At 37.0% G+C, this 55,711-nt stretch overlaps 1 protein-coding gene across 2 annotated transcripts; it reads right to left on the bottom strand.

Moving 5' to 3' along the window:
• Positions 1 to 28,481: 28,481 nt before the first annotated feature.
• LYRM7 (LYR motif containing 7) lies at positions 28,482 to 55,460 on the bottom strand. 2 transcript variants are annotated; one of them, XM_081287108.1, is made up of 5 exons: positions 55,348 to 55,460; positions 48,975 to 49,047; positions 46,096 to 46,163; positions 35,111 to 35,192; positions 28,482 to 29,629 (listed from the first exon to the last, which is right to left on the bottom strand). In XM_081287108.1, the coding sequence occupies exons 1-5, from the start codon at positions 55,363 to 55,365 to the stop codon at positions 29,559 to 29,561; spliced, it is 312 nt and encodes a 103-aa protein (XP_081143234.1). In that variant the 5' UTR covers positions 55,366 to 55,460; the 3' UTR covers positions 28,482 to 29,558. The 2 variants fall into 2 exon arrangements, with proteins under 2 accessions (XP_081143234.1, XP_081143233.1); XM_081287107.1 differs by having other exon boundaries at positions 46,096 to 46,166; positions 55,348 to 55,438.
• Positions 55,461 to 55,711: the final 251 nt, after the last annotated feature.

The following is a 55,711-nucleotide window of genomic DNA, read 5'->3' as shown; positions in this document are numbered from 1 at the left end:
GCACTCATCTGGCACGTGCAAGGCCCTGGGTTTGATCCACAGCACCACATAAAAATAAAGAAATAAAATAAAGGTATTATGTTTAACTACAACTAAAAATAAATATTTTTAAAATAACCAATTACTTAGTAAATTAAATTAAAGCATACAGGGGGAAATTGCATAGGGTTATTAAATATTAAAGGAAAGAAAAATTTTATTGAGATCAATCATAACAATTTGATAGCATCATATGTTATTTCCTTTGTACCATTATTTAATAAGCTTGTTTCATAGTCTGATTTAGAAAAGGTTGTTGTCATTCTATGCAATTTTTGTAAATTCTGAGAATGGGAGAGTGGTTCTCTCCATGAGATTGATTTCATTCAACATGGACATTAGTTAGCATTCTGGTGCATCAAAGACTTTAGTATATACTTCTAAAAGAACTTCGGGATTGCATGGATCTGCTCAGGCTGCCATAACAAAATACAACAGACTGGATGACTGTGAGCAGATAGTTGTTTTCTCAGATTTCTGGAAGCTAGAAATCAAAGATTGAGGTTCTGGCTGATCAGGTTCCTGAATGGCTTACAGATAGCTGTTCTTTGAAGTGTGAACTCAGAGACAGTCGGCTGACAAGCTCTCTGATGTCTGCTCTTATAAGACTACCCTTATGATCATTTATCCTCAACTAATTCTTGAGAGGGACCTCACCAAATATAGACATACTGGAGATTAATAGTTCAATGTGAATTTAGTCTGTAACAAGGATGTAAACCCTAAAAGAAGGCCAGGAGCTAAGGCTGCTGATTCTTGCACTTCAGGAAAAAAAAAAGTGACATGTTCTTAATTACTTTTAGAGAGTCAAGCATCTTTCATTGCAGAAAACAGAGCCTTTGAATATCTCAAATAAGCAATATAAATCTCACAGGAATCAAACTGAAGTCATAATTCCCATGGACTTCATGGAACTAGAGAGCCATCAGGGACAAGGTTATTCCATGCTTATAGTCTGGGAGCAGGTTCTTCTTACAGTGCTGACAATGAAAGACATGTCCACTATGGTTATTAACCATAAAGTTGTAATATACCCTAACAAATATCCCACTCATCCACACATTTACTACATTAGTAAATGTGTATTGTTAATACTAAAATTTGTATTGTTAATACTAAAATGTGTACTGTTAATACTAAAATTTCCTTTTACAAACTTCTTTATGCCATCTTCAATTATAAAATTCTGGAAATTATTGAACTATCCCCATATTTGAAAGTCACTGCATTTCCTTCTTTCTTACTTTTCTATTTTTTTTTCTTTTATGGTACTTGGGATTGAACCCAGAGGGAACTTTACCATTGAACTACATCCCCAGTCTGTTTTTTATTTTGAGACAGGGTCTCTCTAAGTTGCTTAGGGCCTTGCTAAAATGCTAAGGCTGATGATCCTCCTGTCCCAAATTGCTGTGATTTCAGGTGTCCACCATTGTGCCCAGCAAGTCACTGCATTTTAATATCCCAAATAAACAGAACTTTTCATTTTTATGGTTGATATAGAAAGTTTCCAAGGGATGCTTGAAATAATATAATATTATAAACAATATAAAATAAACTTATATAAATCAAAGTTCAATTTTAGTTTGACAAATATGTTCAATCTGTCATTGAATCATGATCTACTAAATACTGAAGTTAGATTTTATAACTATAAAGTTCTCCTTCTTTACAAGACCACATCATGTAAAGGTATCTTCTTTAAATTGCTATGTCAACTGGGCACAGTTGCACATACCTGTAATCTCAGAGGCTCAGGAAGCTAAGACAGGAGTATTGAAAGTTCAAAGTCAGCTTCAGCAACTTTGTGAGACTCTAAGCAATTCAGCAAGATCCTGTCTCAAAATAAAAAATGGGCTGGGAATGTGGCTCAGGGGTTCAGTGCCCTTGGGTTCAATTCCTGGTGCAAAAAAAAAAAAAAAAAACAAAAAAAAAACAAGCACACACAAAAAGCTATGTCAGTAAGCTTTCCATTATTGTAACCAGTTACCTGAGATAATCAGCTTATAAAGAGGAAAGATTTATTTTGGCTCACAGTGTTGGAGATTTTAGTCCGTTACTTGTTGGCCCCATTGCTTTTGGACCTGTGACAAGGCAGCACATCATGGTGGCAGCACATGGCAAAAACATTTACCTCATGGCCAGCATGTAAAAGAGATGAAGAAGAAGTGGCTGGAGTCCCAGTAGATCCTTGAAGGGAAAGTCTCCAGTGACTGGAAGACTAGGTTCTACCTCTTAAAGGTTTTGCTACCTCCCAATGGTGTCATGGGCTGGAGCCTGAGCCTTTAACACATAGGCCTTTAGGCAACACTTATCCAAACAACAGCAAATTCTATGAATATTTACAATGTGATGATATCTGCTCTGGATTGGTGGGCTGCTGAACTGATCCAGTCGTCAGCCTTCTTCATTTCCTATTTCTGCCTAAAATCACATCATATATGCCTAGAATCATGTCAGTGCCACTGGTAAGCTTTAGAAATCATATCTGTCACTGTTTGTTCAGGGAAACAAACCAGTAAGAGTACTTATTTGGTGAGTAGAGGCAGTTGTGTGGGCTTCCATTTGGCCTTTCCACAATAAAAACCTTCATTCCAAGAGTCAGGAAACCAACATGGGACAATTGCTAGCTGCTGAGAATACCTGTCCTAACTCTGCATGTCAGAACTGGAGAATAAGCATAGGAAGACCCTAATGAGCTTTTGCTGTGAAGTGGACCAAAGCCAAATCTCCGATAACTGCCTGACCTTCACAAGCCCCTACTCTAGATGGTGCGCCATGGTGGTGCCTTGGTTCTCCAGGAAAGATTGATAGGCTAGAGCTAGAGTTCCAGACTCTCCACAGAGTTTCATCTTCCCCAAAGCATATCGCCCAGGTCAATGACTGCAGGTCCCTTTGAGAAAGGTTAGGAGGAAGACTTATGATCTATATTTTTGGCTATGTGTCCAGGGAAACTGGCCTCACCTTTTTTCAAGAGGATCTCATCTCAGTGTGTGAATTTGGGGCTCAAGTCTGGGAATTGGCTCAAGTTTCTAGTGCAATTTAAGTTGAACTTGTCCTCAAACCTTGAGCTTTACTGCTTATTCAAGTCATGCTAAATACAACTAACTGATATTAAATTACTACACTACAGTGAGATTTCAGTGGAATCCCTATCTATCTAATGCAGACATAGGGACACTGTGGGAAAGTAGCCATCACCAACCATCTCTGCAGGTCAACTATTTCTGATTACTGCTTTGACTTTGCCACCCATCACATTAATTATAACCACCTTGTCTTTAGCAATTAAACAATGACACTTGGTTCTTGCCAACCCAGGAATCTTTGATTTCTGCCTACATCCTTTGATTCCAGGGTCAGTGAACTGAATCAGACTGTTAAAGCGACTCGGTTTCTTTAGCTAACACATCAAGTCCAGATCTCTGCTTCATATGCCCAAATCAATAAATTTGGCCAGATATACTTTCCATTCCTTCTATCCTGATCCCACACTGTTAGGATTTCAGACATATCCCACACATTTTTTATCAGTAAACATTGGTAATATCTTGTTCTTTTAGTGTCTTTGGTTCCTTCTCATAGGTCATACTTCACAACTGGCCTCCTGAGGCCTGCCAGGATTTAAGTCTGGGTAAAGATCTAAAAACGCTGAGAGATGGTGGGCACAGGTCCTGAGGAGGCCATTCTCTCAGGTTCTTCAGGCAAGGGGAGACTGACCTCAAACAGGAAAGAACGGGCTGCTTCTGTTAGCAGAGAAGCCTTGGCAGAATCTAGGGGTCAAGGGCCAGCTGCATTCAACTCTGCCCGTAGAGTCTCCATACCAATTTTCAACATCCCACTTTTTTCCCAATCAAGCCTTATTTGAACAAAAGAGACCCTGTGGGGTTGTAAATGCAAATGGTTTTGTAATCCAGTCACCTATAGGAATAGCCTCTGTTTTCAGTAACCTGGATTTCACTAATGCACAAAGTGGTTTCTTTTAGAACAGTCAGAAAAAGTGTATAATTCTAAATGTCCCTAGAACATCCTGGCTTGTGAGTGAAAATAAAATCACCTTATTTTTTGGGTCCCAAATTCTTTTACTTTGAAAACTCTCATGTACATAACTGTAAAACCTGGACCTCTTTTGAGGTTCTCTTCTATGGAGATGTGTCTAGATTTCTAGAGGTTGTTACACAGTGTCACACATCAGTGAAGCCACTCTGTATGATATTCGTTTCTTTCTTTCTTTTCTTTTTTTTTTTTTTGGTACTGAGCCACATCCCCAGCCCTTTTTTAGATTTTATTTAGAGACAGGGTCTTACTAAGTTGCTTAGGGCCTTGCTGAAGCTGGCTTTGAACTTGCAATCCTCCTGCCTCAGACTCCCAAACTGTTGGGATTACAGGTGTCCGCCACCTTGCCCAGCATGACATTCCTTTTCTTTGCTCTGAGCCTTTTGGCTTTGGGCCACCATTGTGATTCCAGCCAGGCTGCCGCTTGAAGCTGTCCTGTGAACTGAAGCTCAGCGCTCAGCCTAAGCTACTGTTCATGCAGTGGCCACTGATTCTGCTCTTTTGCTGTGCCCAGACACTTAGTGGCTGTTTCACCCTGACCCCCTTTCTCACCCTATGCTGTTGCTGCCATTAGGGATCCTGCATGACCCAAGGCTGTTACCCTATCAGGTTGCCTGCTGCTCTGTCCCCTTCGCTACCCAGCTGTCTCTCTTGGCTTTGGCTTCTACTGTGTAAACCCTATCCTCTGCATCTAGTCAGCTTCACTGTCACCACCCTCTGGCTGCTGCTGTTGGAGCCTCCCCTTTCTCTTCTAAAATGGGTAGGAAACTAAATATTTCCTCTTCCTTGTGTTTTGTCCTGTTGTGGAATTCCCATAGGGCTACTTGTGGCCAGTGGTGTTACACAATTTAAGGAGTCACGTCCTTCAGGATTATCCACACCCTCCCCCATACACGTTCATCCATGCTGGTGATTCATATTGGGACAGGGGCTGTGGGAAGGTTTGGTCTGAGGCGTTACTTTGTGCCTAGAACTCCTCTTGAGATCTCAGGCCCTATTACTGAGTTTATTTAACAGCCAGATCTCTTTCCTTGAAATCATGCCCAATTTCTCCCAGGAGCTACACCATGCATTTTTCTTTTCCCCAGTCTTCCTTTCAGCTTACATTCCTATCATGAACAGAGATCAGATACTTTTCCTAGAAGATGGCTTACCTCATGGTTCAATCAGTGAATACCAACAGATCCTGCTGGGGGTGCTGGCCTCCATTTACACTAGAATGTGAAGGATGGTCCCACCACCACAGGACTTTAAAAATCACATTTAGCATTCTAAAAGAGAAATGACACTATATATATGAGACAGGGTCTTGCTGAGTCACTTAGTGCCTGAGCAAGACCAGTCTCTAATATATATTTCAATCAAAACAGCCAGGGAGTAGGAGAAAAACCAGAAGAGTATGTTGTCCTGCAATTAAAAGGTAGAGGGTTTATGGAGGAAGGAGTGGCCAATGTCATAAAATGCTGGTTGGTTAGGAAAGATGAGGGCTGAGAATGGACCAATGGATTGATCAACATGGAAGTAATTTGGTGGCCTTGACAAAAAACAGTTTTGATAGAGTGGTGTGGGCAAAAGCCTTATTGGAGTTGGTTTAAGAGAGAGTGGAAGCCTGGTGTGTTGGCACATACCTGTAATCCCAGCTGCTCTGGAAGCTGACACAAGAGGATCTAGAGTTCAAAGCCAGCCTTAGCAACTTAACGAGGTACTAGCGACTCAGCAAGACCCTGTCTCTAAATAAAATTTTAAAAAGGGCTAGGGGTGTAGCTCAGTGGTAAAGTGTCCCTGGATTCAATCCCCAGTACCAAACAAAAGAGAGAGAGAGAGAGAGAGAGAGAGAGAGAGAGAGAGAAGAGAAGAGAAGACAAGACAGGTATGGTGGGACAGGTTTGTAGCTACTCAAAGGCTAAGGGAAGAAGATTTGAAGTTCAAGTCCAGTCTGAAAATAAAATTTATGAAGGGGCTAGGGATGTAGCTCAGTAGTAGTATGCTTGCCTAGCATGAGGTCCTTGGTTCAATCCCAGTATTTGGAAGAAAAAAAAGAAAAAAGAGGGAGAGAAAGAGGAACTGGGAAATGGAGAAAATTTACAGATACCTTTTGACAAATTTAGTTGTAAAGAAATTGGGCAGTAGATCGAGGGAAAGTAGGTCAAGAATAACTTTTTCTTCATTTTATTTAAGATGATATAAATAATAGCATCCTTATAGGCTGATGGAAGTAATTTAGTCAAGAGTGAAAAATTGAGTGAAAATTTGATAGGATTCCAGGGAGCAGAAATATATTTACTTGAGTGAGAGGGAATGACATCTTGTGTGGAGGGGAGGGGAGGGACTAGCTTTCAAACAGAACAGAAACAGTTCATCTACAGGAACAAGCCATTAGGGAGAGGTTTGGGTTTTATGTAGAAAATTGCATTCTTATTCTGATTTATATTATTGATCATAAGAAAGCTAGAGTGTTCATCAGATCAATAGAAAGCCAGCTTCAGAAGTAGAAGTGGTCCCTGAGGACAGCCTCCCCAGAACTCACCCAGCAGAAACCTACCTACCCTAGCCCCAGAGGGGAGGTCAGGAGACACACAACTGAAAACATGTTCTAGCCACACTCAGGGCAAGGCCAGAGAAGGCAGTCTTTCTGATGGTCACTGATATTCAATTCTGGTCTAAAGATGCTCCAGATAAGATTAAAATGTCAGGTGGGAATAGAGGAAAGAAAGAAACAATTATGTTTTCTAGTCAATTGGGTTCCATTTAGAACTAGCAAGGAAGAAGAAAGAGCGGGTAGAAAACAATTTTCTATTTTAAGTAAATGATAAGGATGAGTCAAATAAATTAGCTAAGAAACAGTGCTGGGAAGGAGAGAAAATAATCTTCTATTTTAAGAAAAATGGATAGCATGACAGCGACTTAATTACATTAGCTAAGAAAGCAGTTAGCGTTTATTATACCTTTCAGGGTGAGAGGGCTAACGACTTGAATCTGGGACAAAGCTGGAGGATTGAGCAGCAAAAAACAGTCAGAAGCAAAGCCGAGAGTAAGTGGCAGGATGAAGGGACAAAATCACATTGTCATCTGAAGGAATCGCTGGGAATGATACTGAGGAGTTGCAGATGCTATTCCTCCACCTGTGCCCGCCTCTGTGTCCATACCAGTTCACATGCCCATGTTACAGAAGCCTCTTGAGATAAAACAACTGGAGTAGGAGCAGATAAGATGCCATCTCCATCTGTGTCCCCTGCAGCATCGGTGGGCACTCTTCTGACAATACACATGCAGTAGAAATGCAAAAGCAAGTGCAGCGATGTGTGAGTCTTCATCACGCTTCATTTAATGGTTTGTTGTTGTTGTTTATTTTTGTGCAGTGCTGGGGATGGAACCCAGGGCCTTGCACATGCTAGGCAAACTCCACCACTAAGCTACACTCCCAGCCTCATTTTATGGTTTTTTTTTGTTTGTTTGTTTGTTTGTTTTGTACCAGGGATTGAACCCAGAGGTGCTTAAACCACTGAGCCACATCCCCAGCCTTTTTTTTATATTTTTATTTAGCTGAGTTGCTTAGGGCCTTGCTAAATTGCCGAGATTGGTTTTGAACTTGTAATCCTCCTGTCTCAGCCTCCAGAGCCGCAGGAATTACAGGCATGCACCATCATGCCTGGTTTCATTTTATGTTTGTTTTAAATTTATTGGAGCAATAGTTCTAGTTTCTTTGATTCAATGTCATTATCAAATAATGCAAAAAAATAGCTTACATATTAAGTGCTTACAATGCGCCAGGTATGTCCTAAGTAGTTAAAACATATTAATTAATTTCAGGTAGGCAGATTATTCTCCTTTTACAGATGAGGAAAGAGGCACAAAGAGGTTAGGTAACCTGTCTTTGCATACCTAGATAGTGGGGAAGTTGGAGGTGACCAGGCAGACTAATGGCAAATGCCAATGCTTTTAATCTCTATGATTTCATATCTATCTCAGGATTTAGGAATCTCTGTATTGCAAAGAACCCTTTACTGACTTTGTGTATGTTTATGAAATATTCCATTTTATCTTTGCATTATGAAGTTAATTCCAAATTATTGGAATTTTTTTAATCATCACAGAGAAAATCATAGCCACTTTTTCTTATGAATTCAAACAATTTCTGGAACCCTCATCCACATGAGCATTATGCACTGATGAGTCAGAGCTGTCAGAAAGGCTTGGGAAATGAGATCTTAAATTAATGTCTAAGGATGCTAACATTTTAACTTTACACCATGTTTACAGTGAATATTCTTCATATATTAATCACTTAAATGACTTCTGACTCTATGTGTACATATGTATCAATAGCCATGTTCTTTTTAAAAAATTTAGTTATTGATAGACCTTTGTTTTATTTATTTATATGCAGTGCTGAGAATCAAACCCAATGCCTCACACATGCCAGGCAAGTGCACTACTGCTGAGCCACAACCCCAGGCCCTAGCCACGTTCTTTTCAATACCAATATTTAACAATTAACAAAACATTAAATTTACGCAATTCACCTATGGAAAAGAACTGATGGAAAATGGAGAAGCAAGAGGAGAAAATAGTAAAGCAAGAGGAGAAAATAGTAAAGCAATGGAGAAGAAAAATAAAAAGGAAACATTCAGTTTTCAAGTAAATAGAAGCATGCTCCTTTTTCATTTAGAAATTGTTTGTAGAGGAGGCAAAAGGAGCAGGGAGTGTAGCTCAGTGGTAAAGCACATACTTAGCATGTGTAAGACTCTGGGTTTGATCCACAGCATTGAAAAATTAAAGAACAGAATGGATGAACAGAACATTTACAGACTTTATGAGGTACTCATGGAGACTTTCTAATCTTGCAGCACACCTGTGAGCCCAGCGGCTCAGGAGGCTGAAGCAGGAGGATTGTGAGTGCAAGATCAGCCTCAGCAATTTAGCAAGGCTCTAAACAACTCAGAGAGACCCTGTGTCAACATAAAATATAAAAGAGGGCAGATAATGTGGCTCAGTGGTTAAGTGCCCCTAGGTTCAATTCCTGGTACCAAAAAAGAAAAGAAAAAAGAAACAAGTATGTATGACTCGGAGATTGTAGTCAAATGTGCTCAGCCTCCTGATGATAGAACTGTGCTCAAGAAATGAGGTCATAGCATACATTTCACAAAAACACCACCTGGCCAGTGCCTCATCCTGAACAAGATTCCAATAATAGTCTGCCCTGATTTGCTTTGTCATCTTAAATAATGTATTATCTTCTGCCATTCTATCCCTCTTCCTACATCTATAACACCTATTCCATCAAGGTGCCATAAAGTCACACTACCTAAATGTGTTTTTGCAGATGCAAGTAAGTGCTATTTGCTCCTGGCTTGGAAATATTTCCTGCGAAAAAAAAGTCAAAAGTATTTTTAAAGCAGGGTTATTCTTAAAACAAATGACATAATTAAATGCAAGCATATAACCAGAAGATGATGAACTGACAACTTATATTTATAGAAATTCAATACTTCTAAGTAATTCCTGTATCAACCATTACTCAGTCACATTGACATAAATTATAGAGGAATTAGAACGATCATAACCAGATATAATCAAATACGTTATAGTTGCTGTGGCAACCCACAACTTTTCTTTTCCTGTATTGTGTTTGTATCAAAGCCACTACATGATGTTTTTACAAGTGATATTATAGCAGACCAAGTTCTAAGTACAATGGTTAATGACCCATCTCATTGAATGTGTTTTTCAGTCTTACGTGTTCACTATCCTGGAGGGAAGTAATAAAGTCCTACAGTTCCTGGGAAAAAAAAAGTCAGACTATTTTTAGTTTAAAGGGTCAGAATCTTATTATTCATCTGAAAAGGATACTGAGATACATTCAGAGTAAGCAATAAGTGTGGGCCAATATATTAAACTGCCACCAGGAAGCTTCCTATGCCAGTCTTAGTTAAATGGTAATTAATTTTTAAACCTTGAAATACAACAGGATTATATAGTTCACCATTTACTGGTGTAATCTACACCATGTCAATAGCAAAACTTTTTCTAAAATGTATTACGAGCCATTTTGATGCCATCACAAGATATAATAACTTAATATAAATCATACTTTCTTTTTCAATAAAAAGTTTTATTCTAGCATAACATACAAACATATATGCATACATGCATGCAAAAACCAAGACAAATCACAAGTACATAAACTCAATAAACTTTCACAGAGCAACTGCTCTCCTGATTTCATAGATCAAAATATAGTCAGGTGTCACTTAATGATGTTTCAGGCAACGATGGACTATGTGTACGACGGTGATGCCATAAGATTGTAATGGAGCTGGAAAGTTCCTATTGCCTAGACGTAGCTGTCCTAACATCACATCATAAGGTGACATGTTACTCATGTTTGTGGCGATGCTGATACAAATAAAATCACCACACTGCCAGTTATATCAAAGTATAGCACATGCAATTACGTAAAGTACATAGTAGTTGATAACGATAATAAATGACTGTTACTGATTTATGTATTTATTATACTACTTTTTATGATTATTTTAGAACATACTCCTTCTACTTATTTAAAAAGAGAGAGAGAGAGAGAGAGAGAGAGTTTACTGTAAAACACTCCAGCCCTAGCCTCATCTATCTTATCTCTTGCTTTCGTCAAGTCCACAGGGGTAACCAACCTTGACCATCTAGATTTGTATAAGTACACCTTGTGATGTTCCCATAAGAGCAGAGTCACCTGACAACACATTCTCAGAGCGCATCCCTTTTGAGTGACTCATGACTGTAGAATATTGCTAATACTCTAGTGGTTTCCTTGTCATTATCTGCCTTTTCTCAAAAGTTATCCACCACCCTGATTTCTACATCATAGATTGGTTTTAGTTTTCTAGAAACATGATTTCTTTTCCCCTTGAATCCAGGGACACTTACCCACTGAGCCACATTTCCAGCCCTTTTTATTTTTTATTTTGAGACAGAGTCTTGCTAAATTGTTTAGGGCCTAAGTTCCTAAGGCTGGCTTTGAATTTGTCATCCTCCTGCCTCCGTCTTCTGAGCTGCTGGGATTACAGGCATGCACCACTGCACCTGGCTAAAAACATGAACATTTTAATTAAAGTACAACAAATTCATGAAATGTATACAAATCAAAAGCATACAACCAACATCATATTTATCCATAGTCGCAATGAATTTCATAATGTGAACACCCATATACAATCAACATTCAGATTTTTTAAAATTTTAAAAATCAGAACATTACCAGCATCCCAGAAACCCTTCTTTTGTTCCCTTCTGGTCTTTTCTCCTACTTTAAGGGCAACTGCTCTCCTGATTTCTAAGTAAAATAGTTTCACCATATTTTTGAACTTTCATTCTCATTACTGTATAGTATCTAATGGCATAAATATGCCACAAGTTTTTCATTCTACTATTTTGGTGATGTGAATTGTTTCCAGTGTGGGACAATACATATAATAATGCTGTGGACATTTTTGTATATATCTTTGTGTGTATGTGTGTGTGTGTGTGTGTGTGTGTGTGTGTGTGTTACTGGAATTAAACACAGGAGTGCTTTTCCACTAAGCCATATCCTCAGTCCTTTTAAATTTTTTAATTTTAAGACATAGTCTCACTAAATTGCTGAAGGTCTTGCTAAGTTGCTGAAGCTGGCATCCATCTTGCGATCCTCCTACCTCATCCTTTCTAGTCCCTGGGATTACAGGTGTGTTCCACTGTGTCTAGCTATGCATATATTTTGGTGAAAAGAGTTCCATAGCTTTGAGTGCAAGTTCTGGGTCATAGGACATGTACATATCTTTCTTTAGTAGATAAAGCTGAACACATTTCTAAAGTTATACCAACTTGTGTATGATAAGCAGCATGTGAAAGTTCTAGTTGCTCCACATCTTTGCCATCTCTTGGTATCATCTATTATTTATATTTTGGTCATCTTTGTAGACAGGTAATGATATTACATCACAGTTTTATTTTTCTTTGCCATGATGACTGATATAGTCAAACAATTTTTCACAGGTTTATTGGTCAATTACATATCTCCTTTTCTGAGTTGTCAAAGTCTTATGCTCATTTTTCCAACATATGTCTTTTGTATACCGATTTGTAGGAATTCATTATATATTTTGGATATACATCAAATGTATGTATCATAAATATCTTCTTCCATTCTGAATTTTCCTGTTCACTTTTTTCCCTATGCACGTTCCTTTTGGTACTGGAGATTAAACCCAGGGGTATTCAACCACTGAGCCACATCCCCAGCCCTTTTTGTATTTTATTTAGAGACAGGGTTTCGGTGAGTTGCTTAGGGACTCACTAAGTTGCTGAGGCTGGCTTTGAACTTGTGGTCAGTTCAAAGCCTCCCAAGCCTCTGGAATTATAGGCGTATATCACTGTGCCTGGCCCTATTCACTTTATTAATGTGTTTTTAGCAAACAAATTTTCCTAAGTTCAATGTGCCTCAATTAATCAATGTTTTTCCTTTAGAGTTGATGCTTTTTTGTGTGTTCTAGTTAAGAACTCTATTGTTTGTGGGCTTTGGATGTGGCTCAAGCGGTAGCGCGCTTGCCTGGCATACGTGCAGCTCGGGTTCGATCCTTAGCACCACATACAAACAAAGATGTTGTGTCTGCTGAAAACTAAAAATTAAATATTAAAAAATTATCTCTCTCTCTCTAAAAAAAAAAGAAAAGAAGAACTCTATTGTTTATTATATTTAAATCTGCACCATTTGGAATGGATTTCTGAGTGTACCACTTATTGAAAAGAACATCTTTTCTAAACTATGATTTTGAGACAAGCGTATATGAGAGGCACATCGAAAAAAATCAGCCTTTAAAATCACAAATTGCCTTCAATTACTTGGCAAATTTGGAATGCTCTAGATTGGCAATATAGAAAATATAAGAAAATTAATTTCTTTGTCACTAGATCAAGGGTTAGTAGGCTTTTTATGTAGAGACAGTAAATGTTGTAGGCTTTGAGGGCCATACAGCCTCACAACCACTCAAATATGTGGCTTAGCAAGAAGGTTACCATGGACAATATGTAAGTGAGTGGCCATGGTTGCATTCCAATCAAACTTATAAAAACGTGGAGGGCTGGATTTGATCCAAATCCTGCTCCAGTCTGTCACCAAAATTATCTAATAATTATGCACTTGTTTATTTCCTTACATCAGTAAAAACTTCGTACAGGAATAAACCTCAGGCAGACCACTTGCCTGATCTCTCTTGGTGATAATGAGAGGTTGATATTGTTGATATTGTTGGAGGTGATATTGATTAACTCAGTCTAAACTGACTTAGTGGGAATGTAGCTCAGGAGTAGAGTACTGACCCAGCATTTGAGAGCCTGAGTGTAATTCAAGCTTAAAAAAAAAAAAGTCTAAGTTGCCTTAGTTCTTTGCTGATATCCATGGTAAGACTGTATGAATCAATAGTAAATCAATAGTAACTTTACCAGTGACCCACACCCAGGCAGATAAGTGGTAAGAGTCTCTGGAATGGTTTGAAAGGATTAACATGATATAAGTTTCTTTTATGGATAATAGGGAATGGGCTTCTTTTTTAAAATACATTTTTATCTGTTCTTTTTAGATATAAAATACATTTTTATTTTGAATTGGCACATGATGATCATAGTCTACTGTGTGGTACAGTGTGATATTTTAATACATGTATACAGTGAGTAATGATCAAGAGGGCATGGTGGCACATGCCTGTAATGCCAACAATTTAGGGGGTTGAGGCAGGAAAATCAAAAGTTTGAAGTCAGCATGGGTTACTTAGTGAAACCATGTCTCAAAATGAAAAATTAAAGAATGTTCTGGGATATAGCTCAGTGGTAGAGCATCCTTGGGTTCAATCCCCAGCACCACACACACAAAAATGTAACAATCAGAGTAGGGTAAACCATATGTATATCATCTCAAACATTTATCACTTCCTTGTGTTGAGAACATTCAAAATCCTTTTTATTAGCTATCCTGAAATGTATAATTAATTGTTATCAAATCTAGTTATCCCATTGGGCCATAGAACATTAGAAATTATTTATTCTATCCAATTGGCACCCTGTACCCATTACTTTGTTGAATCTGTTTTCTATCCTTTTCCCTTCTCAAAATCTATTAATGCAAAAGTTTCCTCCCATAGTGATTTTCCCTCAAAATCTATTAATGCAAAAGTTTCCTCCCATAGTGATTTTCTGTAAGTCTTGAAGGCCTTCTATAGTCTCTTAAATTTTCTTTTCTCTTCCTTTCTTTCTTTCTTTCTTTCGTCTAACTGGTTTTTTCAAAAGACCTGTCATTCATATATATATCACATGTATATATATATAACTAATATATGTATTATATATGCATTATATATATATATATATATATATATATATATATATATATTGCCAATAGACCTTTATTTTATTTATTTATATGCAGTGCTGAGAATCAAACCCAGTGCCTCACACCTGCTAGGTAAGTGCTCTACCACTGAGCTACAACCCCAGCCCCACAAGACCAGCCTTTAAGCTGCAAAATTCTTTCTTCTGCTTGATCTACTCTTCTACTGAGGCTTTCAAGCAGATTTGTTATTTCATTCATTGAGTTCCTTAGTACCAAGATTTGCATTTGGTTCTTTTTTAAAAATATTTTTAGTTGTAGATGGAAACAATACCTTTATTTTATTATTTATTTTTATGTGGCACTGAGGATTGAACCCAGTGCCACACGTACTAGGCAAGCACTCTGTGTTTGGTCCTTTTTAATGATCTCTGTGTCTTTGCTGAATTTCTCCTTCACATGTTGAAATGTCTTTCTAATTTCATTGAATTGTCTGTAATTCTTTTTGTATTTTATTAAGCTTTCTTAAAATCATTTTTTGAATTCTTTTTCATGCAATTCATTAATTTTCATTTCTTTGGGGTCTATTGCTAGAGTTATTGTGTTCCCTGGGAGGCATCATGTTACCTTGTTTTGTCATGGTTTTTGTGCCCCTACATTGATATTTGTGTATCAGGTGAATGAGATGCCTCTACAAATGTTATCAGATGGCTTTTATAGTAAAAGACTTTATCTTGATGACATGTCCTAGGATTTCAGTTGGATACACTGTGTTGACTTTGGCTCGAGGTGGGTGCATTAGCATATTGTCTGTGTAGCTTCTTCAACTGTAATTAGCATCAGTTGCTTAGTGCCTCACTTTTTCTGAGGCTGGCTTTGAACTTTGTCTGCAGGTGTCTCAGTGACCTAGGCTGCAGGGGTCATGGATTGTTATCTGTATAGCTCTCTTAGGTGGGACAGGCTCACTGACAGCTCTGAATATGGTGTACCTGGCTGCAGGTGTCAGGTGCCTGTCTATAGGTACATGAGGTGGAGCTGCCCCTGTAGGCACCAGTGAGTGCAGTGCAGTATGCCTGTTAGTGATGCAGTGTCCCTATGAGTATCTGAGAGTCACAAAGGTGACTTTACAGGGACTCTGGGCCCTGACCTGCTAAGGGCAGACTTCCCAGGTGTTTCATGGGACAGAGGGTGGGTGATTTGGTGTACTTGTCTACTTCTCAAGGCCTTAGCAGGCTGAGCTTCTGAGAAAATTCTGCTCAACTGCTTTTTGAGGCTGTAGGCAGATTGGTGGAGCTGTTTCCCAGGGGCCTTGGTGGGCTGAGCCATTCAGGGAAGTCTGCTTGGCTGCTTTCTGGGATGGTGGCTGTGTGGGGACACCCATCTGCTTCCTAGGGCTTTTGTTGGATGAGTTTCACAGGGTGGGCTGCCCAGCTACTTCCTAGAATAGAAGGAAGATAGGGGAGGCCACTTTCATAGGACTGGGTTGGCCAAGCTGCTAGGGGACGCTGCTTGGTGGCTTCCCAGGACACCAGGTGAATGTGGCTTCAGGATGGCACTGTGTATCATGAGCCTGCATGGGGCAGGCACAACATGGGTTGTTCTTTCTCTGGGGCAATGCAGCAGTGTGGTAACCTGTTAACTTCCCGAACTGGGCTTGGGGCCAGTGAGGGCTGTAGACTTCTCTAGTGGCAAATGCTTCAAGTGTCCATGGCATAAGTGAGGACTGCTGGGGCCTCCTTCTTAACTTTTCCCTGCCAAGTGAAATAACCTCTTGGTTGAGGGTTAATCTCAAGAGACAGGATGGTAGATGTCATGGGTTTAGTTCCCTTCCTTGTATGACTACCATGTATTCTTACTGTTCTGCAGCGTACAGCCCTCCATCTCAAACTTTCCAGTGAAGTAGCTGTTGTTTTTTCTTTGTTTTGGTCCTTTTTTGTGGAGGAACGTATGCCAAGCCCCTCCAGTTGACCTTCTTGCTGTTACCCTCCAGTGGGAATGGACCTCTTGAGGGAGCTCACTGGATCCTCCTCCGCCTCAGGTCATTTCACTGGCATCTTTTGGGGGACGTGAAGATTAGGGAAGTTTGCATCTAGGACCAGAAACATGGCTATGTCACCTGCTCTTTGTGAGGATGAGAGCTATATCTAAATTAGAGCCTATATCCTTACCCTGTGTCAATGGCTCTTTCTATCAATCTCTTCACAAATCTTAATAACAACCGCACTCCTGTTTATAGGCTATAACAACCTTCATTGTAAGTGAATACCAGCTATTGGTCTAAGCCAGAAACCAGTCAGAAAACCAATCACTATTAGTTTCAGGAGTCTAAATAAAAAAGATAAGTCATGAGGCATTTTGCTGAGGGGTTTCTGCTCCAGCTTCCCTCACTTATTGTCAAGTTTCCATGGGTAATTGTCATAACACTACATGCTGGGGATCGAACCCAGATGCAACCAGGCAAGTGCTCAATCACTGATATAGATCTCCAGCTCTTTTCTTCATTTTATTTTTTAAGGTAGTGTTTTGCTAAGTTGCCCAGGTTGACCTCTACTGCATCTGGCTACAATATATGTATGTGTGTGTGTGTATATATATATATATATATTTTTTTTTAATGAGTGTATTGTATCAGGGATCAAACCCAGGGCTGCACTATGCTGCACTAAGCAAGAACTGAGCAACATTCCCAGCTCCCCTATGTTTCTTTTCTTTCTTTCTTTCTTTTTTTTTTTTGGTGGGGGGTATTGGGAATTGAATTCAGGGGGCACTCAGCCACTGAGCCACATCCCCAGCCCTATTTTGTATTTTATTTAGAGACAGGGTCTCACTGAGTTGCTTAGTGCCTTGCTTTTGCTGAGGCTGGCTTTGAACTTGTGATCTTCCTGCCTCAGCCTCCCAAGCCACTGGGATTACAGGTGTGTGCCACTATGCCTGGTTCCCCCAAGTTTTAAAATGACAATTTACAACATTGTTTAAGAATCAGTGAGGTTTTTTTGTTTTGTTTTGTTTTGGGCAGTACTAGGGATCAAACCCAAGGCTTCATGTGTGCTAAGCAGGCATTCTACCACTGTGCTATATCCCCAGCCTGTCAGTGAAAATTAATTGAATTTTAGTTAGGTAGTTGTTTTCATTAATAAAATTGGGTGGGGTTTTTTGGTTTTGTTTTTGTTTTTTGGTACCAGGGATTGAACCCAGGGGTGCTTAACCACTAAGCCACATCCCCAGCTCTTATTATTTTTTTATTTTGAAACATGGTCTCACTAAGTTGTGTAGGACTTGATAAGTTGCTGAGGCTGGCTTTGAAGCTGTGATTCTCCTGCCTCAGCCTTTTGTGCCACTGGGATTACAGGCGTTCATCACTGAACCTGGTAGGATTGGGGTATCTTAGAGATAACAGCTCTAGATATCTTGGTTGTTAAATCTTCTCTGGAAGTGTCATCTCTCCTAACAAGATTTTTTACCTAGGCTTAGGTGTTTGAATCACAGGTTGCTCCCTCGACGTAAATGAGGCTCAGGAACTTTATTTTCTGGCAATTTGGAGTTGGTATCGAGGGATTTTTAACCTGAATGTGGCCCTTTTATTGACTAGAGGAGTTAAAACTCTGGAGCTACTGTTGGTAGCCATTTTCCTCATGTGAACTGAAAGATGGTGTGAGCTGGACTTCAGCAGCAGTGAATAAGGAAACAGCACAAAGATGGGGTGCAGGCCACCCGGGTTGCCTGTGGCACTCCATTCTGCTCCTGCAGCTCAGCTCCAACGCCAAGTCTGCAAGACACATATTTATTATTTAAATCAATCTCCCCTTTTCTTTTTCTTCTTCCTCCTCCCTTCCTTCCTGGAACCTTCTCTTTAAAAAGCTAAATCAAGTAGTTTTCTATTACTCAGAATTCTAACAGTTCTAACTAGTGCATCATCTATTCCAGACATCTCATTGTACAGGAATAGGACCAGAAGCCCAGGGATGATGAAGTTAATTATGAAAAGCCTTATTTGGTTTAGTGGGTCCCGAAAACAGCCCAGCCGTCCCTTTCAGAGGAAGTGTTCATTTCCCCAGCTCCTGGGAGTACTGGCTGCTAAAGGTTCACAGCTATGGCTCTTTTTGGGAGTTATCCCTAGTTAATAGAACTACCTCACTGTGGTTGTGCCTCTTCCCTGGGGTAGGCGGGCCTTCAATGCAAGAGAACAAAGTCCCAGTCTCCTTGCCTCATTCAGAACAATTCTGAAGGCTATTTCCGCTCCAGGCCCTATAACTGCTTTATAGTTCAACTGCCCTTTACCCAATCTGGCTTTCTTCACTTCCTCAAGCACTCTCTAATTTCCTTTCCTTTCCTTTCCTTTTCCTTTCCTTTCCTTTCCTTTTCCTTTCCTTTTCCTTTCTTTTCCTTTCCTTTTCCTTTCCTTTCCTTTCCCTTTCCTTTCCTTTTCCTTTCCTTTCCTTTCCTTTTCCTTTCCTTTCCAGGGGTTGAACCCAGAGCCACTTAATTATTGAACCACATCCCAAGCCCTTTCAAATTTGTAAATTTTGAGACAAGGTCTTCATGAGTTACTTAGGGCCTTGCTGAGTTGCTGAGGCTGGCTTTGAACCTGAGATCCTCCTACTTCAGTCTCCCAAGCTGCTGGGATTATAGTTGTGCGCCACCACGCCCGCAAAATCTTGTTTTTCTCATTCCAGTTTATATTTTGAAAAATGGGGTTAAGTGTGAGTGATTTTACACCTGGTTATTTCTTTAAGAGACTAAATACACATCATATTATGTATTTATTATGTTTTACAAACTTCATTCTGCTCAATTACTTTTACATTCTTAAAATCCTATGCCTAATCCCTATTTAGCACTAGTTATACTACAATTGCCCACCTTCTTGCTGGTCTTCTCTACTAGATTGTTTCTGTTGTTGAATCCTACCTTGAGATTCACCTTGGGCAAATATTTAATTAATGTTGGTTAAATACATGAAGAGATTGCATTCAGTTGAAATTAGGAAAAATATTATTGCAGAAAAAAGAACTCCTAACATGAAAGCCTGAATCATATTTAACTGAATAACATATCAGAAAACTAGATATATTAACAGTAGATTGTCAGAAAAACATGTACAAAACTTTATTTTCCTTTAAAAGAATAGCATCTGAAATTTTGAGTTGGAGAAGATGTGGACCCTTCCCTACAACAAAATTCTAGATAAGATTCAATACTAATTCCCTCTAGGATTTTATTTTGAATAATTTTAGAATGAGAAAAAAAATGAAAATCACTTTTTACTTTGTCTTTATGAACTCCTGGGTTTGGTTTTGTTTTGGTACTGGGGATTGAACCCAGGGGTATTTTACCACTGAGTCACAACCCCAGCCCTTTTCATTTCTTTTATTTTGAGACAGGGTCTCACTAAGTTGCTTAGAGCCTTCTAAATTGTTGAGGCTGGCCTTGAATTTGGGTATTTTTTTTTTTCAAAGAGAGAGTGAGAGAGGAGAGAGAGAGAGAGAGAGAGAGAGAGAGAGAGAGAGAGAGAGAGAGAGAGAGAGAATTTTTTAATATTTATTTTTTAGTTCTCGGCGGACACAACATCTTTGTTGGTATGTGGTGCTGAGGATCGAACCAGGGCCGCACGCATGCCAGGCGAGCGCGCTACCGCTTGAGCCATGTCCCCAGCCCCAGAATTTGGGTATTTTTTAATGAATGTGTTGGACTATTATTCAATTATGGTCATTATTTTTTTTTATGTACAAGTCCCAAATTTGACCATCTAGAGTTCCTTCAATTTAATTCCTGTGTCTTTTTTTTTTTTTTTTTTTTTGCCAGTGCTGGAGAATGAACCCTGAACCTTGTACATGCTGATAAGCACATACTTTACCACTGAGCTATACTCCCAGACATCCTGTGTCCCATTAACATGTCCCTATTAGCCTTCCAATGCTTTGTTTTCTACCACATACAACATAGCTATGCCAGAAAGAAAAGAGATCTGAAAACTTACAATCTGTGTATTGTAAGCTGATGCTGAGGTAGTTCTGGAGGCTGTTAGAAGACTTAGAAATAAGCCCTACTTGCTACACCCAGAGAGAATGTGAGGCAACATTTCAAAATGGATGAGAAATTTCTAGAATTGATGCACAACTTGAATCCTCAGAAAGATGAAAAATGCTAAGTGTTCAGTAGGATAAATCAACATAAGGGACTAGAACTGAGATCTCTGCTCAGGTACACAGCAACTCACAGGACTGGGACAGCCATGATGTAGGCTGAAAAACATCAACCTGAGGAAGGAGCAAGGTTCCATTGCATGGAGGAGAAATCACTGGTGAGAAGTGAAAACTGCCCTACCACGTGATGATTTAGAACCAAAAATTTCTTGAGTGGCATGGAAATCTCCTAAGTACTCTCAGGGTGCCTGGCAAAGACAAGCGTAAAATCTCTTAGAAGGACATTTCCAGAATCCACAACTCCACATGGGATCCTCATAGAATTAATAATGTACATCCAAGATATACATATAACAAGCTGGGCATGGTGGTACATGCCTGTGATCCGAGCAGCTCAAGAGGCTCAGACAGGAGGATCACAAGTTCAAAGCCAGTGAAGCGCTAAACAACTCAGTGAGATCCTGTCTCTAAATAAAATACAGGGGTTGAGTTTGTGGCTCTGGGGTAGGGCACTTGTCTAGCATGTGTGAGGCACTAGGTTCGAGTCTCAGTGCTGCATATCAATAAATGAATAAAATAAATAAAATACAGAATAGGGCTGGGGATAGGGCTCAGTGGTCAAGTGCCCCTGAGTTCAATACCCGTGCCCCCCCCCAAAAAGATACACATATGACAAAAGCTGACAAAACACATGAGGAAAGAATGTGTCACAAAGAGGAGTATTGATTATCTATGTAGTTGATAAAATAGGACTTTCTGAAAAGAGACTACATAAATCAGTATCTTAAATGATGAAAGATATAAAGAATCATAATGAACAAGTCACTGTGAAAAAGGAAGAGTGCATTTGATATAAAATATATAATGACTAAAAATTAAAAATGAAACTGCTGAAATAAAAAGAAGAAATACATGGGGTGCATGAATAGCAGATTAGACACAGCTGAAAAAAGAAGTAGAGCTGGATGCAGTGGCATATGTCTGTAAATCCCAGCTACCAGGAGTCTGAGGCAGGAGGACTGCAAATTTGAGGCCAGCCTGGGCAACTTAGCAAGACCCTGTCTCAAAATTAAAAGGTCTGGGGATGTAACTCAGTAGAGTACTCCTGGGCTCAATCTCTCCAGTAAAAGAAAAAATAATTAAAAAGAAAGAAAGAAAAAGAAAAAGCAAAAGAGAAAAAGAAGAAAGTAGTGAATCAGAGCAGGTAATGAATTATGAAATTGAGCAAATTAATAAGAAGGAAGTGTAATGAGCAGTATAAGAAATGACTAGGGGCTGGGGTTGTGGCTCAGTGGCAGAGCAATTGCCTAGCATGTGTGAGGCACTGGGTTCGATCCTCAGCATCACATACAAATAAATAAAAAATAAAGGTCCATCTACAATTAAAAAATATTTTTTTAAAAAAGATGACTAGCAGGAGCTTCAGAAGGAAAGAACAGAGATAGTGTGAGGCAATATTTGAAAATAGATGAGAAATTTCTAGAATTAATGTACAACTTGAATTCTCAAAGAGATGAAGAATACTAAGTATTCAGTAGGATAAATCAAAATAAAATCTCTACCTAGAATACCAAAGAAAAGACAAAAATCTTAAAAGCAATCATAATAAAAAGAATAGATGACTGGTGCACACCTGTAATCCCACCGACTCAGGAGGCTGAGGCAGGAGGATTGCAAGTTTGAAGCCAGCCTCAGCAATTTAGCAAGGCCCTAAGTAACTCAGTGAGGCCCCGTCTCAAAAAAAAGAGGAGGGGGCTGGGTTTGTGACTCAGTGGTAAAGGGTCCCTGAGTTCAATTCCCAGTACAAAAAAAAAAAAAAAAAAAAAGAAGAAGAAGAAGAAGAAGGAGAAGGAGAAGAAGAAGAAGAAGGAAAATGCTAAATATATTATTATTGGTAGGTATTTTGTGTAAAGTAAAAAGTTAATGATCAGTGGAGAGATACTATTTATTTATTTGGTACTGGGGATTGAACCCAAGGGTGCTTTACCACCAAGTTAGATCCCCAGCAACACCCCTGCCCTGCTTTTGTGTGGTACCAAAAACAAGAACAAAAACAAAACAAAAAAACAGGTCTTGCTAAGTTGCTTAGGGCCTCACTAAGTTGTGGTTGTGGAGGCTGGCTTTGAACTTGTGATTCTCCTTCCTCAGCCTCCCAAGTGGCTGCCTTTTTATGTTTTAAGATAGGGTCTTGCTAAGTTGCTCAGCCTGGCCTCAAACTTGCAATTCTTCTGCCTCACCCTCCCAGGTGTGCATCAGCACGCCCTACAATATTTAAATGTAAGCTGATTAACAAATATATTCAAAGAAATTGCCTTCATCACCTCCCCCAATTTCATCATGCCCATATTTTAATTCCTCCCTCCCACTTGTCCTCATGCCCTTATCTCTTGGTAACCACTAATCTGCTTTGTGAGGATAGATGTTTTCATTTTCCTTAGGTAAATATCTAGGAGAGGAAAATATGCAAGTGCTGTGAGTGAACTATGCCATTAACATAGATAAACACTTTTTTGTTTTTCCACAATGCCAGAATTTATTGAATGACAATAAATTCAGAAGTCTCACTAAGTTGCAATTCACCTGTGGGTGACCTGATATCAGAAGCTGGCAATCAAAAGTTCTTTTATTCTATTCCAATCTTAATTTCTTTTTTTTTATATTTATTTTTTAGTTTTAGATGGACACAATATCTTTATCTTTTAATTTTTTTTTATGCTGTGATGAGGATTGAACCCAGTGCCTCGCACATGCCAGGCGAGCTGCTACCACTTAAGCCACAACCTCAGCCTCTCCAATCTAAATTTCTAATATCTGCAATACTCAAATCATACATCCTACAAGTTATACATATTCATCTGTATATCACAGAAAGATCAAGGAAGGGTGAAGGTAACTGCAGGGCTACAGGATACTGTGCCAAGGGCACAAAGAGCAGATAGGAATGCAGAGTCGAAGAATCACTGGAGGTGGAAGAATAAAATTTTTAATGAACCAAGGTCCTCACTTGCCATACTATTGAGCTACATCTCCAGCCCTGTAGTCTTAGATTTTGCATGTAAGTCAATTTTTAGTTAATGTTTGTATATGGTATGAGTATGAATCAAAATTCTTATTTTTGGTTCTAAGTATAGAATTTTACTCTCCTTTGTCATGACTGATTTAGCTTTTTATGGATCTTCATTATTCCCCATAAAATTTTGAGTAAGTTTTAGAATAGTTCCAAAAGAAAAAAATAAAAAGACCTGTTGGAATTTTATTTGCAATTACAATGAAATTAGAGATCAGTTTGAAGAGGATGTGGGCACACAATGTTTCTCCAATTATCTCACTGAAACTCTTGCCAAAGTCATCAAAGTCACTTCCATGTTAAATCCAACTATTGATTCTTAGTCCCAATCATACTTGACCTGTTAGCAGCATTTGGCAAAGGAGATAACCTCTTTTTCAATGCTTATCTATACCAGGGATAAGCAACCTTTTTTTTTTTATGTAAAGAACAACCAAACAGAAAATTTAGACTTTGTTAACTGTGTAGTGTCTGCTGCAGTTACTAACTCTGCTATTGCAGACTGAAAGCAGTAGACTATGGAAATGAAGGAGCATGTGTTCAATAAAATTTTATTTACAAAAAAAGGTAATAAGTCAGATTTATCCCTTATGCTCCAAAGTTCGTTGATCTTTTCCTCTGTATTTTCCTTGTTTCACCTTACTGGAAACTTCTGTCTCTTCTGTTGTTGCTCCCTATCTCCTTAACCTGTTAACACAAAGTGTCCCAAGATCCATCCCTCTGCTTTCTTCTCCATAAGCAGTTTCTTGGTGATGCTTTCCAATGTTACGATTTTAAATACTTGGTTTATGTTCATGACTCCAAATTTCTATCTCCAGATCACTTATTGAACTCTAAATATTTTATCTAATGTCCTTTTAACATTTGCACTTGGAAATCTAATAGCCATCTTAATGCATATCCAAAACTAAACTCTTTTTGTTTAGACACAATCTTTTTTTTTTCTTTTTAGAGAGAGACAGAGAGGGGGAGAGAGAGAGAGAGAGAGAGAGAGAGAGAGAGAGAGAGAGAGAGAGAGAGAGAGAATTTTTAATAGTTATTTTTCAGTTTTCGGTGGACACAACATCTTTATTTTACGTGGTGCTGAGGATCGAACCCAGTGCCCCGCACATGCCAGGCGAGCGCATTACCGCTTGAGCCACATCCCCAGCCCCAATATATTTATTTATTTATTTTATGTGATGCCAAAGATCGAACCCAGTGCCTCACGCATATGAGACAAGTGCTCCACCACTGAGCTACAACCCCAGCCCCCAAACTAAACTATTGATCTTTCTTCACAAATCTACTCATCTTCAACATTATATTATTAAGGGCTTGCTGGAGAAACAGAATAGGACATACATCTATATTTACCTATCTACATCTATAGATATGAGGAGATTCTGTATAGGAATTGGCTTGTGTAGTTACAAAGGCCAAGAAGTCCTACAATCTGTCATCTGCAAACTGGAGAACAGAAAAAATGGTTGTGTAAGTCTTGAGTTCAAGAGCCTTAGAATAAGGTCTGATGGTATAAGTTCTGGCCTAAGTCTGAAAGCCTGGCAACTGGGAGCAGCAATGTCTGAAGACAGATGTCTTAGCTCAAGCAGAGAACAAATCCAATCTTCTGACACCCTTTTGTCTATTCCAGTCTTCCACAGAATTGGATGATGTCAGTGCACATTGGTGAGAACAATATATATACACACACACATATATTTATTTCTCACTAGTAATAAGTAAATACAAATTAATATACCATTTCATATCTACCAGCTTGATAAAAACAAGTTATAACAATTACAGTGACATACAGTGAGAATGTAGAGAAATGGGACTTCTCATTGTTGAGTAAACTGGCACAATGACTTTAAAGAACAATTTAAAGATTTCTTGAAAAGTTGAATACGCACATATCCTAAGACACAACAGTTCCTTTTCCTAGTATATATCCAGACAAACTTTTGCAATGGGTGTAAGAATTTGTGTGCTTTTTTTTTCAAATTGGTTTGCAATATGAAAAAACTGGAAACATTATTATCCATTGGATTAGTTTATTCTTATCATGAATAAAATGTAAAAGTGAAAGAGCTGTTCATGCAACAATAAAGACAAGTTTCTGGAACAATATAATAAAAAATATGCAGAATACATAGAACATAACACCACTCATTTACATTTTAAAACCACGATAGCATTTTTTTGTTAATACAGAAATTTCCATATATGATATATCCGAGTATACATTAGTATTTTTTTAGCTCTTTATGAATTGAATATGTACATTTTAAGTTTTGATGTCCACCCTTTCAAAAAGGCCCTCTAATTAACATGCCTTTGAAGATAGTGCCCATTTCCCCCACACACACTTTACTCTTTACAAATATAGAGTATAATTTCTTCTTTAAGTTGTAACAATTTGAAAGTATTTTAATTTACATTCACTAGAGACCATATAAATATTTTTTTGTTTTGTTTTTGTACCAGGGATTGAACCCAGGGGCGCTCAACCACTGAGCTACATCCCCAGCCCTTTTTATGTTTTGAAACAGAGCTGCTTAGGGCCTCACTAAGTTGCTTAGGCTAGCTTAGAACTTGCAATCCTCCTGCCTCAGCTTCCAGCACTGCTGGGATGACAGGTGTGTGCCACCACACCCAGTAAGACAATATTTTTTGTTTTCTATTTATTTATATAATTTTCCTGTTTTGCACTGAGTTACATTTTGCTAATGGATTACTAAAAGCACCTTTTTTTTCTTAACTACTTTAATCATTATAGAAGAGGCTTATAATTTTCTCTACAGTCTATAGTGGCTTCCACAGAACACACAAGTTTTACATTTTTATGTAGACATATATCAATCTGTTGGGATTTCAAGATTAAATTTTAAAGAATTGTCATTACAATTTTCAGTTGTACCAACTAGAACAACATAGTATCTCTCATTTTTAAGCGTTACAGTTTTTTTTTCAGTCTATTCCTTAGTTTGCTACTTTAAATAAGATCTTTTTTCCCACTGTATTTCTAGTTACAGCTGATAAATAAAGCTATATTAATTTTGATTTATCCACTTTTGAAATTTCCATTTGTTTACACTTGCATTTAAGTTATTTCCCATAAAACTTATTTGCCTTGTTGATGAGTATAGAAATTCCATCTATTCTTAACTGTGTGCTTTCCAGACACTGTAATGATATTGAAAGATCCTTCTACAGGAAAAATGAGAACCAACTTAAGTGTGACTCAGCCCTTAATTTTAATGTTCTGGATTAGATGTTATACAAACTACCTGCCATATTCTCCCTAAATTTAAATCTTCAGTGAAGGAGTCTTAGCTACCTATGCTTGCCAAATCTGATTCTCCTGCCATCCACCTTTTCTAACTTCAAGATTACAAACTCCTGCTGGGCCTTTGAGCCTAGGTTATCTCCAACTGGAATGCATACGATCCATTATCACTGTTTCAATAATCAAAGTGGAAAATTAGATTTGGGCCACAAAAATCCAGTGGGAACATGAGAAACTTTAAAAACAAAAAAACTAAATAAAAAAAGATTTAGTTAAATGTTGGCATTGTATAAGAGAGAAGGTAGGGGGCTGGAGATGTGGCTCAAGCGGTAGCACGCTCACCTGGCATGTGTGCGGCCCAGGTTTGATCCTCAGCACCACATATAAACAAAGATGTTGTGTCCACCGAAAACTAAAAAAAAAAAAAAATTAAAAAAAAGAATTCTCTCTCTCTCTCTCTCTCTTAAAAGAGAGAGAGAGAGAGAGAGAGAGAGAGAGAGAGAGAGAGAGAGAGAAGGTAGGTGCCTAGATAATCATTCTCAAAGTTTTTACAAAGGGTTTACAAAATAAACACTACATAAGTATAGTAATTTATACTCTCTAGAATCCTGACTCTTGCCCTTTGTTTTATAACAGACCAAGAACTCATAAACCATTTTGTTATTTAATGAAATTATTAAACAACTCATTAAAATTTATTTGAAATATGCATATGTTATCTAAGGAAAGGGTGCCAAATCTTTCAAAATTCTGTGACAGTCAAGCCTATTGTTGATATGTTGATATACTTCACAGGAACTTTATAATCTTAAGGAATTAAAGTACAATATTCTACCTACCTATTTCTATTATATGCATATTTTAAAGAAAATCTCTAAGCAATAAGCTTTAACAAAATAAAAATACAATTATTAATCTTTACTACTAATGATGACTAGTTTATAAAAAAGTTTGATGAGATACTTAAATGAATGTGAGTAAAAAATGAAAACAAATAATTCAATTTCTTAAAAGTTTTGAGCTTCTACACGTTTAATGGTACTGAAAAATTATAGTATATTATACATAATATATATAATTTTATTCACATAGTAAAAATTAAATACAAAGATGAAAAGTTATGAATCTTTTGACGTGTATAATTCATTTCACAGATTACTAACTTATCTCCTCAAAAGTATTAGGATGCGCTAGGTGTGGCGGTGCATGCCTGCACCCCAGGAGTTTGGGAGGCTGAGTCAGGAATACTGCAAATTCAAAGCCAGCCTTAGCAACTTAGTGAGGGCCTAAGCAACTTTGCAAAACCCTGTCTATAAAAAGGGCTGGGGGTGTGGCTCAGTGGTTAGGCATTTGGGTTCAATCCCTGGCACCAAAAAAAAAGATTTAAGATGCATAAAGGGTAGTCTCTGGTTTAATACTGAGTGTACTACATCTAAATAATTTTGATAATTTTTTGATTTTCTAAAATTTAATTTGTTTTCCAATTTGACATTTTATATCCTGTATAGATATACCAATGTTTTGCTAACAAATAAACTTGCATTGAGAATCTTGTAAAAAAATGTAAAACACTGTATCATCATCAAATGGAGAATGTTCACTATCAAATTGGAGAGAACACACTATTCATTGAGAAAGGGAACGATAAAGATACACAGATAAATGAGAAACAAGAAGAATGTTAATACAATTTTATAGCTTCTAGCATTAGATGGTAGAATGCTAGGGCCTTTTGTGATTCTTCAGTCTCATCCCAAGGATGGGACATGTAGAAGAAGAAAAGTCATTTAAGTTTTATTGATTTAAGCAAAGTGAATATAGCCATATGTTACATTTGCACAGTAAAGTCAACTGTGGTCTAAATACAGCTAATTCTAGTAAGGCCATACCCAGTTTGATTGAGCCCACCATTTCATTAAAACAATTAGGGTTTCTTTATTCCATAGTGACTCTAAGTGATTTTGAGGTTTTACTCATCTGTCTTTAGAAGACTGATTAAAAATGTCTTTATAAGGACACAGAGAACCTCTCTATTGTCTTAAAAAAAAAAAAGCTATAATTATTTATTAGCTTCAGAAATAATTCCAGTATACAGGAAACAAAGAATACCTTCTGTGGAGAGCTGTGCCTCTTTTGGCCATTTTAATAATTTGGAGACTAAACATTAATTTAATCTAATAATTTACATCTAATTAAATTTCCCATGGGAGGAAAACTTACAACTTTTCAAAACATGAAATTTTCAAATAACTTTGGTAAGAGCAGAACATTTATAAAGGTCTAAAAGAAGTGAATTTGATATACCTCCCTAAGTTTTACTTTAAGTTTGATTTTCAATGAAAATAAATTATCTTCTCTAATGTCCTTTAAAAATACTTAACTATAGGGCTGAGGATATAGCTCAGTGGCAGAGCAATTACCTAGCATGAATAGGCCATGGGTATAATCCCCAGCACCACAAAAACCAAAACCAAAACCAAAACTATGTTCTGTAGTTCTTAGCAATGTCCTTTTAATGTAGAATTAAATTATGATGTTACTCTTTAATTCATTCATTTTCAATATTTCCAGGACTTTTGCCAGTTACACATTTTATAGTTAAAATGTACAAAGTCTTGTTTTATCCTAGAAAATTCACTGCTTCTGAGTTGGTGTATCACAGTATGGTACATTTTCTAGAAGAAGATCTTTCCTAGGGACCAATTCTAAAAGAAAAACAGAGAGAATAATTAAAATTATTAAAATTATAATTATATAGTCATTATATTAGAATTAAATGTAAGTATAGTCATTTCCCCCTAAAATGTATAGTAAAATATTTAGTGTTAAGATAATCTTCTGGAATGGTCCTTACCTTAAGTCACTTCTTAGAGCAATGAAAAATAATACGCTTCAGTGACTAAATGCATCTGGCAGTATGAGAAAATTTTAAGGACACTGATTTTATTTCACATTAGAGTTGAGAAGCCTCTTGCTTGTATTTTTTGTTTTAGTTTTAGAGGATGGGACCAATTGGCATTTTCTCTTAAAGAGCCTTGCAGAACTCTTAATCAATTAGGTTTTAGGCTGCAAAGAATACCCCTTAACTAAATAATAGTTCAATCCATCTTGCTTTACAGATGAACTAGTAAATCTGCATTTTCTTTTTCAGTACCTTGTTGAAAGCAGGAAGAACTAACCAGCATGCACTGACATTCTGGCAATTTCTCTTAGCTGTAGCCTCAGGTAGTACTTGGTTTGTGTCCTAAGAAATAGAAAGAGGCCCTGACCTTATGTTTTACCACTATCTGGGTCACAAGCTTGAAGCCTATAGTGGTCAGGTCCATGATAATCATACTCCCTTCTACCCTTACTTTTTACTCTCTACTTTCGCATTTTAAGTTGTGTAATCTTCAGTACCTCACTTCTTGAGAAAACTTCTGTTGGTTTTAAACACAAGTGGATTAGGACTGATTAAGCAGAAAAAAACCCATTATTAATAGGTTTTTCATCTATTCATGGCATTGTTGTGAGGGCTAAAGAATCTGACAGGTTTGAGACTGTTTTCAGAAAAACAGCAAAACCATACCCTAGAACTGGCCTAATGATTAAAAACTGCCGCTCCAATGGAGCACTAGAAGAGCACTAGAAGAAACTGCCACCTTATGAAACACAATGTGCTATACTTCAGATGCTGCCAGAAACAACATTCCTACATCTCCCCTGCCACCAAATCCATGCCACTTTCCCATGAGGACCTGATCCTATAACCACTAATGCTACTCCTGCCAGTAAAAGAGATCTGTGCCAAGCCTCTGCCCTCAAGGTCATTTCTTTTGTTTGTTTGTTGGGGATTGAACCAAGGGCCTCATGCATATGAGGCAAACCTTCTATCTCTCAACTACACCGCTAGCCCCTCAAGTCCACTGCTGAACATGGGTAGGTGTGAGCTATCTATATCAAATGCTTGTGTCAGAAATGCAAAGGAAACTGAGGAACTGAATTTTCTTTATTCTATCTTGAGGATCTAGAACTTATGCAGATGAAAATTCCTAAGACAAAGGAAGACATTCAAAGAGTGGTAAATAACCAGAAAGCCTCTCGAATATCCACTACTCTATCCCTTCACTCAATTCTTCTTATTGTGTGATCTTTGGAATCAAAGGATACTCTATAATTGAATTTTTCTGTATTCATTAACTGCTAACACTTTAATTAGGCCAAACATACCACAGGTGTATTTACATAGTATATACTATTTTTCTATAATTTTATTTTATTGATTGTAAAATCTCTGACTTTGCTCTCCATGTTAGATGCCAAACACTATTAACCACATGAATCTATTTGACATTGCCAGATCTTTGATAAGGAACTGCACTGAGATCATGGTTTATTTCCTGTACTTTATAGGACCCTGAAAGCCTTATCTACTTTGGTCATATTATATGCATAATTTACAAAGTACTTCTTTTGAAATAAAAAGGCTTTAGCTCAATTATAGACCAAAATCAAAATTAAGGGCAGGAGTTTTTAAAAAAATCTATTATGGGTAGCATTGTTTATAAGAGTATGGCAATCAGAGAGACACTTTGAATATCAATAATTTATAAGATGTTAAAATATTTAACTCTGAAGTTACAGAAATGTTGCTAAATATATCAAGAACACAAATATAAATGATAAGTTGAAATTAGAGGCTGGGATTGTAGCTCAGTGGTGGAGCACTTGTCTCCCATGTGTGAGGCACCAGATTCGATCCTCAGCACCCACATAAAAATAAGTAAATAAATAAAAGTATTGTGTCCATCTACAACTAAAAATATTTTTTTAAAAAAGGCGGGGGTGCTGGGGAGACAGCTCAGTGGTAAAGCACCTGCCCAGCATGCATAAGGCCCTAAGTGCAATCCCTATCACCACATAAAAAATATATTTAAAAAAGAAGTTAGAGAACTTTAGAAAACTAAGTGTTTTGTTCCAAGAATCTATCCTTGCATATGGGGATCTGCTTATGTGCCTCTCTTACAGCATTGAAGGACTGAAGGAACATTTAAGAGCATTCTCCATAAATTCTAGTGCCCAGCACAAAGAGGATTCAATAAGTGTTTACTGAATCACATTAATTTGCCTTTAAATACAAATTCTAAGATAGTTGTAGGTAATGACAAATGTAAATAAATGAAAAGGCAGAAATTTTAAAACACATTTGAAAAAAGATTGCTTTTTTTTGTGTGTGTGTGGTACTGGGGATTTATCCCAGGAGTGTTCTACCACTGAGTCACTTCCCCAGCCCATTTTATTTGTTTTTTATTTTGACACAGGATCTCAAAATAAAAAAGTTGCTTAAGGCCTTGCTAAGATGCTGAAGCTGGCTTTGAACTTGCAATCCTCCTGCCTCAGCCTCCTAAGTCACATTACAGGCATGGTCCACTGTGTCTGGCTTCTAGTGCATTTGAAAAAAATGTATCATACCAATTTTCAAAGCACATTCCCATTTTGTTTGTCTTACATATATGCCACAGAAGAAGTTAAAAAGTATAGATGATCCTATTCAAAAACTATATACCAGGGGCTAGGGATATAGCTCAGTTGGTAGAGTACTTGCACAGGGCCCTGGGTTCAATCCCCAGTACCACAAACAAAAACAAAAACAAAACTATATACCATTAATATATAGTCACATGAAGTTCTGAGTTTTCTCGATACAATTTTTATGCATAAATTTGGTAACTATCTATAGAATGTATGGATGGATAAAGGTCAATTCTAAAACCATTTGACTAATATCCATGTTACATCAATAATCAAAGAGAAAGCAATTGTGGAACAATGAGTTAATTTCAGTATTTTTCTAAGTCATAGTTAAAGGCTCTGCTAGACCAATGATGAGAAGGGTATGAATCAAATGTTATGATTAATTCAAATTCGTGCAATTAAGATGATACGGAAAAAAAATCACAAAAACTAGCCAGTACTTGGGGAAAATAAGCAGTTTCCACAATATTTTTAAAAGATTTTTTTAAAATAAGAAAATTTTCCCAAAATGATTAAATTGTCATGTCTATAATAAAGAACTTTAAAATCACACACCATGATAAAGGAAGTTAGTTTTTTTTTAGAGAATTTTTAATATTTATTTTTAGCTATCGGCGGGCACAACATCTTTGTTTGATGTGGTGCTGAGGATGGAACCCGGGCCGCACGCATGCCAGGCGAGCACGCTACCATTTGAGCCACATCCCCAGCCCCGGAAGTTAGTATTTAAAAAGGAAAAAAATTACAAATTATATAAGATAAGGAGTTCTTGCTGAGTGAAATTCAATATTTAATTTTCAGTACAGATATTATTTGGAATGGAAGGAAAAGAGAAATTTAGAATTCATGCACAATTGCAAAAATGCAGTTTCATTTTATTATTTTCACTCTCTATTACCTTCATGTTGAGATATATAGATGTATATACATATACATCTAGAGAGATTCATAATCACAATTCTCAATTTTCTAAACAAGAAGCATAATTTTATTTCTCATTTTTATATGCAGGATAGACACTGGTAAAATATTCAGAGGAATTTGTCTAACATAACTTAATGGAATCAAATCTGTTCCATTTTGAACCTACAGAATAAAGAAGGAAAAAAAAAAAAAAAACATGGGAGGCACAGTGGTGCATGCCCAGTGCCTCAGGAGGCTGACATAGGAGGATAGCAAGTTCAAAGCTGGCCTCAGCAACTTAGCAAGCTGCTAAATAACTCAGTGAGACCCTGTCTCTAAATAAAATACAAAAAAGGGCTGGGGATGTGGCTCAGTGGATAAGCGCTCCTGGGTTCAATAACCCCCATACAAAAACAAACAAACAAACAAAAAAACACCAACAAACTATGGTGTTGAAAGTCAGGATAATGGCTACCCTTGTGGGAAAAAGGTTACTAGAAAAAACATGAGGACATGAAGAGACTTTTGGGATGCTGTAATATACAGCTTGATGTGGATGTTAGGTCTTTCACTTGGTAAAAATTCAATGAGTTGTACAATTATATATTGTGTACTTTTCTGTATATTTCCAATAGTCTATTTAAAAGCAATGATTTTGGCTGAGGATGTGGCTCAGTGGTTAAGTGCGCCCCTGAGTTATATCCCCAGTTTCCGCCCCCAAAAGGAGAACTTTAAAAGCAATGATTTTCTTTCTTTTCTTTTTTTTAAATATTTATCTTTATTTTATTTTTATGTGGTGCTAAGGATTGAACCCAGTGCCTCACGCATGCTCCACGAGCACTCTACCTCTGAGCCACAACCCCAGCCCCCTAAAAGCAATGATTTTCAATGTCATTGTTTTTTGTTGCTATTATCCCCCAAAATATTTCAGGGAGTGAAAACAATATATAATGTGAAATGAGATTCTACTGGATCCCATAAAGAGTCTCAAGGTATAATGGAGAATTCTTAATTATATTTCCATTTCCTATAATCCCAATTCTTCTGAATTAAAATAATTACAGAATAAAAGGTAAAAATTAGATTTAGTCGGGGCTGGGGATGTGGCTCAAGCGGTAGGGCGCTCGCCTGGCATGCGTGCGGCCCGGGTTCGATCCTCAGCACCACATACCAACAAAGATGTTGTGTCCGCCGAGAACTAAAATAAATAAATAAATAAATATTAAAAATTCTCTCTCTCTCGCTCTCTCTCCTCTCTCACTCTCTCTTTAAAAAAAAAATTAGATTTAATCTAGGTAAGTGATACATGAGCCTAGAAAAATTAAGAATCCCAAATAAATATGATGAAAATAGTAGTAATGTTTTTGTAACTACAGTTTTACAAATATAATCAGGGTATAAATTTAAAAATTAAAATGAAATCTGGTATAACAAAGTTTCATAATTCGGCATTTTTAGACTACCTTATTAATGCATACAATAAATATTATAGTGCCTGGCAAAATCAAGCTATTTTACTTATTAACATTAAAAGTGCTATAATTAAGAGGTAATGTGAGGTATGGTGGCACATGCTTGTTGGCCCAGATACTCAAGAGGTTAAGGCAGGAGGATTACAAGGGCCCAGGAATTTGAGTACAGCCTGAGCAAATAGCAAGACCCCATCTTTTAAAATAAAAGCAAACAAACAAACAAATAAAAGTGTTATAACTATTCAATATTTCAAAACACATTGCAGTCAGATTTTTTTTTTTTTTTTTTTTACTTACTCAGGGTATTGTGGTCTGTGTGAATGCCTTGTATAACAGATGTTCTAAGCAACAGTTCAACATCAGAACCTATTTTCATTAGCTGTTAAAAAAAAAAACAAACAACAAATCTTTTAGGAGTTTTATGTATATGTTTAATTTTTTTTAAATATTTCTGTTTACTTATTTTTATGTGGTGCTGAGGATCAAACCCAGTGCCTCACATGTGTGAGGCAAGCCACTGAACCACAGCCCCAGCCCTGAATGTTTAATTGAAATCTACAGTTTTACTACAATTTCTTCTTAGATAATATTGCTTTTAACTTTTTGCAACTATTCCAAATACACAAAAAGCTCATATAGTTTTACATGATGTTCCAAATAGATTTAGAGTATTTTTGGTAATAATGCATATTTTAAAATGTGTTTAAAATGCACAATAGTTGGGCAGAGGTTTGACTTTTTTTTTCTTTATACAGTTGAATGTTCTGAACATTAGAAAGAGTGTTGGCTTAGGAGTCAGAATCCCTGGAATCCAACTCCAGCTCTGTCATTAAGGAATGGCTTTGGATTAACTACCCACTCTTTTTCACTTTCAGACCTCATCAAATGCAAAATTAATAACTGGACTAAAACAGTGATTCCTAAAGCTGTGGACCCTTGAGGATCTTTGAAATTCTTTCAGGGATCTGAAAGTATTATGAACACAATCAAAATTGTTTTCATAATACTATATATAGCCATCTGCATTGTTTGTGAGTAGTAAAGCTTTCTCTGATACCTCTTTTTCTGGGGCTGGGGGATTAAACCTAGGAGACTCTATCACTGAGCTACACCCTCAGCCCCTTTTCTTAAGATTTTTATTTTAATATGGGATCTCACTAAATTGTTCAGGACCTTGACAAGTTGCTGAGACTGGCCTCAAACTTGCAATCCCCCTGCCTCAGCCTCCAAGTTGCTGGGATTATAGGTATATGCCTCCACACTCAGCAAAAATACCATTTTATACTAAGAGCTGTGATTTTTTAGACTCAGATATTTGTCAGACATCTTAAACATGAATGAAATGAATATGTCACTTCAAGAAAACAATTGATAGTATTTGCTGACAATGATGAAATTCAAGCTTTCCATTAAAAATTGGAATTCTGGAGAACTTGTATCTGCTATATGAGCTTGTAAGCTTTGCAATACTTAAAGATTTTTCTGATGAGATAGATATTAATATTAATAGATGTAATTTTATTTTATTTTTTATTTTTTTTAAAGAGAGAGGAGAGAGAGAGAGAGAGGAGAGAGAGAGAGAATTTTTTTTAATATTTATTTTTCAGTTCTCGGCGGACACAACATCTCTGTCTGTATGTGGTGCTGAGGATCGAACCCGGGCCGCACGCATGCCAGGCGAGCGCACCACCGCTTGAGCCACATCCCCAGCCCTATAGATGTAATTTTAAAATATCATACAATGGCTGAGTGTAGTGGCACACATGTGTAATCCCAAAGATTTGGGAGGCTGTGGCAGGAGCATTGCAAGTTTGAGGCTAGCCTCAGCAACTTAGTGAGGCCCTGTCTCAAAATAAAAAAGGGCTGAGGATGTAGCTCAGTGGTGCACCCCTGAGTTCACTCCCTGGAATACCCCACCCCCCCACACACACACAAAAAAATACACACACACACACAATGAACTACATTAACACATTTGGAAAATCTGTCTTTTCATGAAACTGTATTTTCCAAATCACCATTGTATAGTGTTATACAATCATGCATAGGTTAAAAAAAAAAATCTGTTTAAAAGAAAAGAGATTAAAATTCACCGGTCCAGCTGGGCACAAATTTGAAGCTAACCTGGTCAACTTAGTGAGACCCTGTCTCAAAATTTAAAAATTTTAAAAATAAAAGGGCTGGGATGTAGCTCAGTGATAGAGTGCCCCTGGGTTCAGTCACCAGTATTGGTACATGGCAGCGGGGAGTCATTATTCTACTAAATGAAGCTCTGAGTAAGAAAAGCCCTAAGTGAGAAAGAACTTAGCAGGAAGAGGTTAACAGTATAAAGGCTTTGAGACACTGAAGTTCTTTGTAGATTCAAGAACCCTCAAAATAAGGCACTGTGACTGAAAAGAAAGAGGGTACATGATTCAAGTTGAGGTGGGAATCAGATTCAGTCAAGTAGATATATAATCTTGTAGATCATGATAAGCATCAAAAGTTTTTTTTTTTTTTTTTTTCGCAGGGGAATGTGGGGGTGATGCAGAGGATTGAACACGGGGTCATGGGCACACCAGACAAGGGATCTACTACTGAGTTACATCCCCAGCCAGTAGATTTTTTTTTTTTAAGGGATAAAGATTGTGAATATAAGAGTGACCTGATGTGTGTGTTCTTAATGGATCACTCCCTTGAGAATAGGGAGCGAAGGTGGATGCAGGGAGTCCTGGTAGGAGGTTGATGCAATAATGCAGGGAGAGATGATGGTGGCTTGGATGAGGTGATAATGAGGGAGATGATAGGTGGCTGAATTCTGGATCTATTTTGAAGCGTAAACCAATAAGATCTATTGACAGATTGGATATGTGACAGGACAGCAGTCAAAAAAGAAAATGCCACCATTTTTGGTTTGAGAATCAAAAGGAGGGAGTTTCCACTAGCTAACGTGGAGAAGGCTATGGGAGAGCAAGCCCCACCTCCTGACTCCAGAAAGGGGCCTAGCAGAGTACCGAGGAAGACAGATGAGTCTTTTCTTCCATTGGAGGTGATAAACTGAGTTAAGTCCTAGAGCTAAGGCTGAAAATAGGTAAGATGTGGAAGAAGAGATGTGGGGGATCAGAGATGAGAAAGAGGTGGTCTGTATGAAATCTAGAGCCTCCCCCCAAAAAAATCCATTGGTCTACAGATAACAAAGTTCCATATTCCAAGGGACCTTTAAGAAATTGCCACTTGTCAAATATAGTATCAAAGAATATTCACAATTATCTGAAAAGGCTATTACATACTTCTACCCTTTTCCAACTATATATCTGTGTGAGACTGGACTTTCTTCAACCTAAAAAACATGTTGTAGAGGGCTGGGGTTGTGGCTCAGTGGTAGAGTGCTTGCCTAGCATGTGTGAGGCACTGGGTTCAATCTTCAGCACCACATACCAATAAACAAATAAATAAATAAAAGTATAATTAAAAAAAAACATGTTGTAGAGATTCAATAAAGAAGATGTCTAACTTCTACTGAAGCAGACATTAAAGAGATTTACAAAGATGCAAAATGATGTTACCCTTCTCATTAAATTTTTTAAAAAGTTATTTTTCATAAATAGTAATTTCTTTTTAAAAAATGTTTAAACTTTATTTCTACATGTAATGGGTTTATTTTTATTTTTTTTAAATTTTTAAAAACTTGTTTATAGACCTTTATTTATTTGTTTATACATGGTGTTGAGAATCGAACCCAGTGTCTCACACATGCCAGGCAAGTGCGATACCGCTGGGCCACAGATATAGCCCAATAATGGGTTTATTAATGTTATTTTAAAATGAATCAATATACTTTTAAAGAAATTGTAGGTTTAAGTTTCTAATATGTTAAATAGCTTTCTGAAGTCCTCTATTTTATTTTTAAAAATATTTTTTAGTTGTAGATGGACAAAATACCCTTATTTTATTTGTTTATTTTTATGTGGTGCCAGGATCAAACCCAGTGCCTTGCACATGCTAGGCAAGCACTCCACCACTGAACCACAACCCCAGCCCATTTTATTTTTATTTTATATTTTATTATACTATTAAAATCATACATAGTATATGGGTTCAATTTTACAAAATTACACATACAAGGAATTTGATTTCAGTCCCTATTCCTCTCTTTTTCGTCCTATTCTCCCTCTCCCTATTCTCCATCTACTCTACTGATCATTCTTTTGCTTATTTATTTATTTGTTTGTTTATTTATTTATTTCCCAGCACTCCACACGTGCTAGGCAAGCACTTTACTGCTGAGCCACAACTTCAGCCCCTTCTTTATTTATTTTTGATTGGTACTTTCAGCACATACATAAAAGTAAAATTCCCTTTGGTCCATTTATATATGAATATAACATGACTTTGTTAAATTCATTCTGTGTTTCTTTCCCTTTCCCTTCCTTGCTCCCTCTCGTTCTCCTACTTCTACTTCACTGATCTTCCCTTTATCTTTATGATACCCAATTCCCTCCTCCATTGTTTTTTTTCCCTTATTTCGCTCTATCTTCTACATGAGAGAAACATCTGACCCTGGATTTTCTGAGTCTGACTTATTTGGCATGCTTTTCTCCTTTTCCGTCCATTTACTGGCAAATATCATTATTTCATTCTTCTTTTTGGCCAAGTAAAACTCCACAGTGTATATATGCTGTATTTTTTTTTATCTACTCATATAATGATGGGCATCTGGACTGATTTCATAATTTGGCTATTGTGAACTGTGCTGCTATACATATTGAGGTGGATGTATCATTACAGTATGCTGATTTTAGTTCTTTTGGATAAATGCTAAGGAGTGGGATGACTGGGTCATATGATGTTTCCAGTCTCAGTTTTCTGAGGAACCTCCACACTACTTTCCAAAGTGGTTGTATTAATTTTGCAGTCCCACCAACAATGTATAAGTGTACTTTCCCCCCACACCTTCACCAGCATTTATTATTATTTATAGTCTTGAATTAATTGCCATTCTGACTGGAGTGAGATAAAATCTTAATGTAGCTTTGATATGCACTTCCCTGATTGCTAAAGATGTTGAACATTTTTACATATATTTGTTGGCCATTTGTGTTTCTTCTTTTGAGAATTTTCTGTTTAGTTCTTTTGCCATTTATTGATTGGGTTATCTGCTTTTTGGCAATTGAATTTTATGAGTTCTTTATATATTCTGGATATTAATTCCCTGTCACAGGAGTAGCTGGCAAAGGTTTTTTCCTATTCTGTAGGCTTTCTCTTCCTTCTCTTGATGGGTTTCCTTCATTGTGCAAAAGCTTTTTAATTTGATGACATCACACTTATTGATTCTTGATTTTATTTCTTGAGTTTTACGGGTCTTGTTAAGAAAGTCGGTGCCTATACCTATATGATGGAGTGTTGACTATGTTTTTTTTCCTAGCAGTTGCAAGGCTTTTGGTCTAGTTCCTAAGTCTGATTCATTTTGAATCGCAGGGTGAGACAGGGATCTAATTTCATTCTTCTATCTATGGATATTCAGTTTTCCCAGCACTATTTGTTTTAAAGGCTCTTTTCTCCAACATATATTTTGCCAACTTTGTCAAGTATCAAATGGCTATAAGTATGTGGATTTGCCTCTATCTTCTGTTCTATTCAATTGGCATACATGTCTATTTTGATACCAATACTGCAGTGTTTGTGCTACTATAGCTCTGCAGTATAATTTGACATCAGGTATTGTGATGCATTCTGCATCAATTTTCTTACTCAGAATTACTTACTTAGAATTGCTTTACCTATTCTGGGTCTCCTATTCTTCCAAATTAACTTAAGGACTGTTTTTTCTAGTTCTGTGAAGAATATCGGTATTTTGATGGGTTTACCTTGAATCTGTATATTGCTTTGGTAGTATGGCCATTTTATCAATATTACTCCTGCCTATCCAAGAACATGGGAGCTTTCTGGAGTCGTCAATTTTATTTTTTAAAATATTTTTTAGTTGTAGATGGACAAAATACCTTTATTTTATTTATTTTTCTATGGTGGCCAGGGATCAAACCCAGTGCCTCACTCATGCTAGGCAAGCACTCTACCACTGAGCCACAACCCCAGACCATTTTATTTTTATTTTATATTATACCATTAAAATTTCCATCTTCTAAGGTCTTCTTCAATTTCTTCAGTGTTCCATAGTTTTCCATTGAAAAGGTCTTTCACCTCCTTGGTTAGATTAATTCCAGTTTTTTTTTTAATATTATGAATAGGATATTATGAAAAGGATGGTTTTCCTGATTTCTTTCTCAGCTGAATTGCTATTAGAATATAGAAAAATTATTGAATTCTGATTGTTGACTTTCCATCCTGCTACTTTTCTAAATTCTTTATCAGCTCTAGGAGTCTTCTGGTGGGATTTTTGGGATCCTCTAGATATAGGATCATGTCATCAGCAAACAGTGATAGCTTGACTTCTTATTTTTCTATTTGTATTCCTTTGATTTCCTTCTCTTGCCTGATTGCTCTGGCTTGAGTTTCAAGAACTATATTGAGAAAAAGTTGTGAGAGTGGACAGCCTTGACTTGTTCCTGATTTTAGAAGAAAAGCTTTCAGTTTTTCTCCATTCAGTAATGATGTTGGCTTTAGGTTTGTAGAATATAGCCTTTATAATGATATAAGTTCTTTCTACCCCCATTTTCTCCAGTGTTTTTCTGAAAATATATATTTTAGTTGTAGATGAACACTATACCTTTATTTTATTATATTCATATGTGGTGCTGAGGATCAAACCCAGGGCCTTCCATGTGCTAGGTAAGTGCTCTACCAATGAGCCACAACCCCAGCCCCTCTTCATTATTCTTAACATGAATGGTTGCTGTATCTCATCAAAGGTGTTTTTTGCTCTTATTGAGATGATCATACAGTTCTTGTTCTTAATTCTAGGTAAGTGGTGAATTACATTTATTGATTTGCATGTGTTGATCAAATCTTGCATCCCTGGGATAAAGCCCACTTGGTCATGGTATATTATTATATATATATTTTGAGTGCAGCTTGCTAATATTTTATTAAGAATTTTTACATCTATCAGGGTATTGATCAGTAGTTTTCTTTCCTAGATATGTCTTTGCCTGATTTTGGGATCAGGGTTTTACTGCCTTTATAAAATGTATTTGGGAGTGTTTGCTCTCTTTCAATTTCACGGAATAATTTGAGAAAGACTAGGGTTAGATTTTCTTTAAAAGCCTGGTAGAACTCAAATGAGAATCCATCTGGTCCTAAACTTTTCTTCACTGACAGGCTTTTAATTGCTGTTTCAATTTCATTACTTGATATTGGTCTATTTAGGTTTTCTGACTCTTCCTGGTTCAATTTGGGCAGGTCATATGAGTTTAGAAATTTATCAGTGTCTTCTAGATTTTGCAGTTTATTAGAATATAAATTTTCAAAAAATTTTTCTAATGATCTTCTGGATTTCAGAAGCATCTGTGGTGATATCTCTTTTTTCATCTCTAATTCTGCTGATTTGGGTCTTCTCTCTATCTTTTGGTTAGTCTGGCTAAGGGTTTATAAATCTTTTTTTTTTTTTTTTTTGAAGAACCAACTCTTTGTTGCACTGACCCTGTATATTGTCTATTTATTCTTAATTTCATTAATTTTGGCTGTGGTCTAATTATTTCCTATCTTCTACTGATTTGGAGTTAGTTTATTCTTTTTCTAAGGCCTTGAGGAGAAGCATAAGATTATTTATTTGGAATCTCTCCATTTTCTTAATGCCTGCATTTCTTAGTGCCTGCACTCATTGCTATAACTTTTCCTCTTAGTACTGCTTTCAATAGTGTTCCAAAGACTTTGATATGTTAGATCTTTGTTTTCATTTGTTTCTAAGAATTTCTTGATTTCTTCTCTCATTTCTTCTTTGACCCAATCTTCATTTAAAAGAGTATTATTTAATCTCCATGTGTTTATGTGGTTTCTATTTTATTTCTTGCTGCTGGTTTCTAGTTTCATCATTATGGTCTGATAGGATGCGTGGGATTATATTGATTTTTTTTTTTTTTTGTATTTGCTAAGACTTACATTATGACCTAGAATATATTCTATTTTGGAAAAGTTTCCATGAACTGCTGAGAAGAAGGTAAATCAGTTGTTTGGGGGTAAAATATTCTGTATATGTCTATAAGGTCCATTTTATTTATAGTATTATTTAGGTTGAATACATCTTTATTGATTTTCTGCTCTGATGACCTGTCTAGTAGTAATAAGGGTGTGTTGAAGTCACCCAGTATTGTTATATTGGGATCTATCTGCGATTTAAGGAATATTTTCTTAATTAGGTACCTTGACATTTTATATATAAATGTGTGTGTATGTATGTGTGTGTATATATATATACACATTTATATATATGTCTCTTCTTGTTGGGACTGTTTCCTTCGCCAGTATATAAGGGCCTACTTTGTCTCTTTTGATTAATTTTTGCTTGAAATCAACTTTGTCAAATATGAGAATAGCTACTCCAGACTGTTTACAGACTCCATTTGAGTGGAAATTTTTTAACTTTTTACCTTCAGTCTGTGTCTTTGCCTATGAGTCTCTAGCAGAGAGGATATAGTTGGATCTTATTTTTTGATTCATTCCACTAATCTATGTCTTTTAATTGGGGAGTTGAGATTAATATTCAATATTATTCTGGATGTGTTTGTGGTTTACAGTCATTTTAATTTTTGTTTAGGTTTAATTGTTTTCATTCTCATTTAGATGATTAGTTTTCTATTGATCTTTATCTACTTGGGAGTTTTGGGATTTGTTTTTGGGTTCCTCTGTATACAGTTTGAGTATTCTTTGTAGTGTTGGCTTATTTGTCATTTAAGGGTCCTCAATTTTTAAGAGGGTAAAGGCATCCTGAGACTACCAAGTTAGAGAACTGCTAGTCTAGAAGATGCCTAGGATTCCTTTTGACACCAAGATTTCAAGAACCCTGTAATCTATGAGAATTTAATTATCAATAACTACTAAATAATATTTATATAGTTATTGAAAGTATAAAATATGTATTTACATAAAACAAACATCCAATATCTATATTGGTTAATGTTAGATTAATGTCCCATGTGTAAAATAAATTTGGGAGACTGTATATTCATGTTCCCAATTTAGTTGACAGAAAAAACTTTCAATTAAAAATCTTTTTTATTGAAACAGAGTCTCCCTTTGTTGCCCAGGCTAGTCTTAAACTCCTGGCCTCAAATCCTACCACTTAGCCTCTCAAGTGGCTGGGACTTGAGGCATGTGACATTAAAACATCCTTAATAATAATTTCAAAATTTAAAAATAATTACCATATTGTTGTTAATCCACCTACTGAATGGTCAATAGTACAAACTTCCTCATATATTCTTATTTAAAAAAAATATTTTCAGTTATAGATGGACATGAAACCTTTATTTTATTTATTTTTATGTGGTGCTGAGGATTAAACCCATTGCCTCACATGTGCCAGGCAAGTGCTCACCATTGAGCTTCAACACCAGACCCCTTCATATACTCTTTTTTCGGGGGGAAGGTACCAAGGATTAAACTCAGGGCACTTGACTACTGAACCACATCCCCAGCCCTATTTTGTATTTTATTTAGAGACAGGGTCTCACTGAGTTGTTTAGCAACCTTGCAGTTGCTGAGGCTGGCTTTGAACTCACGATCTTCGTGTCTCAGCCTTCCGAGCTGCTGGGATTACAGGCATATGCCACCATGCCTGGCTCCCTTCATATACTCTTGCTTTTTTTTTTGTTTTTGGCTCTTTTTGTTACCAGGAATTAAACCCAAGGACACTTAACTACTGAGCCACATCCCCAGACCTTTTTGATTTTGAAACAGAGTCTTCACTAAGTTGCTTGGGGCCTCACTAAGTTGCTGAGGCTGGCCTCGAATTTGCAATCTTCTTGTCTCAGCCTCCCATGTCACTGGGATTACAGACGTGTGCCAGTCTTCTTCCTAGTTATGATTTGATTACTGATTACACTGTCATCTTAACTTCTACCATAAATAAAAATTACATATTTCCTGTTTGTCCTATCATATGCTTAAGTGAAATCTTTCTTTTTTTTTTTTTAATATATACAGATGGAAATACTTAGGCTATGTCATTCTGTTTTATTAGCTCAACTATAACAGGTATTTACTATTTAAAAATAGTATATTTTTTTGCCAGGTACCATTGTACACACCTGTAATCCCAGCAACTCAGGAGGTGTAAGCAGGAGAACTGCAAGTTCAAAGCCAGCCTCTGCAAGTCAGCAAGACCCTAAGCAACTTAGCAAAACCCTGTCTCAAAATAAAAAATAAAAAGAGCTAGAGATGTGGCTCAGTGGTTGAGCACCCCTGGGTTCAATTCTTGGTACCAAATAAAATAAAATAAAATACTATTTTTCCTACTTAATATAAATGCATTTTATCATATTTCTTTAAAACTCATAAAAATTCCATTAAAAATGGAAGACTCTAATTTGTATTTTCCCTTTTACCAAACCAATTCTTTGAATCCTAACTAACCCTTGCAAAAATTCTCTATTTTTGTTTGCTTCATAAGGACCATTTCCCTACCTTTTTACAAAGATAGACACAGAAGTTCAGGATAGAGACATTGTATGTATATACATTATACAGGAAAAGAATCACCTGTGCTTCTTTTCTATGAGCATGTATTAAGAGTTCCATGGAGCTCACAGACTAATATCAGTAGAGTGTCTTCAACTATAGCAAGTGACCAAAAAGCAAATATGGAAGGCAAAGTAGAATAGTTCATAAACTGAGGCTGTGTATGCTATTAGATGATAGAAATTTAAAAAAAGGGGGGGGAGGGGTTGACCTGACTAGTTGAGCAGAAGTTCCCCTCTGGAGTTCCAAGTTATTACAACACTCTCCATAGTTTCAGTCACTTGCCTTAGGTGAAGACAGAATTTCATGGGTTTCTCTGTTGGTTCAGCTGCTCTTGGTTTGACCATGTCTACTTCCATGTTCTTTTCACAGGGCAACTTGGTGTCATTTGGGTGTAGGCAGATGATCTTGAGAAGGTGAGCCACACCAAACAAATGAAGGTTATCTATATTTGTGATGGTTTTATTTATCAAGTAATGGGTTTGACTTCATATATCCTTTCTATTTTCTATATAAGAGCTTTATTATATATGGGTCAAATTATATTATGATAGTATGTACCTGTATATAAATGTAATAACAAATCCTATCATTATGTACAATACAACTAAAATACACCAATAAAAAAAAAGAGCATTGTTATAATTTGAAAAACTCAATTACTGTACCTCTTTTATTTTCTTAGGAGAAGTTTCACTTTTATTACTTTTGAATTCTTCATTTATCTTTATTCTGGCTGCTAGAGAGAAAAAATATATTCAGTTATTTGCTTTAGAATTTAGAATTCCTGCCTCAACAATTTACATGTCATTCATTATATTATTCATTTCTCTTTCTATAGTATATAAAAGAGTTTGTTCCCATGTAAAACAAAGCATGAGAAATATATTAAATAAATCTCTTGGAGAGGTTTTTACAGGTAAATTTGTTTAAAAAATAAATAAATAAATAGGGGCTGTAGGTATAGCTGTGGGTAGAGCGCTTGCCTCTAATGCTCAAGGCCCTGGATTCAATCCCCAGCACCACAAAAAAAATAAATAAATAAACAAATAAATAAACTTTTAGCACTCTAATACTTTCCCTGCTTTTCACTCTATAGTTATTGGATTCTAAGAAATCCAAATGATTGCTAGTTTGTGTTTTTCTATTTTGTTTTGGTACTTGGGATTGAATCCAGGGTGTTCTACCACTTAGTTATATGCCCAGCCTTTTTATTTTTTATTTTGATATTTTGAGACATAGTCTCCCAAAGTTGCTGAGACTGGCCTTGAATTTGTAATTCTCTTGCTTCAACTTTTAAGTAGCTGGGATTATGGGTGTTCCCCATGATGCCCAGCCCAGCTTCATGCTTTTTTTCTATAAACCTAAGGACTTTGATTAAAAGTCTTTTGTTTTTCCAAGAAAGCAAAAGTCAACACATACAAGTGTGTTAAACTATATATGTACATACACTGACAATTAAATTGCCGAGGCTGTCCTCGAACTTGCAATTCTCTTGCCTCAGGCTCCAGGGTTGCTAAGATTATCACTTAAAAACTTTTAAAGCAGCTGGGCACAGTGGCTCATGCCATCATCCCAACAACTTGGGAATTTGTGAGGCAGGATTACAAGTTCGAGGCCAGTCTCAGCATCTTAGCAAGACCTCTGACAACAAAGAAAGGCCTTGTCTCAAAATTTAAAATAAAAAGGATTCGTGATGCAGCTCAGTGGTAAAGCACCCAAGTTCAAGCTCTAGTACCCCCCAACACCAAAATTAAAGCAATAAAAATATACCACGTTAACAGGGACTAGCCATAAAACCTTCCTTCTGTGTTTGATACATCTTTATATGTAAGGTGGTTAAGAGTCTGGGCTATGGAGCCAAGATTACTTAGGCTATATTCCAGTTCTACCTCTTATCATGTATAATGTGGGGTAAATCTTTTCACATTTTGTTAGTTTTTGCCTTGCAAAAGTAGGAGTTATAATAGTTACTACCCTATAGAGCTGATATGAGAATTAAATTAGGAATTTGTTTAAAGTACAGATGAAGCTGGGTACCGTGGCCTTGTCTATAATCCCAGCAGCTCAGTAGGCAAGAGGATCTTGAGTTCAAAGCCAGACTCAGCAACTTATTGAGGCCCTAAGTAATTCAGTGAGACCCTGTCTGTAAGGAAGTACAAAAAGGGGCTAGGGATATGGCTCAGTGGTTAATTCCTAGTACCAAGTAATAATAATAAAGTACATATGACATATATACCTTAATGTTTAAAAAAATTATTTCTGGTTAATTAGAAAATTTTTAACTCCTAAGGAAGTTGGGAATGAAGTTGACTATGACTATTACTGAACTTAAAGCTTATAGCTATAACTTCCAGATAAGATAGAAACTGCTTAAAACAGGGAGATGCTGAACTTGGAATCATCTGAGTTGGTTTTCTTTCTCAACTACTATGACTTCTTGACTAAAACTGGTATTTACAATATGATGGTACCTGGTCCTAAAACGTGAAAATATGATGAGAGAGAAACAGGTTTAATGATCTGAAAATAAGGCAAGTTATGGAGAACACTGAAATTCTGACCTACCATTTCCTGATTCTTTATTGAAAACCTGATTTAATTTTTTTTTCTTTAACTAGATATTCCTCAAAGAAATATGACAGAAGCAGGACATGGTGCCATATGCCTATAATCTCAGTGACTCAGTAGGCTGAGGGAGAGGGATCACAAGTTCAAAGCTAGCCTCAGCAACTTAGCGAGGCTCTAAGCAACTTAGTGAGACCCTATCTCAAAATAAAAAATAAGCTAGGTGCGGTGGCGCATGCCTGTGATCCCAGTGGCTTGGGAGGCTGAGACAGGAGTATTGCAAGTTCAAAACCAGCCTCAGCAAAAAGCGAGGTACTAGCAACTCAGTAAGACCCTGTCTCTAAATAAAATACAAAATAAGGCTGGGGATGTGGCCCAGTGGTCAAGTACCCCTGAGTTCAAACCCTGATACTAAAATAAATAAATAAAATTTAAAATAAAAGGGTTGGGGATGTGGCTCAATAGTTAAATGCCCCTGGATTCGATCCTTAGTACCAAAAAAAGTAATGTAAATAAATCTTTATAAACTATATATGTGTAAAATCAAAGATTTGGTTAAGGACCGGGGTTGTGGCTCAGTAGTAGAGTGCTTACCTAGCATGCATGAGGCACCAGGTTTGATCCCTGGCACCACATTAAAAAATAAATAAATAAAATAAAGTTATTGTGTTAATCTACAACTGAAAAAAAATTTTAAAAAGAAAGAAAGAAAGAAAGAAAAACTGCCCAGAATGTAGAATAAAAATCCAGAGAGAAATTAAGAGGAGAAAATTAAGAGAGTAATCCAGAACAGTTATATTAACAAGAACACCAACAAGAGAGAAAAAGAAGTAAAAAATCAAAAGGGAAATAATCTCAGAGGAGAGATAGTAAAGGTCATTCCGTAGACAGGTCTTAACCAAACAGGCAGGATTTCCAGAACAGAATAACAGCCATCTAAAAAATGAACTTGCTCCAGAGGGGTAAAAAATATATTTACCTTCTAATGCTCTGGGATCATTTTTAAAAACTTGTTGTCTTGTTCTGTGCAATGTTCTAAAGAGCTGTAAAACCTGTTAAGAAAATAAGAATTCAGACCTCACAAGAAAAACTTTCAATTTTCCATAATTGTATTACAAGAATTAACAGTCTTCCTTTTCTATTTGTTTCTTAAACTATTTTTCAAAATAACTCATGAAAAATCATGGTTTGCCATAATAACATTCCCTTTGCATTCAGATATATAGAAAGATATATAGATTGGAGATGCAGTTTAGTGGTAGAGTGTATTCTTAGCATGCATAGGCCCTAAGTTTAATCCTCAGTACCAAAAGTTTTAGCTTTATTTACAAAAAAGTTTTAGCTTTATTTTCCAAGAGAAAGTTCTCTGAATCAAAGAAAGAAAGGTTAAAAAGATAATAATCCTGTCAAAAATCAGTCTGCTTGCTGATCCATAATTGCAGGGGTAGGCAATGGGGAAAATGAAGGAACTGATTGGGCAAAGGGGAGGGAGGAAAGGTGTGAAGGCAGGGTGGGGGTGGGGTGGTGGAATGATATGGTTATCATTACCCTAGATACATGTATGACTGCACATATGGTGGGACACTACTGTAAGAAATGAAAAGTTGTGCTGCAATTGTGTACACTGAATCAAAATGCATTCTGCTGTCATACATACCTAATTAGAATAAATAAATTAATTAATTTAAATTTTTAAAAAATCAGTCTGCTAACCAACTTTACCAGTTTAGTATGTATTTGTTCACCTCTTTCTTAACATATTGAAGCTTTCATCTACTCTTGTTTGTTTGTTTGTTTTTGTGGTACTGGGGATTGAACCCAGGGCCTTGTGCATGGGAGGTAAGCACTCTACCAATTGAGCTATATCCTCAGCCCCATTTATCTACTCTTAAAATCATACACACACTTACACAAAATCATGAACTTATTATATCTGAAAAGAGCCAGAAAAAAAAAATGTTTCAGATAATTTAGGCAAGTTTAACTGCAGTTTCTCAAAGGCAGAGTGAAATGCTGAGACTTATGAATATTCAAAGTTTGTGTAAAAAAAAAAGAAAGAAAAGAACCTGGCATTTTTGTTAAAGATTATCAAGATTTTTTTATTTTTTAAATTGTAGATGAACATAATTTCTTTCTCCTTCCTTCCTTCCTTCCTTCCTTCCTTCCTTCCTTCCTTCCTTCCCTCCCTCCCTCCCTCCCTCCCTCCCTCCTTCCTTCCTTCCTTCCTTCCTTCCTTCCTTCCTTCCTTCCTTCCTTTCTTTCTTGTGCTGAGGATCGAACCTACTGCCTCACACATGCTAAGCAATCACTCTACACTGAGCTACAACCCCAGCCCTATCAAGCTGTTTTTTTTTTTTTTTTTTTTTGATAAGCTGAGGTCACCTCTCATTTCTCAAGTCCAAAATGGTACTCAATATTGCACTCCTTCCCTGTCCTCTCAATCTTGTTTTTATTATTTATTTATTTATTTATGTGGTGCTGAGGAGCAAACTCAGAGCCTCACCATTGAGCTATATCCCCAGCCCATGTTCTCAATTTTAGTTTTTGAGACCACTGAGCTTCAAGCCAAAAATGTTAAGGTCATCCTTTAAATCTACTCTACTCTTCATGTAGAACTTTAGGAATACCTCCCTAAACATTTTTATATCCCCCATCCTAAAACTAGTTCAGACCTTCCTATCTCTGTCTTAGATGACTTACAAAGGTATATCACTCTACCATCATTGCCTCCTTTCCTCCAATCTGTTTTCCAGATAATCTAACACTGAACATACTGCATGCCTGACACCATATTAAGGGTTTTACATGCATTAGAAAACTCGTAATATCAAAGGCAGATAACAATAACAACAAAAAAAGAAAAGAAAAAAAGAAAAAGAACCAGGCAAATTGGGAGCAGAAAACTCCAAAAATCTCTTGGATATCAACTGTATGAAAGCAAAAATTAGGTTGAGAAAATCTGCTCAGAACATAAAACAAAAATCCAGAGACAGAAATTGAGGAGAGAGGGCTGGGGTTATGGCTCAGTGATAGAGCATTTGCCTCACATGTGTGAGGCACTGGATTCAATCTCAGCAGCACATATAAATAAATGAATAAAATAAAGTCCATCAACAACTAAAAAAAAAATTATAATAAGTATCTTTAAAAAAAAAAAAAGAAGGGGCTGGGATAGAGCTCAGTTGGTAGAGTGCTTATCTCTCATGCACAAGGCCCTGGGTTCAATCCCCAACAACAAAAAAAAAAAAAAAAGGAAAGAAAGAAAGAAATTGAGGAGAGAAAATAAGAAAATTAAGAGAGTAATCTAAAGACCTAACAGTAATATCAGCAGGGGCACCAACAAGAAAGAAATGGAAGTAAAAAAGGAAAAGGACGATAATCAAGAACATTTTTCACCAAGTAAGGACACAAGTCACTAGACAGAAGGGTTCCACCAAGTGTAAAACACAAAAGTCACAGTTGCTTTTCAGTGAAATGCTAAGAATAAAATTAAGGGAAAAAACAGTTCACATTTAAAGTATTAGAAGGGCTGGGATTGTGGCTCAGCGGTAGAGCATTAACCTAGCACGGGCGGGACCTGGGTTCAATCCTCAGCACCACATAAAAATAAAGGCATAGGCTGGGGATGTGGCTCAAGCAGTAGCACGCATGAGCGCAGGGCGCTGGGTTCCATCTCATCAGCACCACATAAAAAAAATAAAATAAAGATGTTGTGTCCACCGAAAACTAAAAAATAAATATTAAAAAACTCTCAAAAAATAAAATAAAATAAAATAAAGATGTTATGCCCACCGAAAACTTAAAAAAATAAATATTAAAAAATTCTCTCTCTCTAAAATAAAAAATAAAAAAAATTAAAGGCATTGTGTTGTATCCCCCTACACCTAAAAAAATAAATATTAAAATAAATAAATAATTAAGTATTAGAAAATAAGAATGGCATATAACATCTAAATAATATCACTATGAGAAGACAAGAAAATGTTTTCAAATCTTGGAAAAAGTTAATAATTACACTCAATAATAATAGGAATAATATCAAAGATGAAAACTGTTTCTTCAAAAATTATACATTTTGAAGACAACGTATGAGAGTGAGACTAGTCCTCATCTTCTATAGCTAAATGTCAATAAAAAATATCTCAAAAGAGAAAGAAACCATAGCAGTTTAAACATGTTATTTAGAAATATGAAGTAAATCCCAGATGATTAAAATGATTAAAAAGCACTGATCTCTGGGAAGCAAGAATTGGGAATAAGTAGAAGAAAATGGGTGTCTACTGGTTTTCAATTTTACTTCTTAAACTTTACATATTTATCATCTTTATAAAATTTTATTTTAAAAAAGGAAAGGGAAAAGACACTATCAAAAAAGAAAAAAAGTTAGGTACTATGGCACACACTTGTAATCCCAGCAACCCAGGAGGCTGAGGCAGGAGATCCCAAGTTTTGGGTCAGACTTAGAAACTTTTAGTTTTGAGACCCTGTCTCAAAAAAAAAAAAAAAAAAAAATGGTCTGGGGCTCTAGCTCAGTGGTAAAGCACAACTGGGTTTAGATTCTAGTACCAAACAAAACCAAACAAAAACCAGCCAGGTACAAGAAGAACTTGGGAGGTTGAGGCAGACTGCCAACTATGAGTTCAGTCTAAGTGACAGAGTGAGACCCTATCTCAAAGAAACAGAAAAAAGAAAAAAAAACCCACAGAATGGTAGAAAATATCTGTAAATCATATAACTGATAAGGGCTTAATACCCAGAATATCAAAAGAACACTTATAACCCTAATTTTTAAAATATGCAAAGGATTTGAGTAGACATTTCTCCGAAAAAAGATGCACAAACGTCCAATGAGCTATGAAAGTGTTAGCAAGGATATGGAAAATACAAAATTCTTATATATTGTTGGTGAAAATGAAAAAAAATACAGCTGCTCTGGAAAAGTTTAGCAGTTGCTCAAAAAGTTAAAACACAGTCATCTCACAATCCAATAATTCGATTACAATTCTATTACTAGATATATACCCAAGAAAAATGAAAACATGTACGTTCACAGCAGCATTATTCATAATAGTCAAAAAGTAGAAACAACCTAAATGTCTACAACCTCATGAATAGGTAAACAAAATGTGGAATATCCATACTACTATGCTTTGAGTTGTGCATACTCCCAAAAGAAGTTGAAGTCCTAATCCCAGACACCTGTAAATGTGACTTTACTAGGAAATAAACTTTTTGCAAGATGTAATCAAGTTAAGATGAGGTCACTAGGGTGACCTACTCCAATGAGACTCCAATGTGGGGAAAATACCACACGAATTATAAACACACAGAGTGTAAGGGTCCGGCGAAACGTCGGAGGAAGAGACCACAAGAGACTGTCTTATGCAACAGCAGAAGGGAGGGTTTATTTGGAGACCAGCATGCTAGGGCCCAGAGCTCTCTATAGCAAAGAGAGATAGAGCCCTGAGAACAGCTTGAGCAGAGCTTATATACTTTCCCTGGAGAGGGCAGGGAGAGAAGTTACATTTTGTAGTTTGGCAGTTGAGAACAGCTCATTCTGGGAACAAGATTAGCAGACAGTCCACAGTTGGGGACAGCACATTCTGGGAACAAGATTAGCAGACAGTTCTTAAGATTTCAACAGTGTTTTGTTAAGCATTTAGAGAAACGGAGTGACAAGTACCTATTTTATTAACCTTTCAAGAGGAAAGAGAGCCTGGTGAAGACCAAGATAGAAACTGGAATGATACAACAGCAAGGCACAGAACCACCATTGGAAGCTAAGAAAAAGCAAGGAAAGACACCGCACAGTGTTTCAGAGGAAGTGTGGCCTTGCTGACATCTTGACCATGGATTTCTAGCCTCTGTTACTGTGAGACAATAAATTTCTGTTGTTCTAAGCCACACTGTTTATGGCAGGTTGAGTGTCCTTAGCCAAAATGTTTGGGACCAGAAATTTTCCAGATTTTGAGGTTTCTCAAAATTTTGGAATATTTGCATAAAATTATTGGATCAGCACCCCTAATCTGAAAATCTGAAATCCAAAATGCTCCAAAAATCTGAAACTTTTTAAGAATCACATTGATGCTCAACAAGTTTTATGGTTCAGAGCATTTCAGATTACCAATGTTGGTATTAGGGATGCTTAACCTGTACTTTATTAAGACAAATGTAGGAGACAAATGCAGATTTTGGTACTGGGAAATGGGATGCTGCTGTAACAAGTACCCAAAAATGTGCAAGTAGCTTTCTAATTGAATACTGTGTACAGGAAGGAAGAATTCTGAAGTGCTTGGTAGTAAAAGTTTTGACAGCCCTGAAGAGACTGTTGGCAAAAATATGGATTTTAAAGGCATCATAGTATAGCATATGCTTAACACTGTAAGGCCCTGGGTTCAATCTCAGCATACACACACTCACACAGATGCCATCATAGAAACCTGGAAATTTAATATTGCAAGAGTAGTAGAAGACATGTTGCAAGGAATTTCAGAAAGTGCGGAGAGGTAAACTAGACCTGGCACAAGCTTTTAGTCCCAGCTATTCAGGAAACTCAGGCAGTACAATTTTGCTTCTATTGTTGTGACTTACATTAAGGTGTATTGAAAGTTCAATAGAACAAGAGGACCGCTTTGTGGCTCCCTATTATTGATCAACCATAAACACACTGTTTTTCCTCAAAGTATTGTAGCATAGCATTTCTTCCTTTCTGTGCCTGTTTTGGCCAGTGACAACTGCAAGTCCTAATGGGCCACAATGTTGATATTTAAAGTCAAGAACTGGGCACTGGTAAGAAATGGGCATGGGCTCGACGAGAAAACAATCTGAGACCAGGTCTTTAGAGAGTAATGCAGATGGGTCCAGCACATCCCAAACTTTGAGAACTTGGGTCTCACAATTTCTGCTATTTATCGCTAAATATTACCTTTGCAAATAATTCTGCCGGGGCTCAGTTTCCTTTGGTTCCTACACTTCTGTACACCTTCTGATCATCTGAATAAACATTCCACATCATTGCATGGTTTTAACTCCGGATTGTGTTTAACATCTCCTGTACTTCTCAGAGACCTGAAATTGGTCCCTCAATTACTCAGAACTCAAGTGGCGTGCTTTTATCACACATAACACTCAGTGCCCGTTAGCACAAAGAACTAAGAACCGTAATGACTTCTCCCTCCCTTCTCCGCACCTGAATGAACCCACGACTGCCCTTCAGGGTTGGTCATCATCCTCCAGTAAGGGTCCCGAACCCCAGCCTCCAGAAACTCCAAACAACCTTCGCAAGGCCACGGCCACGAACTTATTACTCTTACCATCGGCACCGCACCCACTCCCTCCCCAGGCCCTGTCACCTTGGCCGCCTGACCCATGGCTCTCTTCGCGGTGGCGGCCACCACTCAAGCGGTTGAGTTGCCCCGCCTCTTGGCAACCAATCAAGGCCTGGCGTTGACGTCCAACTCCCGGTGGCCAAGTTCCTAGCGCGCCACAACCAATCATCACGCAGCATCTCCGTAGCCCCGCCTTCCTCGGAAGAACCAGGGAGAGGCATTTGCCAATTTACAACTGTAAAACCGCGAGAAGTACTGGAGCCCAATTACTGGCCAGAGGAAAAAGGAAATCACCTGGAAGCCATCTTTATTAGGGGCAGAATCACTTCCGTCTTGGGTGGTTATCTTTTTTTTCGGGCTTTGGTTGCGTTTCGAATATCTTGTATTT

Source organism: Spermophilus citellus (genome assembly GCF_964194105.1).
Source record: "Spermophilus citellus genome assembly, chromosome: 1".
Taxonomy (NCBI): Eukaryota; Metazoa; Chordata; class Mammalia; order Rodentia; family Sciuridae; genus Spermophilus; species Spermophilus citellus.
This window is presented reverse-complemented; position numbering and strand designations above follow the sequence as displayed.

Excerpts from the sequence above, each read along its gene's own strand:
- LYRM7 (XM_081287107.1), bottom strand. Across the intron at positions 35,193-46,095 it reads CTCCTAAGAAAATAAAAGAG|CTAATGAAAATAGGTTCTGA; the intron begins GTACAGTAATTG and ends TTTTTTTAACAG. Across the intron at positions 29,630-35,110 it reads CACAGACCACAATACCCTGA|AATTGGTCCCTAGGAAAGAT; the intron begins GTAAGTAAAAAA and ends TTTTTCTTTTAG.